The sequence below is a fragment of the Palaemon carinicauda genome, chromosome 42 (genome assembly GCF_036898095.1).
Source record: "Palaemon carinicauda isolate YSFRI2023 chromosome 42, ASM3689809v2, whole genome shotgun sequence".
Classification (NCBI taxonomy): Eukaryota; Metazoa; Arthropoda; class Malacostraca; order Decapoda; family Palaemonidae; genus Palaemon; species Palaemon carinicauda.
This window is the reverse complement of record NC_090766.1, coordinates 57,910,154-57,982,242: the sequence shown is the minus strand read 5'-3', so window position 1 is coordinate 57,982,242 and position 72,089 is coordinate 57,910,154. Positions and strand designations below refer to the sequence as shown.

Sequence of the window (72,089 nt, the reverse complement as noted above, 5' to 3'; positions counted from 1 at the left end):
CGAGGCAGCATTCGTCACGAAAGACGAGGCTGCCCACGTCACGAAAGACGAGGCTGCCCACGTCACGAAAGACGAGGCTGCCCACGTCACGAAAGACGAGGCAGCATTCGTCCTGAAAGGACGAGGCAGCATTCCGTCCTGAAAGACGAGGCTGCATTCGTCCTGAAAGACGAGGGCAGCATTCGTCCTGAAAGACGAGGCAGCATTCGTCACGAAAGACGAGGCTGCCCACGTCCCGAAAGACGAGGCAGCATTCGTCCTGAAAGACGAGGCTGCATTCGTCCTGAAAGACGAGGCTGCATTCGTCCTGAAAGACGAGGCTGCATTCGTCCTGAAAGACGAGGCTGCATTCGTCCTGAAAGACGAGGCAGCATTCGTCCTGAAAGACGAGGCAGCATTCGTCCTGAAAGACGAGGCCGCAGTCCTGAAAGACGAGGCTGCATTCGTCACGAAAGACGAGGCTGCCCACGTCCCGAAAGACGAGGCAGCATTCGTCCTGAAAGACGAGGCAGCATTCGTCCTGAAAGACGAGGCTGCATTCGTCACGAAAGACGAGGCTGCCCACGTCCCGAAAGACGAGGCAGCATTCGTCCTGAAAGACGAGGCAGCATTCGTCCTGAAAGACGAGGCTGCATTCGTCACGAAAGACGAGGCTGCCCACGTCCCGAAAGACGAGGCAGCATTCGTCCTGAAAGACGAGGCAGCATTCGTCCTGAAAGACGAGGCCGCATTCGTCCTGAAAGACGAGGCAGCATTCGTCCTGAAAGACGAGGCAGCATTCGTCCTGAAAGACGAGGCTGCATTCGTCCTGAAAGACGAGGCAGCATTCGTCCTGAAAGACGAGGCAGCATTCGTCCTGAAAGACGAGGCAGCATTCGTCCTGAAAGACGAGGCAGCATTCGTCCTGAAAGACGAGGCCGCATTCGTCCTGAAAGACGAGGCAGCATTCGTCCTGAAAGACGAGGCAGCATTCGTCCTGAAAGACGAGGCTGCATTCGTCCTGAAAGACGAGGCAGCATTCGTCCTGAAAGACGAGGCAGCATTCGTCCTGAAAGACGAGGCAGCATTCGTCCTGAAAGACGAGGCAGCATTCGTCCTGAAAGACGAGGCAGCATTCGTCCTGAAAGACGAGGCAGCATTCGTCCTGAAAGACGAGGCTGCATTCGTCCTGAAAGACGAGGCAGCATTCGTCCTGAAAGACGAGGCAGCATTCGTCCTGAAAGACGAGGCAGCATTCGTCCTGAAAGACGAGGCTGCCCACGTCCCGAAAGACGAGGCAGCATTCGTCCTGAAAGACGAGGCCGCATTCGTCCTGAAAGACGAGGCCGCATTCGTCCTGAAAGACGAGGCCGCATTCGTCCTGAAAGACGAGGCAGCATTCGTCCTGAAAGACGAGGCAGCATTCGTCCTGAAAGACGAGGCAGCATTCGTCCTGAAAGACGAGGCCGCATTCGTCCTGAAAGACGAGGCAGCATTCGTCCTGAAAGACGAGGCAGCATTCGTCCTGAAAGACGAGGCAGCATTCGTCCTGAAAGACGAGGCAGCATTCGTCCTGAAAGACGAGGCAGCATTCGTCCTGAAAGACGAGGCAGCATTCGTCCTGAAAGACGAGGCAGCATTCGTCCTGAAAGACGAGGCCGCATTCGTCCTGAAAGACGAGGCAGCATTCGTCCTGAAAGACGAGGCAGCATTCGTCCTGAAAGACGAGGCAGCATTCGTCCTGAAAGACGAGGCAGCATTCGTCCTGAAAGACGAGGCCGCATTCGTCCTGAAAGACGAGGCAGCATTCGTCCTGAAAGACGAGGCAGCATTCGTCCTGAAAGACGAGGCAGCATTCGTCCTGAAAGACGAGGCAGCATTCGTCCTGAAAGACGAGGCAGCATTCGTCCTGAAAGACGAGGCAGCATTCGTCCTGAAAGACGAGGCAGCATTCGTCCTGAAAGACGAGGCAGCATTCGTCCTGAAAGACGAGGCCGCATTCGTCCTGAAAGACGAGGCAGCATTCGTCCTGAAAGACGAGGCAGCATTCGTCCTGAAAGACGAGGCAGCATTCGTCCTGAAAGACGAGGCAGCATTCGTCCTGAAAGACGAGGCAGCATTCGTCCTGAAAGACGAGGCAGCATTCGTCCTGAAAGACGAGGCTGCATTCGTCCTGAAAGACGAGGCAGCATTCGTCCTGAAAGACGAGGCAGCATTCGTCCTGAAAGACGAGGCAGCATTCGTCACGAAAGACGAGGCTGCCCACGTCCCGAAAGACGAGGCAGCATTCGTCCTGAAAGACGAGGCCGCATTCGTCCTGAGAGACGAGGCCGCATTCGTCCTGAAAGACGAGGCCGCATTCGTCCTGAAAGACGAGGCCGCATTCGTCCTGAAAGACGAGGCAGCATTCGTCCTGAAAGACGAGGCAGCATTCGTCCTGAAAGACGAGGCCGCATTCGTCCTGAAAGACGAGGCAGCATTCGTCCTGAAAGACGAGGCAGCATTCGTCCTGAAAGACGAGGCAGCATTCGTCCTGAAAGACGAGGCAGCATTCGTCCTGAAAGACGAGGCAGCATTCGTCCTGAAAAACGAGGCTGCATTCGTCACGAAAGACGAGGCTGCCCACGTCCCGAAAGACGAGGCAGCATTCGTCCTGAAAGACGAGGCTGCATTCGTCACGAAAGACGAGGCTGCCCACGTCCCGAAAGACGAGGCAGCATTCGTCCTGAAAGACGAGGCAGCATTCGTCCTGAAAGACGAGGCTGCATTCGTCACGAAAGACGAGGCTGCCCACGTCCCGAAAGACGAGGCAGCATTCGTCCTGAAAGACGAGGCAGCATTCGTCCTGAAAGACGAGGCTGCATTCGTCACGAAAGACGAGGCTGCCCACGTCCCGAAAGACGAGGCAGCATTCGTCCTGAAAGACGAGGCAGCATTCGTCCTGAAAGACGAGGCAGCATTCGTCCTGAAAGACGAGGCAGCATTCGTCCTGAAAGACGAGGCAGCATTCGTCCTGAAAGACGAGGCCGCATTCGTCCTGAAAGACGAGGCAGCATTCGTCCTGAAAGACGAGGCAGCATTCGTCCTGAAAGACGAGGCAGCATTCGTCCTGAAAGACGAGGCAGCATTCGTCCTGAAAGACGAGGCCGCATTCGTCCTGAAAGACGAGGCTGCATTCGTCACGAAAGACGAGGCTGCCCACGTCCCGAAAGACGAGGCAGCATTCGTCCTGAAAGACGAGGCTGCATTCGTCACGAAAGACGAGGCTGCCCACGTCCCGAAAGACGAGGCAGCATTCGTCCTGAAAGACGAGGCAGCATTCGTCCTGAAAGACGAGGCTGCATTCGTCACGAAAGACGAGGCTGCCCACGTCCCGAAAGACGAGGCAGCATTCGTCCTGAAAGACGAGGCAGCATTCGTCCTGAAAGACGAGGCTGCATTCGTCACGAAAGACGAGGCTGCCCACGTCCCGAAAGACGAGGCAGCATTCGTCCTGAAAGACGAGGCAGCATTCGTCCTGAAAGACGAGGCAGCATTCGTCCTGAAAGACGAGGCAGCATTCGTCCTGAAAGACGAGGCTGCATTCGTCACGAAAGACGAGGCTGCCCACGTCCCGAAAGACGAGGCAGCATTCGTCCTGAAAGACGAGGCAGCATTCGTCCTGAAAGACGAGGCAGCATTCGTCCTGAAAGACGAGGCAGCATTCGTCCTGAAAGACGAGGCAGCATTCGTCCTGAAAGACGAGGCAGCATTCGTCCTGAAAGACGAGGCTGCATTCGTCACGAAAGACGAGGCTGCATTCGTCCCGAAAGACGAGGCAGCATTCGTCCTGAAAGACGAGGCAGCATTCGTCCTGAAAGACGAGGCTGCATTCGTCCTGAAAGACGAGGCTGCATTCGTCCTGAAAGACGAGGCTGCATTCGTCCTGAAAGACGAGGCTGCATTCGTCCTGAAAGACGAGGCTGCATTCGTCCTGAAAGACGAGGCAGCATTCGTCCTGAAAGACGAGGCCGCATTCGTCCTGAAAGACGAGGCCGCATTCGTCCTGAAAGACGAGGCAGCATTCGTCCTGAAAGACGAGGCAGCATTCGTCCTGAAAGACGAGGCTGCATTCGTCCTGAAAGACGAGGCTGCATTCGTCCTGAAAGACGAGGCAGCATTCATCCTGAAAGACGAGGCAGCATTCGTCCTGAAAGACGAGGCTGCATTCGCCCTGAAAGACGAGGCTGCATACGTCCTGTCTTGAAAGACTTAGCGCCGAGCGTTAAGGCAAAATGATATTCACTATGCCACTCGGCGCGTTCGGTTCCGACCAGAGGGTTCATAAAGCTGGGACAAAAAACCGAGTCAATGATGGTTTGTAAGCATTGATATTAGCAGAGAATATCTATGACTTAAGAATTGCCATTAAAATCAAAAGTGATGCAATGCAAAATTCTAAAAGCAGTGTAAGAATCTTAACGTTCAACGCTCTTTGCTTTACCATGGCAAGGGCGAGCATTCTTGGGAACGTTAACAGGAACGCTCGCGAGGGCGTTTGCTCGTGAGCTAACGCCTCTCGTTTCCTTTCGCCGATCGACGTTCCTTCTCCCATGGGCCGGGGAGCTTGGAAGAGGTCTAAGGCTAGGAAAACAACGTCCCTGTGCTGAAAGAATCTAATGCCTAATTTAGCACTGAAAACTTGCACTATTAAACTCTTACACAAAAAACCATAATTAGTTCCTGCCCGTTGTGAGAGAACTTATTCTTCTGCCACGGGCTTGAATGAGAAAGCAAAATCGTCTCTAGTACTTGCTATATAAACTGTAACAAAATATTTTTTATAAAATATAAAACTGACATTTCCATAATAAAATAAACTTTCAAACATACTTACCCGGCGGTCACAAAAAGAAAAAACCACCGGGCAAGAGTTGAGAATAAAAATAGATGTAGAAGACACTCACCCGGTAGTTACATATAACCACCGGTAAAATTAAATGTCATAAATACCTACCCGGCAGTTACATACAAACGCCGGGAAAGTTATACGTTAAAGATTAAAATGAACAGAAAAAGGGAAAACAAATGTAATCCACAATTAAGTCAAAGGGAATTAAAAAACAAGCGAGTTGTAATGATAAAAAGAACAGATATAGCAATAACGTATCCATATATATACATGTAAACAATAGGAACATATAAATGAAAAAGCTACTAAAACTAGAATTTCCATATAAATTAGTTGTTGTTGGAGAATAATAGCCAACACTTTAATTCCCATATCGAAAAGAACGCTACCAAGGCATGTTGGGACTGCACCGAGAGTAACGAGTAACAGCGCAAATTAACCATACGCTAGTTCTATTTAATTTATGAAATTAGATCGATGATTTAAAGAACGAATACTAAATGGACAAATATTTCTTTAAAATTTTACATTAAAAGTTAAAAAACTTATATAAGTGGAATTCCTCCCATTCTTGCATAAAACAAATAAAGAGAAATGCAAGACATACATGAAGATTACATCACACGACTGTGATGTCATAGAGTTGCCTGAAAGTATTTCCGTTATCAGGATTAAAAACTTCGCAACTAAAATATAGTGCACAAACAAAACCTCTGCATACAAACTGTGAGGATCAACCGACACTTTCGGTAACCTCATGTTGCATACATCACTCGCACATACACGAAAATTAAGTTATCACTCATGATAAACAAAGTAAATAATAATAATAAAACACGATTGCCAAAACCCTAAATCAGTGTACTTCACCAAACGAAGTCCAAAAAAGCGAAGAAGGGAAAATGATTCGAAAAACTCTCAATGGTGGACCGACGATGTTCTCGATCCCGCCGGCAGAGATGAACTGAAGTCTTAGACATGGGAATGATTCCTTGGACCACCCTGTGACGGGTGTTACCACCTACCTCCCAACCACCACAAGGCGGTTGCCTCGTTTTGAAAAATTCTGCCGATTTAGAGATATCAGCTATATATATATAACTGCCAGGTAAGTACTATTCATAAAATGTGGATTTAATAATAAACGAGCAATATGCGGTGTGAAATGTTGAATGTTTTTGTTAGAGCATGATAAAATGACTGTGGAGGTCCTGTAGAGAGTAGGGTTCCCTGCTGTATAGGACCCGAAAAGCAGCCCATAAAGTAAGTAAAGTAAGTAACATTAGTAGTAGTTATCTATACATACCATATCAGAAAGTGACGGAATCTTAGGTATTAAAACTTCTGCATCAAATACAGAAGAGGTCAGTAAGACTATAAAAATCTGTGTTGCAATTCTGCCCATGGTCAGCATCACCTGCAATAAGATACAAGGGAGTGAGTGAGTTTAGAGATCTAAAAGTTAACAAGCAATAAAATCTGAACTAAAGATTTGATGGATAGCCTCTTCTAAATAGTTCCTCTTAAAAAATAAACAATATTTACACCACATATAACAGATGCTCGACCAAATCTTATATCATGGGTTCATTTATTATTTTACATTTTTTACCATTCCAAAAAATGCAAATTGCAATATTAAGCATTAAAGAATAACCAGGGTCACTTTCTATATAAATATAGAATGTTGTTATGAATAGCAAATATAGTATAAATGTACAGTATTGTGCTGGGTACACAGTTTCTAGCACAAAGAGCAACATCAGTATTACAAGTATATTGAATACAGTACTTAAACATTTACCTCACAAGGTGAAGAAATTAGACCAAACACTTTTTATCAGGATGATGAAAGCCTAACATAAAAAAAACCAAAGAACCATGGCTAAATGAATGTGAGTAAACAAATCCTACTCCTCATGTATATTACTGTTGATATTTCTACAGATGAACATTGACAATACAGTTCATTAGTACATGTAGTCATGTTGCATATCGCTTTCTATGTTAAACTGCCGTGCATAACCAAAGGAATTAATACTTCAACCACTTCCATGAATCTCTGCAACATTATTATCGCCAATCTCATGTGTGGCTACTTGTTCTTGGATTTATGCTAAGCTGTATTTCAATAACTAAACTGCCATTTTAACAATAATAACCACTACTGCATAACATTAATTTACTCTGTGAATTTCATGCAACCCAATCTTTTGACATTTATATGATTTGCACAAAAATTGCACCACTAAATCAAACGATACTCAACACTGTAAATCTTGGTTATACTTTGTCATGTCACTAAATATCTCTCAGATTTTGATAAATGTTGGCAATCTAAGTACATACTACGCACAGAATATGCTGGATGTTTCCAGAACTGCATGCCAGAACATAGGAGCAGTGCGATAATGGTTATTTGTGAGCGAAGCGAGCCTACGGCAGAGCAAAAACCAATAAATCCTAAGCTCAATTACGTCAGGAAGTATTTGTAATATGAGCTATGAACGACTCCATAGAAAATGGGATGGAAACCCCATGTTTTCTATGCGTCGGGAAGTTCTGACAAACAAAAGTTCCAATGTTTTGACAGTGTTTTGATTACGGTAACTTTTTGTATTACAATGACTTTTTGGTTATAGTTTACAACACCACGCTCTCCATTTACTCCAAAATAATGCAATCCTGCAGTTCTCCTCTTCTTGCACAGTAATTAGGTGGTTATTTAAATTCTGGTTAAGCAATAATTAGCAAGATATGTTGAGGAAGGGGGAAGGGGTTATAAAAAGAAAATAGCTCGGTTTCCTCACCAAACGACTTGGAACTGACATGTCAACAAAGTCAACGAAACAGAATTCGTGATGCCAGCGTACATAAACAGAAGTTCGTGATGCTAGCATACATTTTGATATACTGCATATTCAAAATATACTTAATCAAAAATTGAGTGATTACTCAAAAGTGTCACTATTTGTAAATTGCACATTTTATGGACACTTTTGAGTAATTAATCCATTTTTAATTAAGCATATTTTGAACATACAGTATATCAAATGTACGCTGACATCACGGACTTCAGTTTACGTACGCTGGCATCACGAATTCTGTTTGGTTGACCATGTTGACATGTCAGTTCTAAGTCGTTTCGTGAGAAAACAGAGCTATTTTCTTTTTATAACCCCTTCCCCCTTCCTCAACATATCTTGCTAATTATTGCTTTCCCAGAATTTAAATAACCACCTAATTACTGTGCAAGAAGATGAGAACTGCAGGATTGCATTATTTTGGAGTAAATGGAGAGCGTGGTGTTGCAAACAATTACCGACTTTTTTATGACGACTGGCGGAAACAAAGTTTTAAAAAGTCACGGTAATATTACGATAGAGTCCCACCCAGCGTCATTACCACTTGCCACTAAATAGTAGCTTGTTTTTCTTCTTTCCCGAGTGAAGCGGACACACAGCGGACCAAAAACCATTAGATTTTGTTAATATGGTTTTTGCCAAGCCATGCGCTCGCTTCGTTCACAAAAAAAAAAAAAAAATCCAGCTCCTATGTACTGTCAAGCGGTAATGATGTGGGTGGGACTCTACCATAATATTACCAAAGTTAATCTAAATATCAACACAATTAGACAAGTACACTATGTTTTTAGGTATTTTGAACAAAATTAATATATGACTATACTTAGCACAAACCCCTAGCTTTTTAGCTTTGGTGCTCGACCTACCATAACTTAATAACTATGGATTTCCGCCAGGAATCATTAACACGTACGTTCATAACACCAAAAAAATACAATAATAGCCAGTCTTGTTTGCTACAAGCCGTTTGTTGCACCATTCTATAATTTTACCATGAATTCAGTCTCTCATATTTGACCTACGCTAGGCATTACTTCATTTAGTGCACTTGGAAATAAAATTTATTTTGTCAATTCCTTCCATTAACAATTTCCCTCATCATCCATATACAGTAACTTACATTGTACCTGCCTTGTAACCAATACATACAGGCCTATTAGCTTCCCTTTATATTCTAGATTAGTCCTGATGTTTGACATTTTGTAGGGTTTGCTGAAGAAGCCTGGACCGGTGCCCATTAATTCTAACATTTTCTATAATAGTCTATTGGAAGTACACCGTCAGGGTCCTTACGTTAACCACAAATGATTATTCATTAAAATTCACTCTGATTCAATCAACAAAATTCAATTATAAAATCAACGATAATTATTAAAACCTACTTTTCTGAGATAGTTTCGTCCAAAGAGAATAATTCACCACCAGGAGGAAGTGACAAATGACACCCGAGTAACAGGCTAACAGCTGATGTTCATTGTTGCCAATTTTTCTGTGAAAAATAGAAGAGTTGTCTGAGTTGCCAGCCAAAAGATTAATAAAATTTCATTTTCTTTTCATATTAATTTCGTAATTACTAGAAAATTTGACACAGACAACAAATCTAAAATTCTTATATTCAAATCATATGAATAAACATAACTTTTACGTGGAAGTAACACCTGCTGTTCATTGTTGCCAATTTTTTTGTTGAAAACAGAAGATCTGCCAGTTAAAGGATGAATAAAATTAATATATTTTTAATTTATTTCGTAATTGCTAAAGACTTTGACATCGAGATCAAAGCTAGAATTTTTGTATTCAAATTATATGAATAAACATAACTTTTACGTAGCATTTAGAAAAACACAATTTTTTTCTGTGAGCTACTGATTCGGAATTTAAATTTTAGAAGTATAGTTAGAATGCCTATATAACATGTACAAATCTTTTAAATTTCCATTATTAATTAACTTACTGGTGACTTCCTTTTCTTCAGTGTGCATGAGTTTGAGAACTTTCAAATATGTAGCACAAAGATTGCACAATGACTCTATACTTGACAATCATAACACGAAGATTTTCTTGATGACAATTGACACGAGAGTGTGGATTTGACAATTATTAATGTAGAGTACGCCATAGGATTCTTCAAATATATCCGTTAAAATCGGGTATAATTATTTCCTCTGACTTTTGGCATCCCTTTGTCTATGAACATATTAAACAAATCAAACCAGTTACTTACCTATTTATATATTCTGTTATATGCTTTACTTTCATCTTACATTTTTTAAATTATCATAGATACACCCCCATCAACCTCTATGATCTTTACCCATTGATCTCATTTAAAAACATTTATTTATAGGTCCATATATATATAATATATATATATATATATATATATATATATATATATATATATATATATATATATATATATATATATATATATATGTGTGTGTGTGTGTGTGTGTGTGTGTGTGTGTGTGTGTGTGTGTGTGTGTGTGTGTGTGTGTGTGTGTGTCAGTTTTCCCAGTTATTCTTTCAATAGTAACTTAACTTTCACAATAAAACACTAGTTTGACGCACCTTCATCCTTGAGATACTACAGCTTGAGAGTTATAGGGTTCTTTGACTGGCCAGACAGCACTACATTGGATCCTTCTCTGGTTACAGTTCATTTTCCCTTTCCCTGCACACACGCCGAATAGTCTGGCCTATTTTCTACATATTCTCCTCTGTCCTCATACACCTTACAACATTGAGATTACCAAACAATTCTTCTTCACCCAAGGGGTTAACTACTGCACTGTAATTGTTCAGTGGCCACTTCCCCCTTGGTAATGGTAGAAGAGACTCTTTAGCTATGGTAAGCAGTTCTTCCAAGAGAAGGACACTCCAAAATCAAACCATTGTTCTCTAGTCTTAGGTAGTGTAATAGCCTCTGTACCATGGTCTTCCACTGTCTTGGGTTAGAGTTCTCTTGCTTGAGGGTACACTCGGGCACTCAATTCTATCTTATTTCTCTTCCTCTTGTTTTGTTAAAATTTTCCTAGTTTATAAAGGAGATATTGTTACTGTTCTTAAAATGTTTTATGTTCCTTGTTTCCTTTGCTCACTGGGTTATTTTCCCTGTTGGAACCCTTGGGCTTATAGCATTCTGCTTTTCCAACTAGGGTTGTAGCTTAGCAATTAATAACAAAAATTACAATAAATCTATAAAGCCCTCCCCCCATAAATCCTCATGTCAACTGTCTCACTTTCTTAATCTAAATCATATTATTATGAACTTTTCTTAGCATACTAAGAAATGCATTCACCAACAATCACTGCATTCTATGACCGAAATCATTATTCATCTCGCCTCAGTCTCGTCATTACCATGTTGCAATGCAGGTTTCACCTGCAACCCTATAAACTCCTAGTGTCATTAGCGTTTTCTAACTAATAATTACTCACTTAAACCATTAAATAATCACTTTTATGAACTCTCTACGGTAGTACTTCCGGGTCTCTGATCTCCTCTACATTCTATGTTTAATTGGTCTTAGAAAATACCCAGAGAAACTATATAGGAACTTGTTTATTTTATCTTAAATTTCTCCAATTGTATAGTATTTTTTAACCTGAGATGTTTTTATTTTCATAATTTTCCACTTTGCATTAACTTCAATTAAGTAGGCCTACAATTTATTTCTCCCTTTAGTTTATTGCTCTCCCTCTACCCTTTGTTTTTATTATGTCTATTCTTATTTTTTTTTTCATTCATTCTTCTGTATACTATACATGTATCTGGTCTTAACTATGAAATACCCCCCATTTCAAATTAATTTTACTTCACTATAGGCTACTTATCATCTCCACATCCCACCATCTACTTTTAATCTCATTTTCCACAATTTTCTTAAACTATAAACACTCTATGCTGTCCTTATGAACTATCACAGATATTCTAGAAGTCACTGTCAGCTCTGGTTATTTAGTTCAACCCGAACAGCTACCGCTTCTATATTTTGTTCTCTTTGATTGTAAGCCATTGAAGGGTGACTTAATTTGAAGAGTTAATCATCTCGTTATTATCTATTCATTTCTGTAGATTACTAGGAATATCACAGACGAATGCAAACCTTTATATATATATATATATATATATATATATATATATATATATATATATATATATATATATATATATATATATATATATATATATATATATATATATATATATATGTGTGTGTGTGTGTGTGTGTGTGTGTGTGTGTGTGTGTGTGTGTGTGTGTGTGTGTATATTTCTAATGTTTCAGTAAGGCTCAAAGTTTCTGATACATAAGTTAATATTGGTAGGGACATCTGGTCAAACACCTTTCCTTTTTAAAGAAAAGAGCAGTTTATATTTCACAATTTCATTTTGTTTACAAAAAGTTCTCCATGCCATGTTTATACTGCTTTTAATTTTGGTTACTTTGTCCTATTTACATATGTAATATACATTTAAATTATCTAGAGGTTCATCCACAACTCATTTGTTGTCTATATATTCATTGAACAATACCTTAGTTTTACTCATATTCCTTTCCAGTTCCATTTTTCTGGTTTTTCTATTCAAATCTTTTGAAATTCCTTCCATGATTTATTAAATAGAACTATTTCATCTTCAAATCTTAAGTTATTAGGGTATTCTCCATTAATGTAAATTCTTACATTATGCCAATCTAAATTCTTAAAAACTTCTTCTGGGCATGCTGTGAATAATTTAGGAGAGATGGGGGTCTCCCTGTATAACTCCTTTCTCAATCAGAACTTTCTCACTATTTTCATCAATTATAGGATTGCTGTTCCTCCTGTATAAATATCGTCAAGTGTTCTAACATAAGATTCATCTATTCCTTGTCTTTGAAGGGTTTTCATTACTGATAAAGTTTTGACAAAATCAAAAGCTTTCTCATAGTTTATAAATGCCATTCATACTGGTTTGTCATACAGTTGATTTTTCCATTTGCTGGTTAATTGCATGGATGTGGTCAGTTGGTGAATAAGTGCTTCTGAAGCCTCCCTGCTCTCTTAGTTGATTAAAGTCTATCTGTCTTTCTATGGGAGTTATGGATATTGGGATAGAGCTACCATAAACACATTTACCTAATGGAATAACATTGCTAATTCTCTAATAAATGCAAAACGATCCTCTTCTTACAAACTTGAGGAAAATAACAGACAACTCAGGAGCTAAGAAATTAGCAGTCTTTGTAAAAAGACAAAGGAAAAATACCATTTGGTGCCACAGCAAATAAGATTAGGTTTTGAAGAGCTATTCACCTTCCTTTCTGTGCCACTAGCTCTAAATAAGAATAATTATTCAATCATTAGATTAAGAAATTATGAACATAAAAAAATCATAAATTCACATATGACTTTCTAATGCCTAGTCACTGTGTATTCTTTTATATATTGTAAAATTCTTTTGAGTTAAGGAATTATTTTAGCTTACAGTACTTTTATTCTATTTAATACTGTGTAATCATAAATTAAACATTAAATCATATCATACAGATAACAACTATTTACAAAATGATATACAAGCTAGAACCTGTATAATACACCTTCGACATGGATCGAAACGAAGATGTCAGCCATAGTGTTTTCAATCATAAATATTTATATCTTTTTATACTATGTATAGGCTTCTAGTACTATTTTCATATTGAATACGTGTAATCTTAGAAGCGCAGGTTGGCTTTAGAAGCAGTAGGGGATGTATGGATCAGATTTTTATAGTTAGGCAGATATGCAAAAACTATTTAACAAAGGGTAAGGAGGTAATGTTGCATCTATAGATCTGGAGAAAGCTTATTATAGAGTTGATAGGAGGGCAATGTGGAATGTTATGAGGATATATGGAATTAGTGGAATGTTGTTCCAAGCAGAGAACCTTTTATACATTGCCAGTAAAGTGTGAGTTAGGATAGGGAATGAAATGACTGAGTGGTTTCCAGTGAGAGTGGGGCTGAGACAGATGTGTGATGTCGCCATGGTTATTCAATTTTTTTTATTGATGAGGCTGTAAAAAAGGCGAATGCTCAAGTACTTGGTCGAGGATTGAAACTGATAGATGAGTGTTATCATAAGTGGGAGAAGAATCAATTGTTGTCTTTGGATGATACTGTATTGGTTGCAGACTTGGAGGAGAAGCTGCATTGATTAGTGATAGAGTTTGGAAGATTTTGTGAGGGAAGGAAGATGCGAGTTATTGTGAATAAGAGTAAGGTTATGAAATGCATGAAAAGGGAAGGCAGTCTTTTGCTAAATAGGATAGTGGATGTTTAAAAGCAATGATGATATTGTTGTAAACCCCTCAGCCACTGGCAACTTCCTCACCTGGAAGAGTGGTGCCCTGGACCTCAATTGGAAAATTAACCAAAATGCTCCAGTGTACCGTAAGGTCCACCACATTTGTCCTGCCAAGTAGATTGTATCCTCTGAGGCCTACACCAATGAAACATACCCTCTGTATTGTAGTGGAGGCAGTTACATCAACTTCAAGAATGTCTATACTATAAGGCTAACAAGGAGAATCTGTTCTTCTTAGAGGTTGTGTTCCTTACAGATATAATTGCTGGGCAACTCACGCTGAATTACCTGCAGTTTCCTCATTCAGCCTATCATTATAGAAAGGTTAAACCCATAAAATGAATCATGATTCCCAAATATGAAAATAGAGAGGTGAATCTTATTAGTTGTTGAACAGAATTGTCGCTCAACGTACAACCTCACCCAAACATACATGAACTGTATCTCTTGACAACAACTATATAATAATTTTACATGCTAGCATTCACTTGCTGTTTGGACTCTAACCTCTATTACACTATGAAAGATTGCTACAAGTGCATCCACTGGCCCAACTTGATCCATCTTCTCTTACGTTTTAAATGTCTATCACAAATCTCAGCTGAAACTGAAAGAAAATATCTTGTTTATAACCTTTAATCAACTTCAAATCACATTCTTGGCCATTGTAAAAATTACCAAATGAATAAAAATCTTCATCTAATAGCTATTCACATGCCATTTTGAAAATAAATATTCTAAAACAAAAAGGATACATGCCTTGATATTCTTGTTCTATCTACCAAACCGAAACAATAACTCACTATTCCCTAAATATAACCACAGTTCATTCGTTGTAGAGAGTCGTGCTGAGGTCGGTACATATTTTTGGCTGCATCGACGAAGTTATTTAGTTTTCCAGCTGTTAATGCACAGACACTGGTTCCAATAGCCCTCCACAGATGGTGTTGCAGGCCACTACCACACTAAGGGGGTGCATAAAACAGGGAAAAATTTCTTTTTTATTTCTTTATTTTAAACGTAAAACTGAAGCTTCAATTAGGTAAGCATGATAAACACCTGATGGGATTTAAAATAAGATAGTTTATAAGGATGAAGTAAATTAGATTTATACATAATTTGGTGATAACAGTACACTTTCCTCTAATGCTCATTCAAACTTCTCCAGAATTCCTCATATATATTTAGTTTTCATCAAACATTTTTCATATATAACCCTCATCCATATTAGGCACAAATTATCTTTCACTTAACCTCTAAACAAGGTTATAAATAGTAGATGGAGAATTGCATTACATAGAAGTTAGTATATAAGTGAACTCAAATTTCTTCATTTCAGCAACACAACAGGTCCAGTTATCCAGATGCCATAACATACCTGAGAAGAGTTCACAAGCCTAAGGGAAGGAATAAAACTTACTGAGTTTGTTCTTATCAAGTTTTACCAAGACAATTATTGATTAGGAAATTCAGATTGAAGAAAAGATAAAGAATTAGGCTTACTCAATATCAGATGAAGAACATCATGGCATACACTCAATATATACAACGACTAGGTGATAAGGGTGCAGAGTTTTGGCACATATAAAAGGGAACTCTCTAAAGAGAGAATGAATCATCCACCTTTCAACTACCACTTCATTAAATGAAGAAAATATCATAACAACATAACAGGAAAAAGCCACTACCAAATGGTAATAGGCATTTTAAACAATGAAAAGTCTTATCTATTATTCTGGAATAGACATGTAATCTTCAGCTAAATGTATAAGGACTAATATATAACGCTAGTGTATGCAACCCATAGAAAAGGATGGCTAAATATTTAGATACATAGGCACATGCACTCACACGCAGCTCCCCTCTCCCCAGGATACTACTTCTCCCTCTCCCCCTACCCAAAGGACGGGGAGAGCTGAGCTTGACCAGAAAAAAATATATATTTATATACTGTACATAGACATACACTTGCTCTTTAAAATATAGGGAGAAATGAGTATCCAAAAATATACAACAATTATATTATTTTGATATTAAGTAGACAAATTTTGTGGTGTTGGAGTAAATTTATAAATTCCAACCGTTTGGTCCCAAGCACAGTCGGCCACGAGCCCTTCCTCATGGTTTGAGAAATCTAAGCCATAAACAAATTCTGTGTGCTTTTGGTGAACTGCTATACAAGGAGCAGGCAGCTTGCAGTCCCACATTCTGAAAAGAAAGTAAAGCAGTCATAAATATGGGAAATGCTTCAATCTCTTTGTTTATACATCATATATTTCAAGAGTACAGTATTCTCTTTTCAACATACAGTATTGTACTATCTCCAAAAGTCACACTATAATATCAACAGATGTCTATCAATAGGTGGTTCTGTATTGCAGCAGAAACAACATATAAAATAGCACAACAAAAATTAGAGTAAGCATACAGACTACACTATATATAAATACTCAACCCATGGACTTTTAGTGACAAAAATTCTCACATATGATATATGATAATCATTAATTTTACTTAAAACTTCTACTCCTTTACTTAAAACTTCTACTTCACGCATTTCCAAGTAATTTTAGACAGAAAAAGTTTCATGAAGCAGTTTCAAGAACTTATACAGTACTGTAATCTATAGTTAAGATACTTCTGGACTTGTAATGTAAATCGAATACCCACTTTTTGTCACTTAATTATGATGTATATGCTTACATATTAATGTAAGATCAAAACAAGACTTAACTGCATGTACCATACGTAGGAAAATTATACATGTAGCATTTCTATGAATCACAGCTAAAAATATGAAGATTTCAAAAGGTATTCACTTTCCTTACAGGGCATTAGCTCTAAAATAAGAATAATCAGACAATCTTTACAGTAAACATTTATGAAAATCATGAAAACCACAAATTCATATTTAAACTACCTATGATTTTCTACTTATATTTTGTATTAATGAAAAGTTCATAACTTATCCCACAGGTTTATAAAAATAAATAAATTCTACAGAAAAATACAGACCATTCACTAAATCAATGGATAACCCAATACCCCTTTTTGGAGAGTAATGAACACAATGAGATACAGTATAAGTGTAGCTTAACCCCATATAAAAATATGAGACCCATCTCTCAAACAGTGTGTGTTTTTTTATAGGTACTATATCAGGGACATCAGAGGCAGGGAAACTTGACTAGTTATGAGAGATGAATCTACAGAGTCCCTGTTTAAATCTAAGCTACCATTAGGTTCTACATAAAAATCTAAACCTGAAATATTTTCCAAAGCCTTTAGTTTCACAATGGTTCAGGATACATAATAGTGACTTATAAGCATGAATAAATTTTCTATGACATTTTATCACTGATGTGATGACCACTTTTCCACATACAATGAAAAAGAATTCAACATTTCTTTCCAAACTGTGTATGCCCAAGAATCTGCAGTAAAAAGCTATAGTAAAGGGAACCTTAACATATGGCACAGCTTTGAATGCTTTCAATGCTTTCATTGTTGAGGAGTAACAATGTTGTCATATTTTCTCTAAATGATAATGTAAATGAAAACTAGTTTTTCCCTGAAGGGCCACACATAGAAATCCACAAGGGATGTCAGACAAAAAGAGAAAAATTGCAAATTCTAAGGTTAGAGCATACCTCACATAGAATTTAAGGAGACTTCTTATTTTCTCTTCAAAACCCCTTGGGAATGACCCATATGCTCTCATACTAAAAATTGTGGTTTACTACATTCATTTCAGCTCAACATTGGACATAATTTCATGCCAATGTAAGAAGATTTCTCATGAAGGAATTCAGCTTTTTCAGCAAAAACCCTCCTTAGGGGACTTTTTTTTAGAGTATTTTTCCTCTTGTTTTGAAGAAGAGGAAGTCTACAATTAACAATCCAATTGTAGAATCTTAACACCTATATAACAGCAGAGCTGTTGGCTTATCTAAAAACAAATTGATGACAAACGGCTGAAATTAGGCTAAGGGTAAAAAATTGTAGAGAGCAGTGCAGATTAGATGTAAGAGCTCTTGCCACTGGTTCCCACCCTCTTCTGAAGGACCAACTCTCTCCTGACCTTCACCAAGAGGCAAGTAATAATAGAATTGCTTGCTAAAACCATCAACAATGATTCAGATCTATGAAGTTGTGCCCACTAAACTAAGGTATTAGCTTAATCAATGTGAGGAGGATAGAGGGAACTTCTTTCCATCCAAAGTTAAGTATGGCCAGAAAATCCTGTTTATTTCCATAAATTATTATCTTTTTTTATTGATAACACTTCAGCCTTCAGAAAATTGTTTTCTATTACCTGGTAGACTGACATTGGAATGTCATCTAAGAAAGATTGATGGGTGTGAGGAAGTATATATAATACTATATTAACTATTTTCATTGATGTGCAGTCACTGTTACATTGCTGAATTTCATTTATCTGTAACAGGGCTTCTGATCAAAACTGACTAACATTATGTGTCAATGATTTGTTGCAATGTTTATTTTTCTGCACTTTCGATTAATGTCACAAATGCCCTTCTTGATCAATAACAAAACTTTCATTCATAATTATCTTGAAACCATGAGGGGAATATGTCGGAGAAACTCAGCATAATGCACAGTAGCAAAATATATCATTATTTGATATAAAATGGGAATGGATGCCAAGTGAACATCAATTGCTGAAATCTATCCTTTACAATACTTAATGTGAATTTGGTGTCTAAAATACATGATGTATGCCTACTTCTAACATATTCAGGTAAGATGTAACTAAACTATTAAGGGGAAGTTAAACATGACCACTGAGTTGCCTTTTCATTGTCTAAGAGGTAAAACCTGTAAAAAAAATAAGAATAAAATACTGGATACAAATTTGGAAATTCTAAAAATACCTGCTCAAATTTAATAACTTCCAATGAAAGGATTAAACATGTGAATTTGTGTATAAAAACTTGGTTGAGAAAAGCTAAAGAAAATAGTGACATGACAGAAAAAGCCAAGGACATCAATAGGACACCTAACAATCAATGAAACTAAGAATGCATGAGATGAGTGTACTTCATAATTTACTTTATACATGATTATATACTATTTCAGCTGTCGACAGAAAATTTACATATCCAACAATATTCTTCCATTTGGAAGGCTGAAACTGCTTGAAGTATGCAGACATTTAGTTAACTTAGAGATTACAACACTATATAATAATGGAAAAAAAGAGAACCACGGGGGAATAAACACTTGAGGTTTTGATATTTCACTAAATGTAAAGAAGCAGGCATCATTTCAAAATCTAAAGGGTGAGCAATCTCAGGCAATATAACATGCAATTTGATACAATCACAAGAAGGCGGACTTAATCTATCACTAATCTTAAAGAAAACCCCATACAACGTAGGTGAGAAAATTTGAAATACTTCATTACAATACCTTGTGGTGAAATCATAAGAGACACTAGCAAGTTTTGATTCCACAAATGGAGAATACTTTATTCTTCTCACTGGATACTCATGGCCCTGTAAATGTAAAAATCAAGACATGAAAATAAAATAAGTGATATATAACACACTAAAATAAATAGATATATACAGGTACAGGTATTTTCTTTATCACTCCCCACCAATTCTTGATTTGCCATGGTATAAGAAAGATAAAATTCAACTCTCTTTAAGGATTTGATACTACCTCCAATCCTGTTTTTTAACCACAATTAATATAGGTACCAATTTATAGCTGGAGGAATTTGTAGATACTAAGCCAGGAGGAGCAATCAACAAAATTAGTAAAGTGCTGCACCATCCAGGATGAGCAGCCAATTTGGCCGACTGCAGGTAACAAACCTTCAAATAAATCATGGTGCTTCTCTACTGTGTATAAAAATGTGAAAAAAAATCAAAATATTACATAGATAGCAAAAAACAAGTATTTGTTCACAAAAAAAAAATTCATAGTAAAATAACTTACGTGCACTATAGTTTTCAAAAACCTTAAACTAAGAGTGTTTGAATCTGTGACTTACCGGAAGTCTGAAAACAGGCTGCATAACATGTCGAAGATCCCAGACATTTATCACATTATCTGTGCCTGCAGTGGCAATGATATTTTTGTTATATTTACACCAGTCACATGTTAAAGCTTCTCCCTCACAAGCACGGAGAGTAATAGACGCCTTCCCATTCCGGACATTCCATATTCTAAGAGTTTTATCACCTGTTTAAAGAAATTAAATAAGATTTTCTCAATATTTTCCCATTAAGATTTTGGAACTCAATTCTCAATACACAGTCATTTATCATAATACTTATCTTTACATTGCAATCCTAAACTTTAAATACCAAACTTTTACTCATAGCTGAGCACTCTTTATGTCTTTTATTTGGAAAAAAAATTATGGTGTACTATAACTAAGAGATAAGGGATTAAAATGAGGAAAACCTTCTTACACTAAAGCCATAATTTAGCATACTACTATTCTGCCTTTTCACTAAAAAATTCTAAATGCAAATCTGAATTTTAATAAAAAAAAAATAATTCATATTGCTTCTTCTCTGGAAACTCAATTTTATCACCATTTACCACTAAAATATTTTTTCTTTTAATTTCCCATATTCTTTCTTTTTAATATACTTGTGCTCTTGTCAAGTAATAAGACAATCTAGCAGTTAATGACATGAAGTGAAGCGGAGCCTTGCCAGAAAATTTTTGCCTTTTCAACCTTGAAGATGAAACTATTCCCAATCTTCTCCTTCATCTCTTTCACCTCTGCAACAATGGTAGGGCTTTTGGTAATACTGGAGGATACTTATGAACACTATCGGTTTCAACGACAGGGGCAGGTAAGTTGTCCAGAAGAGGTAATAAGTACCAGTCCTTCGCTACCCAAGGCTTGGGCCCTTCTCTGCAAGGTTACCCAAGAACAAACCAGGCATCCCCTACTTGAGGAAGCAGTAGAGGAGGAATGCCAGTATAAAGATCCCTTTACACACTTTTCTGCTTCCCTTACTGAGATGGGGTTGGGGGCTTTTAAGGGAGACTGCCGGCCAATGCCGTTTTTCAAGGACAGGATTTTGACATTCATACTTCTTAATTAAATGACTTGGAACATTTCCAAACCGCATATGATCTTTGCCTCTGACTTTCCGTTTTGTGACACCAGTGCAATTTACCCTAAAAATAAGCGTTTCTCAAATTCTATCTCCTCCCTTCATGTCTAATATGAAGACCTGTGATTACTACCACATATTAACCTGATATAGACCTCCCATCAAATGAAGGTTTTTTTCTAAATGTAATTTATTTTTGCTATAAATGAATTTTTTCATTTTGATAAAAAATAAACCTATAAATTGGGGAAAAATAGAAAAGAAAAGAAACAAACATGGAATAAAGCATAATTTCATTGTTCTAAAGTGACTTTCTAGGTTATATACCAAATTTCAATGGTATAGCTTCAAAACTAAGAGAGAAGATAGACTTTAAAGATCAATAAGCATAGTTTTGAGATATGGCCATTTAAAGTATTTCTTTGTATTTTTATAAAAACAATATTAATAAACCATGATTATTATGAATTTTATATTCCTTTTTGGGTATCAATAAACAAAAACTATGATGTTTCTCATAACTTAATCATAAATAAAGATCCCTTTACCAAACAACTTGGTTCTTTAGGCTCCCGGTTACCCAATGCCTTTCCTATATGCTCTCTCTCTCTCTCTCTCTCTCTCTCTCTCTCTCTCTCTCTCTCTCTCTCTCTCTCTCTCTCTCTCTCTCTCTCTCTCTCTCTCTCTCTTTCATTAACTCAGCTTATATCGCTGATATATGCAAATATCAGAGCAAATTTTCTTCTTCTGTATGTTAGCAAGATGTTTTGATTGTCTTTTCCTCTTTGGCATGATGAAATTCTTCCCAAAACAAAGAAAAACAGATTTAAAACAAAGTGAATGTCAGAGGCAAACTTAAATCTGTACTCTCCCCCTCAAGGTTTCAGTTTGCACTGAAGTGAAGTGACTAAGCAGTAAGCACGCCTGTGTTCAAGACTCAAGCAATGTCTACAGATAACATTGCTCACAATTTGTTTGATATTAATGCATAATAATTATCAAAATTTACAATAACATAAGAAATACTGTACTGCATTTTCTTGTACGGATGAACATGATTGGCCTATTGAGTTAATTTTACCAACTATCCCATAACTATGAAAGTAAGAAGAATTTTGACGAAATATTTTATATACGCATTCTCCATTGCCATACAAAGCTCCTTGAATTTTTTTCAGGATTTTGCATTTTTCTCCTTATACCCTTGTATGTTGGTTTACCAGCCGACCACTTCCTAGTGGAAGTTGCAGGTCTTCTTGATCTGGGTCTAGAAAAAGTCAAGGTGACTTTCTTTCCCAACAATCCCGCAGACATGGCTGCACTTGAAGGTTTGTCTGCAGATGCCTTAGATGAGCCAGGGCCCTTGTATGTTGGTAGCAAGAGTGACATAGACCCCCACACCAAAGCTTTATGAAGTGTCAGGACTACCTCTGGACCAACTAGTTTTGAAATCGGAACACTTTTCAAAACCTCATTGGCCCACTGAAGATGGTGCCATGGTCACCACACCCAATTGGTTGTACTCATGAATGAGTGCAAGAACCTATGAAAAGGCAGATTCAAACTATGGATTCTCTGCTTCCATTTGGAGGCTTACAGGGCTAAGGGCCGGTGCCTTCGGGGCATGGGAATCCTCATTTCTCAAAAGGGATAAAGGGAAAGCAGTTTCCTCAGATCTACTCCCCCTAACAAATAAGAGTATTTTGTCTTGATGACAGAACCAGCATCATAATCAGGGGCCAATAAAGAACCAGGCTGGTTATCACTGACAAGAGTAAAACACAAAACAATGATTAACCAGAGAAGTACCCTCTTGTCTGTTGATTGTGGTGGAGAGTATGCTGCAGCTCTGTGCCATGAGCATAGGGCCGTATCACCTATGCCACAAACCAATGGCCACCAGCCATCCTCGAGAGATGAAGTTTTCTTAACTCAAGATACCAAAGATACCAAAACATAGAAGGGAGTAGAATTCCCCGGGAAGTTAGAAAAGGTGAAGGATGGCATCCAGATTCCTCCAACACCTGGCCGACAGCAAGAGCACATCTCAGGCCAGCTTGGTATCTGGGTAGTCAAGCCAGCCACCTGGGCCTCAGGAACCAAGGTCAATGAAAAACGCATGGGCAGCCAGCTTGGCTACTAGGGTAGTCAGGCTAGAGACCAGGTACCCGGCCTGAGGGAGCAACAGTATTAGGCCGTGACCCCAAAGCCCCAGAGGCTGGGGTGACAAGCACAGAGTGACATGCATAGGGTGGCAGACACAGGGTGACAGGCATAGGTTGACAGATACAGGGTGAAAAGTACAAGGGTAACAGACACTGGGATGAATGTCCCTAAAGCTAATCAGAGGGTACAGGCACTGAAACAATACACACAGGTTTACTGGCCCTGGAGCTTTCTTACTCCCTTCTGGATCTGGCACTTCAAATACCATTGCAGAGATCACCACTAGGGTTACTGACACTTGACTCCCCACTGAATCACTTGTGTCACTGACACTGTGGACATCAGGGTTGAAGTAGCTTTAGCTATCCACTCCCTCAAAATGACACCAAGGGCTGGCCTGCAAGACCTAAGAAAGGTAGGTCACTCATCTGCAGTCTGTAAGGATGATATTTCAGCATAAGTTGGGGGGTGGCACTTCCAATTCACCAAGCCTGAAAAAATTCCTGATGTAGATAAAAGTTTCTGCACCTAAAGTATACTCTCCAGGACCAAGCCAGAGACATACACCAAGAAGCTTCATTAAACAGTATACGCGATTGGAGTAAAAAGTACTAAACAGTCCCTCCAGCACTACCATGGGAATTGACAAGAATGACACCAGAGAAGATTTAGTCTTCTCGCTCTTCAAAGTTTATGCTGACCTTTATCGGGATCCCACAATCTATGCAGAACTCAACAAATGGGGATAATTATCATTATTATTATTATTAGTTAAGCTACAACCCTAGTTGGAAAAGCAAGATGCTATAAGGCCAAGGGCTCCAACAGGGAAAACTAGCGCAGTGAGAAAAGGTAATAAGGAAATAAATAAATAATATAAGAAGTAACAAACAATTAAAATAAAATATTTTAAAAACAATAACATTAAAACAGATATTTCATATATAAACTATAAAAAGACATGTCAGGCTCTTCAACATAAAAACATTTGCTGCAAGTTTGAACTCTTGAAGTTCCAATGATTCAACTACTAAATTAGGAAGATCCTTCCACAACTTGGAGAGTGAGGGGATCTATTAACAGTTTAGCACAAAACCAATGCAGTACCCAACCTACACTCATCTTCCTGCCTTGTTTCATTATTAACATGAAGCTTATATCAACAAATCAGACAAAGAAAGAATGGGTAAAAGCCTTGGATAGGACAAAAGAGTACCACCGTACTCACTGAGACCAAAGAAAAAAATTGGAGCTTTTTTAACAAGTGAGTGAGTGGCACTGCTTACCTATGTTTATCACCTGTCATTAAGTACCTTCTTAACGATTTTGACACCTGTTCGAGCTCTGCTAAAGACATTCCCTACTTTAAAGGTCGAATGGTTTGTATATGCGCAAGAACAAACAAGCATTGCACCATGCAGTCATTTTACAGAGAATAATCAAAGAAAGATATTGTTCATTCCTAAATGAATTTAGCCATGGACCACAAATCTCAAATGGCTGATATATTTTCCTACTTATGTGTTGGCACAATTGTCTTTTAAAAATCAAGCATATAAATAGCTCTTGAATTACAGGGGGATACAGAGTTCAATATTATAAAATTAATATTTGAAGGACTGATCACACTGACTCTTAAGCTTACAACTTCTATACACTACATTATATTTACGAAATGGTGCGTATGATATGACAACCAATATGACTGAAACAGAGATTGTAGCAAACTTAGGACATTCCTGAAAGCATTACCTTAACAGGTATCTAAAGAACAAGCAGGAAAAAATGGCATTATGATGAAGTTCAAGTACATTAAGTTGGGAGTAAGAGCTAATCATCCATCAGATTAAATGAGTTTAAATATACTAAGAAGACTTGACTGATTGAAGGCTCCCTAGATATAACAACAACCAATACAAAGAGAGAGATTTCTACATAAATGTGAAGAAGGTACATACTAAAAGATGTAAATGAAGCCCATAAAACTCAATCCAGCAACCTCAAGAAACAGACTTAGCCAGGTCCATGATACATTTTTTCAAGACATGTAGTTATTAACTATAAAATTTAAATTCTGATAGATCTGAAGGATCAAGTTTGGGGAGATATGATTACTCACTGAATGAACCATTATTTTTTTTAAGTACTATAGATTATGAGGCATCTATCTCTTTCTCTATCTTTATTGTGTCCTTCGTAGATCTATTCTCTCTCTGAATTTTTCAGCTCAGGGGTTAGGCTGTATTATTTCTTATAACTCACTACATCAATGGCTACCTTTAAATACCCCAGCACCTCATCCAATTATTTCAATTTAAAGATTATCTTAATTTTCATATCAGCTCCTTTCCTAAATATTTGCAGTCTTGGCTAAATTCTGTATGATACTGTTAATGCAAGGTTTTTTTTTACATAAAGAAGCACTATACTGTAGATAATTAATAACAAACTAACCTGACACAGATGCAATACACCCTGGGATATGAGGAGACCACATAGCCTGATACGCTAATGCTTCATGCCCTGATAATGTTATCAATGACCGTTCGCGATTTGGATCCCACTGAAAATTTAAATAAAATTTTACTTCCTCTAAAATGATGTAGTGTATTTTAGAATAAATATCATGCTTTATAAATAATGCACATGAATGTTACTTTACAAATGCTTATGCTGTTGATCTGACCATAGACTTAAGACTTAAATTGTTATTGATAGCTATTGAAGGGAAGGGTTCATTGAAAACTTAATGACATCAGCTACTATATTCATTGATGATACGACCTGAGTAAATGAAAGAGTGATACAGGAAGAAAAAAGATAGAAAGAAAACAGTACTGCATTATTTTTGTATATGCAGTGGGCACAGTGATGTACTACATTGTGAAAAATATAAAGAAGAGATTGATGAAGAATGCTAACAGTATAGGAGGGGACACTGAAGGAAAGTGGGAAAATACCATCAAAAGTGACAGATGAGTATTCAGGCAGAGGCTGCACATGGCAAAAGAAAATGAACTCATCCTACAGTACATTTATCCCATAATATTATGAGGGTGATAACAGCAGCAGTTAAGAGGGAAGAAGTGACATTCAAAACTTGGAAAAAATCCATCTCATATACTGTTGCCCTTATTTTCTGGCATTACCTCTGAAGCCAAGAAAATATGTAGGCTTGACAGGAAGGCAATTGGTGTAATACCGTTTGTTTGTAACTATTGTACAGCGCAAACATCATTTTCCTAGTTATTTTATATGCACATATACAAATTAAACTTCTCTGCTCTTGTACAAATGACAGAGTGAAAGTCGTAGGAATCTCAGAGTTCCTTAACAGAAGATCTCTGCCTACTGATATTCACTGTCAAGGTGCTAGAGTATTTGGTAATTTGAAATAAGGATTACTTATAAAAGTTCCTACTTTTACCATTCCCATAAAACACAACTATATGACAATGGGAATTTTAATTGGGAAAGTCTGTTTACTGTAAATAACTGAAAGTCACCAATGTTTCTTAACACCAAGGCTGAAGGTAAACTTAGATGGTATCAAAATGATTCCAAAATGAAAAATAAAGATACTGTATGAGGTAGATTGGCAAACACTATAGCTTCAAGCTACTGTATTGCAAAAGCTATAACCAAAATAATCAAATGTCTAAGTTACATAAAAAGTTAACTTATGTCAACTTTTAAGCAATATATATGTTTAAAGAAGTAACAGTAAACATAGGAAATATAAGAAATTTTGTGAACATTGAACAGAGTAATAGAACAATTCTGTTCGGGTCCAGAGGTGGTGATGTCTCACCATCAAAACTGACAAATCTTACAATAAAGGGATTTTGACGAAGGAAAAATTTATTTCTGAGGAGATACCTGTGACGCCCGGTGAAAAGGGTCCTTCTTATCTCTTTTCTGATATAAATACTTCCAAATATACCAGAGAAAGTTAAAGCATGGAATGCAGAGGTTACTACCCTCGCGCGAGCACCCAAAGGGTGTCGTGTATAAAGATAGGGCGTGTGAAAACCACTATTCACAGGTCGTCTTCCATTTAGATAAATCCTTCATCAAAAGGGGGAGCCGTAACAGCGGCACTAACCAAACTCACCTGATCCACCCACCGACGCCTGCCTCGAACGCCATCTACACATCCTTCTTTTGGAATCGTGTATGACGCTGTTATGAACCACCTTAATGGTTCAACAGGTTCTTTAAAAAAAATAAAAGAATTGGGACTGGAATGAACCGATGGACTGCAACAACCAAAGGGGTGGGTAAAACAGAAAATGCTCAAGTACCTTAACCTAGTTTATTTTACAAAAGAATTATACAAAAATAAATTATATACAATAATTACAAATGAGTACAGGTATTGGGAAGCACAGAGACATAAATGATCGTTACCATAAATTCAGATTAAAATTCAAAGTTTCAAATACAGTCGACTCAAAGTTAAAGTAAATAATAAACAATTAACAAAACACCGTAAACAGCAGCAATGAAAAATTAACAAGAGAATCTTCTCATTATTACACTGGTTCCTCCAACACACAAACATTCATAAACAATCCCTGATCCTCGAGGACGTCCATCGAACACTGCGGAAACTACCACGACAGTGTCGATACGACAGCCACTTTGCTGCCACCGAAGAACAACGCTTCCAAACCATCTCGACCTCGAGGACTAGGTTGAGGACAAGTCACCACCAACTAGGAGACACTCCAAAGCTGCGCCCGCTGCTCCTTCTCGGCTGCATTACGAGAAACGGTCCCTCTGGCTTCCCAAACCTGACTAAAGCATGTCACTCACAACGTGACCAAAGTAAACAAAGACCCCCACCTAAATAAAGAAAAGGGCAGTTACAAAAAAATTGAAACTAGGTTGTTTGACAGTCAAACAACCTAACACCTCCACACTCAAAAAAAAAAAAAAAAATTCAAAAATTTTTTTCTTTTCAAATCACACTCTCACCCACCCCCAAAGAAGTCACAGAACCATCAGCCCAAAACAGAACCAATCCTGGCAAGGTCGCCAATGTTATGAACCACCTTAATGGTTCAACAGGTTCTTTAAAAAAAATAAAAGAATTGGGACTGGAATGAACCGATGGACTGCAACAACCAAAGGGGTGGGTAAAACAGAAAATGCTCAAGTACCTTAACCTAGTTTATTTTACAAAAGAATTATACAAAAATAAATTATATACAATAATTACAAATGAGTACAGGTATTGGGAAGCACAGAGACATAAATGATCGTTACCATAAATTCAGATTAAAATTCAAAGTTTCAAATACAGTCGACTCAAAGTTAAAGTAAATAATAAACAATTAACAAAACACCGTAAACAGCAGCAATGAAAAATTAACAAGAGAATCTTCTCATTATTACACTGGTTCCTCCAACACACAAACATTCATAAACAATCCCTGATCCTCGAGGACGTCCATCGAACACTGCGGAAACTACCACGACAGTGTCGATACGACAGCCACTTTGCTGCCACCGAAGAACAACGCTTCCAAACCATCTCGACCTCGAGGACTAGGTTGAGGACAAGTCACCACCAACTAGGAGACACTCCAAAGCTGCGCCCGCTGCTCCTTCTCGGCTGCATTACGAGAAACGGTCCCTCTGGCTTCCCAAACCTGACTAAAGCATGTCACTCACAACGTGACCAAAGTAAACAAAGACCCCCACCTAAATAAAGAAAAGGGCAGTTACAAAAAAATTGAAACTAGGTTGTTTGACAGTCAAACAACCTAACAGACGCTTACCCTGTTTTTGTGCTCTCGTTTTTTGGCTGTTTTGTGGATTTCTTCGCCATGGCTGAAGCTCTCCTTACTCCTACGCCAATGTTAAGTACTGATGGATTATCATTATAATTATTTACATATACAGTATATATGATTATCATTGTTATATGTACCTTTATTGCTAATACACATTTAGCATATATGTTGTGTTAGGAATACATGTATGCAAGTATTCTTGTTTATTGGAGCATAGGGAATACTATGTAGCATTTATATAATCTAATGTGGCATGCATTTCATATTTTAATTATCTGGTATTATTGCAAGCAGTCTTTCCCGTAGCCTGCCACTGTTCACAGCTCCTCCAGTGTATTACGTTTATTTTGATTATTTTCACTTATTATATGGCTTAAGAACTTACGAAAGTGTTTCTGTGAAAACCTTATTTACTTTATACCTAATGATAACTAAGATGGCGCAGTGATTGATTTGCCATAAGTGAATTTCGATCATTTAGTGAACTTATCCAACCGGCATAGACAATGCAAGAAGTGTTCATCGTAACCAAGTTACAGTAGTTAGCAGTTGTGAACCAGAACTTCGTTTGGATGTATACACTGGCAGTGACTTTTTATGTGATTACAGTGACTCTATATAAAGCTGTGTTTATTCTAGCAATCTGAGATTAGGGCTAATGTGCGTCGGCCATCTGCAGAGGCCGGAACAAGAGCGTCACATTCATACTCAGCTGCGTTCGAGGGGAGACTAACGGCTCTCGCTGTGCATGCAACAGCCACGGCAGTCACAGTGTTACCAGATACAGCATAGCTTTGTTGCCTCGAGCTATTGTACTCGGTGATTGGCTACCGTTTGTGACGTCATTGTGACGTTACCACTGACGGCATTGAGTGATATTTTCTCTTGGATTTCGTGAGATTTTTCTATTTATGCCGCCGAAACACGATAAAGGAAGGAGACCAAAGACTTCTGAGGCTTCTCCCCCATCATCCCCAACCCCAACTGACATGACGTCATCTCCAACGCATTCAAGATCTACTTCTCCTTCATCAACCCCTTCAACCATGGATTTTATCAGCAAAATGTTTGAATACATGGATAAAAAAGATGAAGAAAGAAGAAAACAGGATGAAGAAAGAAGAAAACAGGATGAAGAAAGAAGAAAAGAAGACAATGTCAGACATCAGGAAGAATTCAAAGCATTAATTGAGGCTATGACTGGTCCGAGGCATACCCTACCCCAAGCAAGTGGTATAGGGCCCCCTACCCCAGCACCATCGTCTGCAAGTGTTCTCCAAGTGCCTAATTCAGCTGTGCAGACACCTAAGGTGACAGTAAATTTGCCTCCACCATTAACCCATGATGTTACTTATAGGCAATACACAGAATGGAAGCAGAGATGGAAGGATTATGCTGTTATGGTAGATTTGGATAATTTACCTCAACCTAAGCAGTTGATACAGCTAAGGGCATGTCTCAGTGTTGAGATGAGACGCTTATTAGAACACAATTTGGGTATTCCACCAGACTCAACTATGCTTTTGGATGATGTTTTATCTCATATCAAAACTTATATAAAGGGTCAGCAGAATGAAGCACTTCGTCGGTTAGCTTTTACTCAATGCAAGCAAGCAGAAGGCGAGTCATTAACAGATTTTTTTGTTCGTTTACAACAGCTTTCAGAGGAGGTTGATTTATGTAAAGGCGTTAACTGTGTGGAGGCCCAAATGAAAAATGCTATTTTGGTTGGCATAAGGAATGAAGAACTCACCAAGAAGCTCATTAGTATGCCTACAACAACAACACTTGAGGAAGTGAAGCTGACTTGCAGGGCTTTTGAGGCTGCAAAGAAGACAACGACGGAGCTTAAAGCTCCACAGACTTCAGTGCGTGCCGTGTCAAACTACAAGAAGTTAAAGAAGGCATTTGCTAAACCGGAGCAACTTAAGAAAATTCATCAGCAAGAGAAAACTCCTTCTTCAGGTAGCAGATGCAAGAATTGTGGTCAACAGCATAATAGTGACACATGTAAGGCAGTATCCCACAAGTGCAGGAACTGTGCTAAAACTGGCCATTTCCCTTATACTGCCGCATGTCCCGCATTGGCTAAGAGTGCCAAATTTGCCATAAATTTGGCCACTATGATGTTTGTTGTGCACAGAAAAAGTCAAAGGGACCAAGGGAGTCGAAAGATTTAAAGGAAACCAAGTTGAACACCGTCAAGATATCTTCTCCAGCCATTCGTTCAGTTAATTTACGTCCCCTAAGTTGTCCCTCACCACCTATCAATTTACATGTCACATATGGCAGTAAATCTGGGAAGATCAATGTTATCCCTGATACTGGTGCAGATACCACTGTTTTTGGAGTGCAACACTTACAAGCATTGGGCATTGATGTCAAGGAATTGTCTTCGCCCCCTGAGTTGCAGTTTTTTTCCAACGCCGATGGATCACCCATGGAAGGTAACGTATTGGGATCAATGGAGGCCGTCATGACTTATGGTGATATCTCATACAAGGGGTATATTGATGTTCTTAGTTCTCTCCCAACACCATTACTGTGTTATGATGCCCTCCGCCACCTAAGGATCATTCCCTGGGACTTCCCACGTCAAATGCAAGAGAGGAAACTTAGCAGGACTTCAGCAGGAACCAGTCAGGTCCCAGTCAGCCAAGTTAATACATGTGATCAAATGTCCGTTGTTCCTCCACCTCCAGCCACATCCTCACCTGAGGAAGCCAGGCAATACTTTCTTAAGGAATATAGCGATGTGCTAATGACAAAGGAGCAGTTTCATCAAGGAGCACAACTCAAGCCAATGACTGGACCACCTATGCGTATTCACCTGAAAGAGGATGTGAAACCCTTTGCTATCTACACTCCGCGTCTTATACCACTAGCCTTTCAAGAGGACGTCAAGACCAAGTTGGAGACAATGGTAGCACAAGGCATCATTGAACCTGTTGGGGATCAACCATCCCCATGGTGTCACCCCTTAGTGGTCGTGGCCAAACCTACAGGTGGTGTTCGTGTCACCACAGATTTAAGCAAGTTAAATTCACAGGTTTTAAGGCCTGCACATCCTTCACCATCACCATTTAGTGCAATCAGGAGTATTGATCCTAATTCAAGGTATTTCTCCACCATGGATGCATTGTGTGGGTACTGGCAGATCCCACTAGCAGAGGAAGACCAAGCCCTTACAACATTCATCACGCCTTACGGTCGGTATCGCTATCGTCGTTCACCCATGGGATTCAGCGCTTCAGGAGATGCCTACTGCAGGAGAGGCGATATCGCTCTTCAGGGCATCCAACATTGTGTCAAGGTTGTGGATGATATCCTTGTATATGATAAGGATTATTATTCTCACTTATGCAGGCTCAACAAAGTTTTGTCTCGCTGTAGGACTCACGGTATTACTTTAAATGCAGAAAAGTTTGTTATTGCTAGCCCTACTGTATCTTTTTGTGGGTATATGTTATCTGAAAATGGAATTGCAGCAGACAAGGAGAAAGTTCGAGCTATATCAGAGTTCCCAAAGCCAGCAAATCTGACAGATTTAAGGTCATTCATGGGCCTTACTAACCAATTAACAGAATTTTCACCTGATCTTGCAGCTGCAGCAGATCCGCTTCGGCCGCTAATGAGCCCTAAGAGATCCTTCACGTGGACAGCAGATCATGATGCCGCATTTGCCAGTGTTAAAGAGTCTCTCTCTCAGCCACCTGTGCTGGCTCATTTCGACCCTACCTGCCCCACCGTACTACAAACGGATGCTTCTCGTTTATATGGTTTAGGATACGCACTTCTACAAGACCATGGAGAAGGCCGTTTCCGCATGGTCCAGTGTGGTTCAAGATTTTTGGCCGATGCAGAAACTAGGTGGGCCACCATTGAGCTAGAATGTTTAGCTTCAGTTTGGGCTATGAATAAATGTCGCCATTACTTACTTGGATTGCCCCATTTCACATTGGTGACTGACCATAGACCCCTGATACCCATCTTGAATACATATACATTGGATGCAATAGAAAACACACGTATTCAGCGTCTGAAAGAGAAAATTTCACCCTATATCTTCACTGCAGTATGGCGGAAAGGCAAGGAACATTGCATCCCTGATGCCCTTTCACGTTCCCCTGTGAGCCACCCAACGTCCGAAGATGATATGTTAAATAGTGAAACCCATCTTTCCCTCAGGAGTGTAGTAGCCAAGACTGTGGATGCAATTTCAGATGTGAAGACATCAGATACACAAGATCTTATTTTGGAAGAGATTCGCACTGCAGCACGTGAGGACCCCTCGTACACAAGACTCCTCCAGAACGTTGCCAACGGCTTCCCCAGTCACCGCTACAATCTCCACAATGGAAAATAAGGGAGGATTTATACACCGATGATGACCTTGTCCTGTATGGTAGCCGAATAGTAATTCCCTTAGCTATGCGACGCAGCATTTTAAGACGCCTTCATGACAGCCATTGTGGAGTGGAGGCGACTAAGCGCCGGGCTAAGCAGACTGTATATTGGCCTGGTATTAATTCAGACATAGCAAATACTGTCCATGCCTGTGAGCCATGTCAGATAATGCAGCCAAGCCAACAGCAGGAACCACTATTATGCAACGAAAACCCCTATCGTCCTCAGTATCGGCTGATTTCTTCAGTGTTGCTGGGAAATCTTTCCTGGTGTATGTTGACAGACTATCTGGATGGCCTGTAGTTGTAAAATTTGGTACCAATACTACAGCGGAAGTAACAACACGACACTTCAGTCACATCTTCCGAGACTTAGGTGTTCCAGTAAGGCTGAGGACAGATGGTGGACCTCAGTTCACCAGCTCAGAATTCAAGAATTTTCTAACCCGATGGGGTGTTCAACATGTGATATCCACACCTTACTATCCCCAAAGTAATGGCCATGCCGAAGCAGCCGTGAAGAAGGTCAAACATTTTATCCTAAAAGTAGCACCTTCTGGGAACATCGACACCGAAGATTTCGACAAAGGATTATTGGAAATACGGAATACTCCTAACTATGCTGGCCTTTCTCCAGCGCAGATATTATATGGCCAAGCCCTTCGATCATGCATCCCAGCCCATGCATCATCGTTCAAGCAGGAGTGCCAAGAAAAAGCAAATGAATATGACCTTCGTGTAGCATCACGTACAGAAGCAGCCAAAATAAGGTACGACAGCCGTGCACACCCTTTGGAACCACTAAAGCTCAATGATAATGTCCGTATCCAAGACCCTATCTCCAAGCGATGGGATAAGACTGGCATTATTATGGGCATCGGTAGGTCACGAGACTACCATGTGAAGTTACCCTCAGGAAGAATATTATGGCGTAACCGCCGTTTCTTACGCCCTGTACCTCATTCTCCTTCACATTTGCCTGACGAGACACAGCAATCTCCAAAGAAGAAGGATGTTGTCCCTGCTACTAGTCAACAACAGCAAAGTGGCACTCAAGCTGAGTATCGGCATTCACCGAGACGCCATACCCGTTCATATAGCTCATTGAACGCAAAGGGGAGGGGGAGGTGATGGATTATCATTATAATTATTTACATATACAGTATATATGATTATCATTGTTATATGTACCTTTATTGCTAATACACATTTAGCATATATGTTGTGTTAGGAATACATGTATGCAAGTATTCTTGTTTATTGGAGCATAGGGAATACTATGTAGCATTTATATAATCTAATGTGGCATGCATTTCATATTTTAATTATCTGGTATTATTGCAAGCAGTCTTTCCCGTAGCCTGCCACTGTTCACAGCTCCTCCAGTGTATTACGTTTATTTTGATTATTTTCACTTATTATATGGCTTAAGAACTTACGAAAGTGTTTCTGTGAAAACCTTATTTACTTTATATCTAATGATAACTAAGAAGTACCATAGATTGTTTTAACATTACTTTTAGTACCGGGCATGTTCTTTTTAATTAATAGGAAGTGTTTTAGTGCGTTCGGCTTTATGCCTTCCCGCGGCCCTCGCGGCCATTGTTGTTGTTTACGCTCAGTACGTTTCAGTTTGCTTGATTTGTTGCCCTTAGGTACTTTTGTCATTCTAGGTTCTTTTTAATCTTATACTAGATTATGGGCCTTGTGCCACTTATTTTGAACCGATTTATATTATCTTTTGGTACTTATTAGTCATTTCCGAGTCCGTATCTTATGTTAACGAAGAATAGCGTTCGGGGTTTTATTACAGTTTAGTTACCACCACCTTGTTGGCATCTTTCGTTATGATTCACCATACTTTTTGCCTGGTTATTACCTCCCCCTTTTTGCTATTCTTTGTTACATTTCATTATTATTATTATTTTTCACGGACAGATGTGTTTTATGTATTTTTGGGTTCGTGTTATTTTAGATTGATCGTTGTAACCGCCGAGTGCGAGAAGCTGGAGTTCCCGTTTTCTTTCACACAGACTCGGGTTCTCCCTCTCTCTATCTCCCCCTTCTGGGATTTTCTTCGTCTTAGACGAGTTTTTAATATTACCAGGTTACTGTACTTCGTTCTTTCTTCCTTTATAGGTTAGTGTGGTTTTATTTTTAGATCCTGTTTGTGTTAGAGTCTCTTATTATAGGTTAGTTGGCCTTCCTTGAGCCGCCTCCCGTTCCCCCTCCCCCTAGTCCCACCCTCTCCCCGCTCCGGCCTGGGAGTCGGGTCAGGACCTCCATCGAACTCCGCCATGAGTTTTCACTACTATGAGCTGGGAACACTTACTTTCCTATTAATCTAGTGCGCCCCTTCGGCAGGGAATCCTTCCCTCGTTGGCCCTCCGCACCTTGACTCCGGCTACGGCCCCCCCTGGTTTCACACGACAATCACATTTATCTCCGCCCCCCCCCCCCCCCCCCCTTTGTTCTCTTCTCCGGTAGTCACCTACCGGTAATCTTTTCGGAGATCAGGTTAATTAATTCCTTTTACTTTTTGTCACCTACATGTATTAAGGATCTTCTCCCCCCACCCCGGGCCTCCGTCTCACTACGGAGCTCTCCCATACCACTATGCCTTACGATTCTATCAGTAATTACTTAGGAGCTTCGGCTCCCCTATATGCACGATATCTCTCCGGTCTACTGCGGAGTATACTCTCATATTTTTTATCATTGTAGTAATTACGGCGGAGCTCCGGCTCCTTATATTACACGAACCCATCCCTTCACATCACCTAGAATCTCCCTTATCCATAGCTTTACTTATTATCATTATTAAGTTAAGTTAAAGCCTCCGGGAGACTTTGTACTTATTTAACTTTTTTATTACAGAAAGTTCGCTGTGCCGCCAAGGGCTGCTCTGCAACCTTTTTGGATCCGGTAGGCCATGATGTCTGCCGGTCACATGCCCACTGCGCGATATCCTTTGTCCGGGAAGCTGGCCAGCCCTCTAACATGGTCTGGTTCCCGGAGGCGTGCACGCTCTGCTATGAGCTTTCATCTATTCTCCTCAATGATGATGTAAGATTTCTCAATTTTCTCATTCATGCTAATATTATATTGAGGCTCAGCTTGTTATATAGATGTTTTCTCTTAGTAATCTTGATATTCATAGGAGTTTACCTTATGTCGTTCTAAAGTTACTCCCCTTTTCCAGGCTGACGAGGATTCGCTCCGGACGGCCAAAACCAGCCTCCGGACTTGGGTATCTGGTTTTGGGAGGAACGCCCCAACTGGTTGCCCTTACCTCCTCGACGCAGACATGGCCTCCCGGCTGTTTCCGGGTTCGTCCTCAATAATGTGTATTTTTCCTATCCATGTAAACCTAAGGCCTTTATTAGAAGCTGGAAACTGCCGTTAAAACTTTTGACGATGTAGTAGTAGCTAGCGGGTGGCGTAACCTTCACTTTGACCTCGACCTAAGATAAGTGGAGTGGTTAAGACGAGCAATGTAACTTAAAGGTCTCAGGATGGTATAAAAGAAAAATACAAATTACTTAACAAATTTGTGATTTGTTCCTAAATGTAATACAAACCTTCGACCTTTAATAAGAGACTCATCCTTAGGAAGGAAGAAGTCCCTCAAACCAATCTGGCTGGTTTACTAATCCAGGAAATACTAATGCATTTTGGTCTTGGAGAAGAGCAAAAGTGACTACTCCAGTCAGCCTCCAAATATCTTAAGCATGAAAATAATGCAAGTGTTAGGCTAGGTCCCTACCAAGAGACTGGTAGAGAGCCGTGAAAGAGCCTATATCCGTAAGAATATGGTGTCTGAATGCATGGTCATCATGAGAAAAGGGTTGCATACATTTCCTCCATCTATCCTCTTGTTCGGGAGGATTGGGGATATATTTCAATACAAAACTTGTAGGTAATGAAAAGTTACTCGGTTGTCAGGCGCGCCTTCATCTAGTTAATCCAGCAAACAAAAGAGGGGAAAAAAGAAGAGGAGAACACCCAGAAATTCTACATCTCCAATGACGAGGGTCTCAAAGGAATGATGCCGCAACAGCACAGCCACGTGATATGTCCTTAGCACCTTCCAGGATTGGCAGACATTGAAGGAAAGAAGGGCGGCACCCTTTCAAAGGAAAGGGTGCCGCCCTTCTTTACTGGACTGAAATCTGTAAACCTCTCAACAATCAACAAGCCAATAAAAGGCCAACCCCTATTACATATAACAGCTTTGAGGAAGCAGTTTCATGTTTTTCTTGTTAAAACAAGTGCAAATAAACATACAGTCTTTAATTATATTCCTTAATCATACCTATCTCAAAGGTTCATGGATGGTTTAATGTAAACACCACAAAAACCTCATACGAAAACTTCCCTTAGAATATTAAAATATGAAGAGTAGAGGTAAACTCTTTCCATGAGAACATGAGCAGTTAATAATCTTATTGATCTGGAAACATATATCCTCCTGAAATGGGACTGATACAAAAGTTTGGGCTGATGCCAAATTTACCTTAGTAAATCTACAACTCCTATTGTAGTATAATAGCACTACAGTACTTAAATATGCTGGAAATAATGACTTGGAAAATGCATTCAAGAAGAGGAGAGCAAATATAGTATATAATACTGTATAATCACAAATAATTGTAACATGTACAAAGCGACTATGGTATTAAAAGAACTTATAATACTAATACTCAAAACAAATACAGTAACAAAATTTTCATACACATATAAATCACATACAAGTAATTCTAATGACAGCAATATATTTGGACAATAACCAAACAAAATAGCATAAAACACATTTTTATTTACGGTTTCAGATGAAATCATGTAAAATCAATTATAAAGGCATTTATGCAAAAATTTCATTTCCAAAGAAAAATAATTAGGTAATAAAACACCCCTTCACTATATGCGAGCTCAAATGGGTGACACAGAGAAATGTTAACCCTAACTCTATTGCTTCAAGTTATTAAGATTCTGGTTTGTCACACTTAACACAAGTGTTTAGGCATGAAAAAATAGAGGTTTGCAATTAGAATGTAAATATGGATACTAAAATCTCAGTGAAAGCTAACCAAGCACTTTAAAATCAGGAACCATTAAGAACGATAACAGAATGAAGAAATGAGAACCTGAAAAGTCATGTAAAGGAATAAGACATAAAGCAGACTTAAATTGATGTCTAGTCTAATTCTACACCTATATTTTTGGCAATCTAATTCTTATAACAAGGAGGCTTTATACTTACAACTTTCAAAGTTGTATCCCAGGAAGCAGAAACGAATACTTGCTGGTCACGAGTTTGACACCAGTCAACACTATATGCTTCCCGTTCATGTTCTTGGTAGACTGTCACAGGGGTCTGTAATATAACAGGAATCACAATAAAATATGAAACATCCCCTTCAAAGTCCTGAATATCTCATATACTTCAAGATATAACAATTATATGAGTAATCATCTGAAACTTGCCCTGCTACATTTGCATTGAACTGAGCCTACAATAACTACCTGAAATCTAACATAAAACTCAAATACTTCACTAAAAATTATTCCAATACCTTTCTTATCATTTAAATGTAGTTTTCAGTCTTTATCATCTTTACTCAGTTAAGTTTGTCAAAGAACTTCAAAAAGTTCACATCAAGTATTAATAGACATATAATTTCTATGTACTGAACAGTAGTCCATATTACAATTTTTGGGGTCATAGTGCCATGTAGTTCCCAAGAACTTTTCTGTTAATACAACTTAATACACCAAAGAAATATTGCCTTTCGGGCCCTTGGACCTGAGTATCAATGTGCAAAGTCATACGCAGTGCTTATAATGGTGACTTATAGGATCAGACTCTATTGAACCAGTCACAGCAGCTTCAATGCAGAATTTGTCTGCTAACCATCGACACATTAACCAATACCAATACCGAAACAGCAGACAACACTTCATGTTTGGATGGCAATATGAGTCATTCGCTTGCAAACTGGGTCACTATCTCATCACAAGTTTTTCTTTTACAGGGTAACTGTTGAGTTTAGTACCCAACTTGCATAAACAAGTCTATCAATCAAATATACATTTGGTCCAGTATGTAAATGTAAACCACACAAATAATTTCCTCAAGGTAAATGCTTCATTTTGGATAAAAATCTAAATTGATATCCTAAAATCTAAGTAATTTAGTTCCCAGAAGCCAAAACGAGCAGGAACACTGTCTTTAAAGTGACCTGGCGATCTGTTACCTGGCGTAATGGTTCATAGGGGAGCGCCCTTCACAGATCTAATGATGAGAATCACATTCCAAGGAGGAAATATTAACTCCTTCAGTTTAAAGGCGAGGCTCAAGGCTGAGCGGTAGCCTTTCACTGCCGAGACTGAGAGAAGGTTTTCCTACCGAACAGCGAACGGCGAGCTGGCAAACGGCGCGGTGGGGTATGACGATCAAGAGATGACAAGTGATTATGAGCAGGAGAATGAGAAGATGATCATCAATCCCTGGAATCAGGAATCAGAGCGCTGTTTCCGGACCGCGGGAGTGGGCGAACGTATGGATGGGCGAAGGGGACTGCGGTCCCTAGAAGATGTTGAGATTCTAGGGTGGCGAGAGCTCTCGTCGTCAGTGTTGGGGTGACGAGAGCTATCGTCGTCAGTGTTGGGGTGGCAAGCAGGAGCACTATTCTCGTCAGCGGCGATCCTCTAAAGGAGAGTCACACTGCGAAGGACTAGTAGGAGCAGCAGAGGGTGAGAGATGGGCCTCGCAGATAGCAAGGGCATTGACTACAGCACTCGCGGTAGAAAGAACTTCTACCTCAGAGGATGCAGGAGTGGGTCTCCTCTGGGCCCCCTATTGAAGGAGCTCTAACAGCACATCCTTCGAAGGTAGGCCCAGGGCCGGATTAAGGGGTGGGGCCCAGAGTCCTGGGCCCTGTCCCACCCACCAAGAGGGGGCCTCCCACCAATGAAAATAATACATTTTAATTCAATAATATTAGAATTGTAATTGGGCACTTATATTACCAACACTAACCAAATTGAAAATGTTATCATTAAATTTGACAATAACATGATCCTCATACATACGAATGTTATGAATGTTTGTGTTACTATGATTGTAAGTTGTTTTAAATTGAATGATTTGTAGCTGCTAAATAACATACCTCAGTATTCTTTATATTACGGCAATAATACATGTAATAGTTAGAATACAACCTAACTCTTAATCTTAATCTATATGTCTCACACGAGATAATAGCATCTATAAGTGTGGTACAGTATATCTAAATTGACTTAATTATAATAGCAGGTTTCGATAGTCACACTTCCGGTTCCCTAGTGTTCAGATGAAATGTTTGAAGAATTAGCCTCTGGCTACAATGTTAAAAGTTTCCAAGAGTAAGAAGACATTAGTGTACATACAGTATTTTAACTTACAACAGATAGTAATTACGCTGAACATCTTTCCTCTCCTCAATCATTAATCATAACTAAACAATTGTCAAACCAATAAAGCAGGAAGTGAGATCTAGATAAAGTTGTGATCGAATAAAGTCACACGCTCTGAAACCCTCCTCTTCCTCTCATCCAGTGTTGCTGGCGATTAAAATTTTTTTCAAAGTCTTGAAAAATCAACTATAGTCTTGAAAGCCTGAAAACATTAAAATCCAGGAAATCTTAAAAAATCGGTACCAAATAAAATAAAAGTCCAATAAAATGAGACAGAGAGAGAGAGAGAGAGAGAGAGAGAGAGAGAGAGAGAGAGAGAGAGAGAGAGAGAGAGAGAGATGCTGAAGATACGTTCAATACAGTACTTTGATGGAATCTTTAAACACACATGACCTAAATCTTGGAAACCTCTTTGGACAAAGCTACGACAATGCATCAGCAAAGTGAGAGAGGAGAACAGTCTTGCATCCTGGATTCCTTGTGCAGCACACTCACTTAACCTGGTTTGTTAAAATGTTATTTTCATTAGTAAAATAAATTTTTGAATATACTTACCCGATGATCATGTAGCTGTCAACTCCGTTGCCCGACAGAAATCTACGGTCGGGATACGCCAGCGATCGCTATACAGGTGGGGGTGTACTCACCAGCGCCATCTGTGGTCAGGTACTCCAGTACTTCTTGTCAACAAGACCTCAATTTTCTCCTCGGTCCACTGGTTCTCTATGGGGAGGAAGGGCGGGTCCTTTAAATCATGATCATCGGGTAAGTATATTCAAAAATTTATTTTACTAATGAAAATAACATTTTTCAATATTAATCTTACCCGATGATCATGTAGCTGATTCACACCCAGGGTGGTGGGTGGAGACCAGAATACATGTTAACAAAGAAGCTAAGTATCCCGTATTTCATTTTATTAGTTATTCAAAATAACAATATAAAATAAATAAGTACCTGGTAAGGAAGTCGACTTGAACCATTACTCTGCCTTTAATAAGTACGTCTTCCTTACTGAGCGTAGCGGTCCTCTTAGGATGCTGAACAACTCTTAGGTGCTGAAGTATAAAGGGCTGCAACCCATACTAAAGGACCTCATCACAACCTCTAACCTAGGCGCTTCTCAAGAAAGAATTGACCACCCGCCAAATCAACCAGGATGCGGAAGGCTTCTTAGCCGACCGTACAACCCAAAAACAACAATAAAAGCAATCAAGAGAAAGGTTAAAAAGGTTATGGGATTATGGGAATGTAGTGGCTGAGCCCTCACCTACTACTGCACTCGCTGCTACGAATGGTCCCAGGATGTAGCAGTTCTCGTAAAGAGACTGGACATCTTTGAGATAGAATGATGCGAACACTGACTTGCTTCTCCAATAGGTTGTATCCATAACACTTTGCAGAGAACGGTTCTGTTTGAAGGCCACTGAAGTAGCCACAGCTCTCACTTCATGTGTCCTTACCTTCAGCAAAGCAAGGTCTTCTTCCTTCATATGAGAATGAGCTTCTCTAATCAGAAGCCTGATGTAGTAAGAAACAGCGTTCTTAGACATTGGTAGCGAAGGCTTCTTAACAGCACACCATAAGGCTTCTGATTGTCCTCGTAAAGGTTTTGACCTTTTCAGATAGTACCTAAGAGCTCTGACTGGGCAAAGTACTCTCTCCAGCTCGTTACCCACCCAGTTGGATAGGCTAGGGATCTCGAACGATTTAGGCCAAGGACGTGAAGGAAGCTCATTTTTAGCCAAAAAACCGAGCTGCAAGGAACATGTAGCCGTTTCTGACGTGAAACCTATGTTCCTGCTGAAGGCGTGGATCTCACTTACTCTCTTAGCTGTTGCTAGGCATACGAGGAAAAGAGTTTTTAATGTGAGGTCCTTGAAAGAGGCTGATTGGAGCGGTTCAAATCTAGATGACATCAGGAACCTTAGGACTACGTCTAGATTCCAGCCTGGAGTGGACAACCGACGTTCCTTAGAGGTCTCGAAAGACCTAAGGATGTCCTGCAGATCTTTGTTGGAGGAAAGATCCAAGCCTCTGTGGCGGAAAACCGCTGCCAACATACTTCTGTAACCCTTGATCGTAGGAGCTGATAGGGATCTAGCGTTCCTTAGATGTAACAGGAAGTCAGCAATCTGGGTTACAGTGGTACTGGTTGAGGAAACTGCATTGGCCTTGCACCAGCTTCGGAAGACTTCCCATTTAGATTGATAGACTCTGAGAGTGGATGTCCTCCTGGCTCTAGCAATCGCTCTGGCTGCCTCCTTCGAAAAGCCTCTAGCTCTTGAGAGTCTTTCGATAGTCTGAAGGCAGTCAGACGAAGAGCGTGGAGGCTTGGGTGTACCTTCTTTACGTGAGGTTGACGCAGAAGGTCCACTCTTAGAGGGAGAGTCCTGGGAACGTCGACCAACCATTGCAGTACCTCTGTGAACCATTCTCTCGCGGGCCAGAGGGGAGCAACCAACGTCAGCCGTGTCCCTTTGTGAGAGGCGAATTTCTGAAGTACCCTTTTGATAATCTTGAACGGCGGGAATGCATACAGGTCGAGATGGGACCAATCCAGCAGAAAGGCATCCACGTGAACTGCTGCCGGGTCTGGAATCGGAGAACAATACAATGGGAGCCTCTTGGTCATCGAGGTAGCGAACAGATCTATGGTTGACTGACCCCACAGGGACCAAAGTCTGCTGCAAACATTCTTGTGAAGGGTCCACTCTGTGGGGATGACCTGACCCTTCCGGCTGAGGCGATCTGCCATGACATTCATATCGCCCTGAATGAACCTCGTTACCAGCGTGAGCCTTCGATCTTTTGACCAAATGAGGAGGTCCCTTGCGATCTCGAACAACTTCCTCGAATGAGTCCCCCCCTGCTTGGAGATGTAAGCCAAGGCTGTGGTGTTGTCGGAGTTCACCTCCACCACCTTGTTTATCTGGAGGGACTTGAAGTTTATCAAGGCCAGATGAACCGCCAACAACTCCTTGCAATTGATGTGAAGTGTCCTTTGCTCCTGATTCCATGTTCCCGAGCATTCCTGTCCGTCCAATGTCGCACCCCAGCCCGAGTCTGATGCGTCCGAGAAGAGACGGTGGTCGGGGGTCTGAACAGCTAACGAAAGACCTTCCTTGAGAAGAATGCTGTTCTTCCACCACGTTAGAGTAGACCTCATCTCTTCGGAAACAGGAATTGAGACCGTCTCTAGCGTCATGTCCTTGATCCAGTGAGCAGCCAGGTGATACTGAAGGGGGCGGAGGTGGAGTCTCCCTAACTCGACGAACAGGGCCAGCGATGAAAGTGTCCCTGTTAGACTCATCCACTGCCTTACTGAGCATCGGTTCCTTCTTAGCATGCTCAGGATGAACTCTAGGGCTTGGTTAAATCCTTGGGGCCGACGGAAAAGCCCGAAAAGCTCGACTCTGAATCTCCATACCCAGGTAAACAATGGTCTGGGATGGGACGAGCTGGGACTTCTCTAAATTGACCAGGAGGCCCAGTTCCTTGGTCAGATCCATAGTCCATCTGAGATTCTCCAGACAGCGACGACTTGTGGGAGCTCTTAAAAGCCAGTCGTCTAAATAGAGGGAGGCTCTGATGTCTGCCAAGTGAAGGAATTTCGCAATATTCCTCATCAGTCGCGTAAACACAAGAGGTGCCGTGCTTAGGCCAAAGCATAGGGCTTGGAACTGGTATACAACCTTTCCATAGACGAATCTCAGGAAAGGTTGGGAGTCTGGATGGATGGGGACGTGAAAGTATGCGTCTTTCAGGTCTAAAGAGACCATCCAGTCCTCCTGCCTGACCGCTGCTAGGACCGACTTCGTCGTTTCCATCGTGAACGTCTGCTTGGTGACATAAGCATTGAGCGCACTGACGTCCAGCACCGGTCTCCAACCTCCGGTCTTCTTGGCTACCAGGAAGAGACGGTTGTAAAAGCCCGGGGATTGATGGTCCCGGACTATGACCACTGCCTCCTTTTGTAGCAAGAGCGACACCTCTTGTTGCAACGCTAGCCTCTTGTCCTTCTCCTTGTAGTTGGGAGAGAGGTTGATGGGAGATGTAGCTAGAGGGGGATTGCGGCAGAACGGAATTCTGTATCCCTCCCTCAGCCACTTCACAGACTGAGCGTCTGCACCTCTGCTCTCCCAAGCTTGCCAGAAGGTCTTGAGTCTGGCTCCTACAGCTGTCTGGAGAGGAGGGCAGTCAAAACTTGCCTCTTGTGGACTTGGAACCCTTCTTGGACTTGCCACGGTGACTGTCTGCACGGGTACCTCCTCTGCTGGAGGTTCTGCCACGAAAGGGCGGGATGAACCTGGAAGCAGGTGTATCAACTGCTAGGGGGCGGTAAGGTTTAGTCACAGAAGGTAAGGTCTTAGCCTTACGTGCAGAAGAAGCCATGAGGTCATGCGTATCCTTCTGGAGAAGAGAGGCAGCCATCTCCTTAATTAACTCCTCCGGAAACAGACTCTTGGAAAGAGGAGCAAACAGCAACTCTGACCTCTGGCAAGGGGTGATACCAGCAGATAAGAAGGAGCACAGATGTTCTCTTTTCTTGAGGACCCCTGATACATAAGAAGCCGCAAGCTCGCCAGACCCATCCCGTATTGCCTTGTCCATGCTGGACATGATCAGCATGGCTGAGTCCTTGTCAGAAGGGGCAGTCTTCCTGCTTAAGGCTCCCAGACACCAATCGAGGAAGTTGAATATCTCGAAGGCACGAAAGACTCCCTTTAACATGTGATCAAGATCTGAAGAGGACCAGCAGATCTTGGAACGTCTCATAGCCAACCTGCGGGGAGAGTCAACCAGACTTGAGAAGTCGGCCTGGGCAGAGGCAGGAACCCCCAAGCCAGGTTCCTCTCCCGTGGCATACCAGACGCCCGACTTAGAAGCCAGCTTGGGAGGAGGAAACACAAAAGAGGTCCTTCCCAGTTGCTTCTTAGACTGCAACCAATCCCCCATAACCCTCAAAGCTCTCCTAGATGATCTGGCGAGAACAAGCTTGGTGAAGGCAGGCGCGGTAGACTGCATGCCCAGAGCAAACTCGGAGGGAGGAGAACGAGGGGTCGCAGACACAAAGTGTTCAGGGTACAACTCTCTGAACAAAGCAAGGACTTTGCGGAAGTCTAAGGAGGGCGGCGAAGACTTGTGTCCTTCAACATCCGAATGAGGGTCATCTAGATGGGCAGCTTCATCCTCAGAAACCTCCTCACCTGACAGTTGAGTAGTAAGAGGCAAAGGCAGAACAGCAAGCTGAACGGTTGAATCCTGCAGAACGGGTGCATGCGTACCTGCGGATCCATCATCATGCCTCTGCTGGACAGAATGTGAGCTGGCAACAACAAAAGCAGAGGGCCGGCGTGAGGGAGGGTTTGCGGTGGGCTGAGGAGCATGCGGTGAGGTATGCAGAGCATGCTGTAAGGCATGCGGCTCATGCTGCATGGCATGCGGCTCATGCCGCATGGTATGCGGCTCATGCTGCATGGGATGCGGCCCATGCTGCATGGTATGCGGCTCATGCTGCATGGCATGCGGCTCATGCTGCATGGGATGAGGCTCATGCTGCATGGTATGAGGCTCATGCTGCATGGGATGCGGCCCATGCTGCATGGTATGCGGCTCATGCTGCATGGCATGCGGCTCATGCTGCATGGGATGAGGCTCATGCTGCATGGTATGAGGCTCATGCTGCATGGGATGCGGCTCATGCTGCATGGGATGCGGCTCATACTGTATGGTATGCGGAGCATGCTGTAAGGTCTGCAGAGCATGCTGCATGGGCTGAGGAGAATGCAGCATAGTGCTGGAACCCGGCAACTCCCGATGCGGCAGCTCACGCATGTAAACAGAAGGAGCAGCACGAACATGCGTCTGGCAGTGAGGACTGCGCAACGGTGGAGGAGCTCTCACAGGAGGAGGGGTGTCAACCTTCTCTGCCTGATACTCCTGCATAAAAGCCGCAAGCTGAGACTGCATAGTCTGCAGCATGGACCACTTAGGGTCTACTGTGGTCGGAGCAGAGGCCTGCTGAGGGACCACCCTACCTCTCTTGGGAGGTGTGCAGTCATCAGATGACTGCAGCGAGTCCGAACTGACCCAGTGGCTACACCTGGGCCGTTGGACTAGCTCGGAAGGGACTTTACGTTTGAGCGGTCGTGAGACCTTAGTCCACCGTTTCCTCCTGGAAACCTCTACCACAGACGAGGAATGTATGGGCTCATTCGTCTGGGAGTGGAAGGGACGATCCTTAGCAGATACGTCCGCAACCACTGAGGGTACATCTGTGCGCCGATCAAGGCCTGACGAACCCTTTGGTCCTTCGACATTGCTTTTCCCCTGGGCTTGGGAGCTTGCAAGAGGTCCCGGACTGGGAGGACGACTGGCACGCACAGATGTATCCTCATGCGCAACACTGACACTGACACTATGCACAGCACTAGCACTAACACTTCCCACTGCACTCTTCGCTTTCAGCTCTCTGACATCTGCCAAGAGCTGATTGCGGTCACTAACCAACGACTCCACCTTATCACCGAGAGCCTGAATGGCACGCAACATATCAGCCATTGTAGGCTGAGCACTCGTAGCAGGTTTGGGGGTCACCGCTACAGGGGAAGGAAAAGGTTGAGGGGCATGGGGAGAGGAAATATCCAAAGAGCGAGAAGAACTCCTCCTATCTCTCTCCTTCTCTAACCTACGAGTATATCTGAGGAATTCATTAAAATCGAATTCCGAAAGCCCAGCACATTCCCCACATCTATCTTCCAATTGACAGGATTTTCCCCTACAATTGGAACATACGGTGTGAGGATCAACAGAGGCCTTCGGAAGACGCCTATTACAAGTCCTAACACTACATCGCCTGTATTTAGGAACTTGGGAATGGTCAGACATCTTGAATTTTAGAAGTAGTCAAAGGGGAATTCCAAAGTAAAGCAAAGATCGTTAACCAATGATCAAATTAATACCAAAAGCTTGCTAAGCTAAGGCTAAAGCTTCCTGTACAGCGAAGGCTAAAATTTCAGAGCAAATACTTCACCAAATCGTGAACAAAAGACTCCAAAAACAACAGCGTATCCATGTAGGTCTTGCCGGTGGCACGACAGAGGAAAAATTGAGGTCTTGTTGACAAGAAGTACTGGAGTACCTGACCACAGATGTATAGCGATCGCTGGCGTATCCCGACCGTAGATTTCTGTCGGGCAACGGAGTTGACAGCTACATGATCATCGGGTAAGATTAATATTGAAAAATGCTGTATAATGCTGCTTATGTGCTGTACATTTCTTTGACTTCCTTGAAAAGTGGGTTGTCTTCTTCACAATTTCAACCCATTGGTATCAACTTCTGGATGAGGCTATAAAGAATAATGATTCATCATTGACTGTTAAACGTGTCACAACAACGCGATGATCCTGCAGAGCTGATGCAACTAAGGCTCTTAAGCATGCTTATGATCAGATTAAGGAGGTACTTGAACATATTGTTGATGATATTGAAGAAAAAGGGCGTGATGCAGAAGGACTGTCAAAACAGATGAATCAGCTTGAAACAGGAATCAACACCACCATCTGGAATGATATTCTGCAAAGAACACATGCAACTAATAAAACTCAACAACACGTAAACTTGACCTAAATACTGCTGTAGCATCAATGACTAGGGTGAAAGATTAAGTTGCATCAAGGCGTGACTCAAACAATTATGAAAAAGGTAAAAAGTTGTCTCAGTTTGGTTCAACATACAATAAGCAAACAGAATCTCGGCAGAAGCTCCGCAATGTGCATCTTAACCCATTGGATCATGGACATGCAAAAGAAGTACAACTCAGCCCTTTTGAAAAATACAGTACACAAAATTTCTTGCCTGTCATGAATCAGTTTATCTCTTCTCTCGACCAACGTCTGGATGCAAACAAACAGATATCACGTCAATTTATTTCTTTTTTAGACATCTGCAAAAGCTTTCTTCAGACGACTTCACGACACAGCAGAGCAACTCATCAGAGCATATACAGATGACTTGGATATTACATTTAAGGAGGAACTGTGCCAGCCTGTAACATTTGCTAATATATTCACAGATGAGGTGCAAACAGATATCAGCACTAAGCTTTTCTTGTACAGGCTTATATTGGCCAAGACTGTGTAGGCCACTTTCCCAAATATAGAGATAGCTCTACAAATATATCTTGTTTTGATGGGGGAATGCTCTTTCTCAAAGCTAAAATGAATTGAAAACAGATTATAGACATTCATGAAACAGAAACGACTAGTAAATCTGACTATAATGAGCCTCGAGTCAGGTATATTTTGTAAACTGGACTTCAACAAAATCATCAGTGAATTTGAAATAATAAAATAAAAAAAAAGTGTCGGGAAAGTAATCCTGGCTATACATATAACTCCATAAGAAAAAATGAGCTATTATAATTATGTTATTTTCATTAGTAAAATAAATTTTTGAATATACTTACCCGATAATCATGTAGCTGTCAACTCTGTTGCCGACAGAAATCTACGGTCGGGATACGCCAGCGATCGCTATACAGGTGGGGGTGAACACCACAGCGCCATTTGTGGTCAGGTACTCTAGTACTTCTTGTCAACACCACCTCAATTTTTTCCTCGGTCCACTGGTTCTCTATGGGGAGGAAGGGGTGGGTCAATTAAATCATGATTATCGGGTAAGTATATTCAAAAATTTATTTTACTAATGAAAAATAACATTTTTCAATATTAATCTTACCCGATAATCATGTAGCTGATTCACACCCAGGGTGGTGGGTGGAGACCAGCATACATGTTAACACAGAAGCTAAGTATCCCGTATTTTATTTTATTAGTTATTCAAAATAACATAAAATAAATAAGTACCTGGTAAGGAAGACGACTTGAACCATTACTCTGCCTTTATTAAGTACGTCTTTCTTACTGAGCGTAGCGGTCCTCTTAGGATGCTGAACGACTCTTAGGTGCTGAAGTATAAAGGGCTGCAACCCATACTAAAGGACCTCATCACAACCTTTAACCTCGGCGCTTCTCAAGAAAGAATTGACCACCCGCCAAATCAACAAGGATGTGGAAGGCTTCTTAGCCGACCGTACAATCCATAAAAGTATTCAAGAGAAAGGTTAAAAAAGGTTATGGGATTATAAAATAAATAAGTACCTGGTAAGGAAGACGACTTGAACCATTACTCTGCCTTTATTAAGTACGTCTTTCTTACTGAGCGTAGCGGTCCTCTTAGGATGCTGAACGACTCTTAGGTGCTGAAGTATAAAGGGCTGCAACCCATACTAAAGGACCTCATCACAACCTCTAACCTAGGCGCTTCTCAAGAAAGAATTGACCACCCGCCAAATCAACAAGGATGTGGAAGGCTTCTTAGCCGACCGTACAATCCATAAAAAGTATTCAAGAGAAAGGTTAAAAAGGTTATGGGATTATGGGAATGTAGTGGCTGAGCCCCCGCCTACTACTGCATTCGTTGCTACGAATGGTCCCAGGGTGTAGCAGTTCTCGTAAAGAGACTGGACATCTTTGAGATAGAATGATGCGAACACTGACTTGCTTCTCCAATAGGTTGCATCCATAACACTCTGCAGAGAACGGTTCTGTTTGAGGGCCACTGAAGTAGCCACAGCTCTCACTTCATGTGTCCTTACCTTCAGCAAAGCAAGGTCTTCTTCCTTCAGATGAGAATGTGCTTCCCTAATCAGGAGCCTGAATAGGTAAGAAACTGAGTTCTTAGACCTTGGAAGAGAAGGCTTCTTGATAGCCCACCATAAGGCTTCTGATTGTCCTCGTAAAGGTTATGACCTTTTTAGATAGTACCTAAGAGCTCTAACTGGGCAAAGTACTCTCTCCAGTTCGTCCCCCACCAAGTTGGACAGGCTTGGGATCTCGAACGACTTAGGCCAAGGACGTGAAGGAAGCTCGTTTTAGCAAAAAACCGAGCTGCAAGGAACATGTAGCCGTTTCAGATGTGAAAACTATGTTCCTGCTGAAGGCGTGGATCTCACTTACTCCTTTAGCTGTTGTCAAGCACACGAGGAAAAGAGTTTTTAATGTGAGGTCCTTAAAAGAGGCTGATTGGAGAGGTTCAAATCTTGATGACATAAGGAACCTTAGGACCACGTCTAGATTCCAGCCTGGAGTGGACAACCGACGTTCCTTTGAGGTCTTAAAAGACCTAAGGAGGTCCTGTAGATCTTTGTTGGTGGAAAGATCCAAGCCTCTGTGGCGGGAAAACCGCTGCCAACATACTTCTGTAACCCTTAATCGTAGGAGCTGAAAGGGATCTTACGTTCCTTAGATGTAACAGGAAGTCAGCAATCTGGGTTACAGTGGTACTGGATGAGGAAACTGCATTGGCCTTGTACCAGCTTCGGAAGACTTCCCCTTTAGACTGATAGACTCTGAGAGTGGATGTCCTCCTTGCTCTGGCAATCGCTCTGGCTGCCTCCTTCGAAAAGCCCCTAGCTCTTGAGAGTCTTTCGAAAGTCTGAAGGCAGTCAGACGAAGAGCGTGGAGGTTTGGATGTACCTTCTTTACGTGAGGTAGATGTAGAAGGTCCACTCCTAGAGGAAGAGTCCTGGGAATGTCGACCAGCCATTGCAGTACCTCTATGAACCATTCTCTCGCGGGCCAAAGCGGAGCCAACCAACGTCAGCCGTGTCCCTTTGCGAGAGGCGAACTTCTGAAGTACCCTGTTGACAATCTTGAACGGCGGGAATGCATACAGGTCGAGATGGGACCAATCCAGCAAAAAAAGCATCCACGTGAACTGCTGCTGGGTCTGGAATCGGAGAACAATACAACGGGAGCCTCTAGGTTATCGAGGTAGCGAACAGATCTATGGTTGGCTGACCCCACAGGGCCCAAAGTCTGCTGCAAACATTCTTGTGAAGGGTCCACTCTGTGGGGATGACCTGACCCTTCCGGCTAAAGCGATCTGTCATGACATTCATATCGCCCTGAATGAACCTCGTTACCAGCGTGAGCTTTCGATCTTTTAACCAGATGAGGAGGTCCCTTGCGATCTAGAACAACTTCCACGAATGAGTCCCTCCCTGCTTGGAGATGTAAGCCAAGGCTGTGGTGTTGTCAGAGTCCACCTCCACCACCTTGTTAAGCTGGAGGGACTTGAAGTTTATCAAGGTCAGATGAACCGCCAACAGCTCCTTGCAAAAGATGTGAAGTGTCCTTAGCTCCTGATTCCATGTTCCCGAGCATTCCTGTCCGTCCAAAGTCGCACCCCAGCCCGTGTCTGATGCGTCAGAGAAGAGACGGCGGTCGGGTTTCTGAACAGCCAAAGGTAGACTTCCTTGAGAAGAAAGCTGGACTTTCACCACGTGAGAGTAGACCTCCTCTCTTCGGAAACAGGAACTGAGATCGTCTCTAGCGTCATGTCCTTTATCCAGTGAGCCGCTAGATGATACTGAAGGGGGGGAGGTGGGGTCTCCCTAACTCGATGAACAGTGCCAGCGATGAAAGTGTCCCTGTTAGACTCATCCACTACCTGACTGAGCATCGGTTCCTTCTCAGCATGCTCTGGATGCAATCTAGGGCTTAGTACAGTGAACCCTCGCTACTTCGCGGTTCGACAATCGCGGATTCACCACTTCGCGGGGTTTTCCCATAACCCATATATATATACATATCGCGGATTTTCCGGAAAATTCGAAAATACCGCGAAATCTGAAGATAACCAAATACGATATTTTGTTACCTGTAATTCCATTAATACTGTAATTATAGTAATATCTGCTCTTACTGATTGTTCATTGCATTACATATGATATATAATTCAGCACAGAAAGAAATAAAACACGAAAAGAGAATGTGATCATACGATAATTCAGTACGTAGTAAAATTAAATCGAACATGAAACGCAAATCAGATGCAGTCATACCATATTAGAATGGTGTGTACTGTAATGGATGTGCTTCTTTTCCATGAATCTTTTGTATGTATACGTACGTAGTACAGTACTGCATCCAATAATATTCTTTGTTGCAAAAATCACATTTCGAATAAGTACTGTAAGCGTACGAGAGAGAGAGAGAGAGAGAGAGAGAGAGAGAGAGAGAGAGAGAGAGAGAGAGAGAGAGAGAGAGAGAGAGAGAGAGAGAGAGAGAGGCGTAAAATAGCGTACGTACGTAAATTTTTATTATTATTGTTATTATTATTATTATTGTTGTTGTTGTTAATAAAATTATTATTGTTATTATTATTAATCATTATTATTATTATTATTACTGTACAGTATTATTATCATTATTTATTATTATTACGGTATTGTACTTAATCTACGTACGTTCAGTGTGCGCGGGACATCTTCTATGAGTAACCAACGCACCATAGTACTGTATAAGACGGGTTGTGATTGGTTCAAGCGCTGATAGATGACGAATCAAAACTCAAGTTTTGTTATCTAGCCTGTGATTGGTGTTTGGCCCGCATCTCCAACCCGCAGCATCAGAGTTCTCGCGGGACTGCATCGTTCACTTTCTCTTTCCGCGTATTGCTGAGTAGACGTTCTTAAGTTTGTGAAGTTGAATCTGTGCTGTGTGCGACTGTTTTAAGTTGAACTTTTTGTTGAACTTTCTGTTACAATGGCTCCCAAGCGTTCTGCTTCTAGTAAGGCTGGTAGTGAGCCTAAACGCCACCGAAGAATGATGACGATAGCTGAGAAGGTTACGCTTCTCGACATGTTAAAAGATGGTAGAAGTTACGCGGCCGCCGGCCGCCATTTTGGCATCAACGAATCCACCGTTCGCTACATCAGGAAGGACGAGGCGAACATTAGAAAGACTGCTGCAATCACCTTTAGCAGATCAGCGAAGCGAGTCGTTACAACGCGTAATAAAACGATCGTACGCATGGAAGGTGCTTTAGCTGTGTGGATTGCCGACTGTCGGAAGAAGAACATAGCGTTGGATACGAACACCATCCGAACAAAGGCTTTGAGCTTGTATGAGAATTTTGCGGCAAAGGAACCTCATGACGACGATGGCGACCATGCTGAAGAAGATGATGATGTAGATGATCCTCAACCAGGGACCTCCACTGATTCCCAGCGTCAGAAACAACGTTTTTCCGCCAGCAAAGGATGGTTCGCGAAGTTTCAGAAACGCTTCGCCCTGAAAAGCGTTTCCCTGCATGGGGAGTCTGCTTCCGCTGACACTGCCGCTGCTGAAACTTACGTGAACCAGACTTTCAAGAACATTATCGCTGAAGGTGGATACAAGCCGGAACAAGTGTTTAATATGGATGAAACCGGCTTGTTTTGGAAGAGAATGCCGTCGCGAACTTTCCTGTTCAAAGAGGAAGCCAAAGCCTCTGGCTTTAAGGCATTCAAGGATCGCGTTACCCTCGTGATGTGTGGCAATGCTGCTGGATTTTTGTTAAAGCCGGGGCTTATTTATAAGTCGAAAAATCCTCGCGCTTTGAAAAACAAAAATAAGAATCTCCTTCCCGTGTACTGGATGCATAATCAAAAGGCATGGATTACGAAGATGCTGACCTCCAACTGGTTCCACCAGTGTTTCATCCCGCAAGTCCATGAATATCTCTTAGAGAAGGGCTTGCCATTCAAGATCCTTCTCCTTATGGATAACGCTGGTGGACACGCAACTGACCTGTCGCGTGAGGGCGTTCAGGTTGAGTTCCTGCCACCCAACACCACGTCATTAATTCAACCAATGGACCAGGGGGTTATCAGGGCGTTCAAGGCCCTCTACACGAAGAATACCTTGGCGGACCTCGTTGCGTGTGTGGATGCTGCCCAAGATGACGAGGATGAAGACTTCAACTTGAAGGCGTACTGGCGGCAGTACACCATAGCCACGTGCCTGCAGAATATTCAAAAGGCACTTCAAGAGATGAAACCTGCAACTGTAAATGCGAGCTGGAAGAAGCTGTGGCCCGATATTGTTTACGACGACAAGGGATTTACTCCGTCGGAAATCCAACACTCTGCAATACGGAAATCTGTGCAGTTGGCTGCCATAATTGGGGGTGACGGGTTTGGCGACATGACGACTGAAGACGTCGACGAGTTGTTGGACTGCCATTCCCAGCCCCTAACTGACGCAGATCTCGAAGACCTGACGAAATCGGCAAGTGAGGAAGAGAGTGAGGGTACCCAGGAAGAGACCCAAGAAAATGTAGAAGAAACGGGCTTAACATTAGAACGGCTCGCCAAGTTCTGCAACCATATGAAGGAGGCGAAAGAAATGTTGCAAGAGTGGGACGAGGATATGGTTCGCGCGATGCAATTCTGCAACAAGGTCGATGACATCACGACTCCCTACAGGATGCTCTTGGATCGAAAAAAGAAGCAGCGGCAACAACTTCCGATCACAATGTTTTTTCAGCCTCGCAAAAAAGAGCCAGTTCCTCCTGCTAGTACGCCTTCGGAAGAAATTGAAGAAGTTGAAGAGGTGTCCCAGGAAAAGACACCTCCGTCTGAAGAGACGTAAAATACTATCATTGACTGCACAGTAGAACACATCATCAGCTTCATCATCATCATTTCTACTGTGCAGCAAATTCATCGCCATCGTCATTCAAGTTTTTCTGGAACTTCTTTCGTGGTGAGTACAGTAACAATCTTTATTTTTTACTTTAACCTGTTTTATAGTTTAGTACTGTACGTACTGTATGCATTAAGTTAAAGGGAAGGTTTTAAAAGTCTACATGTTGTAACCTATCATATTTTTTTTGTTTAAAATTTACATTTACGTACGTAAAACAATCTCTCTCTCTCTCTCTCTCTCTCTCTCTCTCTCTCTCTCTCTCTCTCTCTCTCTCTCTCTCTCTCTCTCTCTCTCTCTCTCTCTCAAATTGTTTTCCTGCTTTGCTACGTACAAGTACTGTATAATTTATATTTGTAAGGTAACATATTTTGTAAATGCTTTGTACTGTAAATACTGTATGTACTGTATCATTATTTATCACTATCATCATGCGTGTTAAATGCCTTGTTTGTTCTGAGCGTGGTTGTTTACTGAGCGTACACGCCGTCGTTTCAGGCGGCGTCATAAAGAAAAAGATTTCATTTGGAAGTCCTAAGAAAAATACGTAAACTAAAACATTGGTAATAAAAAAATCAACATACAGTACTGTACTGTATAATCAATATAATCGATGCAAAAACTAACCATACGTACATATATGTGTACACTAAATGAGTTTGTTTCTTCATTATGATCAGAGATGAACGTAAACAAAACGTTGGTTGCCATTTTTTATCGTGCTTTTTAGGTGTTTAGGAAACACATGATATAAAATCGCCTTTAATATTTGTGCCTGTTTTAGTTTAGGGTGCTGTAGTACATGCATTAAGTGTTCTGTACATTACAGGGTGTAAAGGGTGGTTTGTTAACAGTACTACGTACAAGGGAAGGTTTTAAAAGTCCGAATATACATGTTAAATAAATAGGTAAATATGCTGTCACTACTTCGCGGATTTTCACCTATCGCGCCCGCGTCTGGAACCTATCTACCGCGATAAACGAGGGTTCACTGTATATCTTTGGGGCTGACGGAAAAGCCCGAAAAGCTCGACTCTGAAGATCCATACCCAGGTAGACAATGGTCTGGGATGGGACGAGCTGGGACTCCTCAAAATTGACCAGGAGGCCCAGTTCCTTGGTCAGATCCATAGTCCATCTGAGAATCTCCAGACAGCGACGACTTGTGGGAGCTCTTAAAAGCTAGTTGTCTGACGGAGCCGGACACAAGATCATGGTACTGCTGCACAGTCTGTGAACTGTCAACCATGGGGAAGCGAGGAAGTACAGTGACAACCCGAAGCTGTCTAGACTGTCTGGGTCGTACAGACAACTCCTTATCGGGTTGCTGAGGTTGCCGCACTGCGTCACAACAAGACACTTCTGCTGGTTGTTGAACGTCTTCCCAGTGACACACTGACTCCGTAAACAAAAAATCCTCTAACAAGGACTAAGCTTGGACTGCATGTCTTGCAACACAGCTCAAGGTCTATGGGAGCAGGTGTGGTAACAGACGGGGTTAGCGACTGAAGTGGAACCATTACCCTCCCTGGAAGCATGCTATGCTTAAATAAAAGTCCATAGGAGGCTAAGCAGCTAAAGGCTCCTCTCCAAATGACAGAGTCCTCAAGGGAAAATCAGAAGGAGGGAGAATAGCACTTTCTCATCTACAGGAACCATATCCGAGAAAAGCTAAGTTCTCTCAGTGAGGGTTTCACTGGTGCAAAAGCAGCAGACTAGAAGGCAACGTATGAAACTGCTTGACAGTCTAGTGAGTTGGCAACAACCAAAGATGTGTGACTGAGAAGCATGCGGTAAGGTATGCAGAGCATGCTGTATGTAGAGCATGCTGTAAGGTAAGCAGAGCATGTTGCATGGCGTGCGGCTTATGCTGCATGGGATGAGGCTCATGCTGCATGGGATGAGGCTCATGCTGCATGGTATGAGACTCATGCTGCATGGGATGAGGCTCAAGCTGCAAGGGATGAGGCTTATGCTGCATGCGTTGAGGAGGATGCCGCATAATATGAGGCTCCTGCCACATGGGTTGAGGCGGTTGCCGCATAGCATGAGGCTTTTGCCTCATGGTTTGAGGAGGATGCCGCATAGCATGAGGCTCCTCATAAGCATGAGGCTGCCTCATGGGTAGAGGAGGATTTTTTAAAGAAATCTGAACCTGACACTAATCTAGCTGTCCGAGGATTTACCTGGTGAGACATCAGTCTCTTTACCAGCGAGTTTTACCAGATTTCCCCGGGCCACCACGTGACACAATTGGTAGTAATTCATTCAAATTACCCCTAATGAGTCAATATGGATAAATATCAACACAACATCGTGTTCAAAATAGAAATAAATTTCTACCTCATACTTGGGATCGAACGCTAGCCCCTTCTAATGAAAGGCCAGGTCGAAACCAACCATGCCACGAGAGCCCATTCAAGAGTTGAGGTTCTTGCCTCAAGAGTGGAGGTGGCTGTAGGTTGAGGAACCTCAACTTCATACGTCTGGCAGGGTGGACTGCGCAGAGGTGGAGTTGAGGTTGCTGCCTCGAGGATGGTGGAGGTTGTCGCACCGCAAGAGGTAGCTGCCTCGAGGATGGAGGAGGTAGTCGCAATGCATTAGGCTCCTACCTCAAGGGTAGAGGAGGTTGCTGCAAAGCATAAGGCTCCTGCCTCAAGAGTTGAGGTGGCGGCTGCGCAGAAAGAGGCTCCTGTCTCACGAGTTGAGGTTCTTGAGGTGCTTGCCTCAAGAGTTGAGGTTCTCGCCTCGAGGAAAGTGGAGGTATCAGCTGCGAGAGCTGAGGTGGCTGCCTCAAGGATGGCAGAGGTTGTCGTACCTCAAGAGGTTGCTGCCTCGAGGATGGTCTTACTGCAAGAAACTCTTGCCTCAAAGGTAGAGGAGGTTGTAAGGCATAAGACTCCTGTCCCCATTGTTGAGGAGGTTGCCGCGTGGTAAGAGGTTCCTGCCTCAAGGAAGGTGGAGGTTGCTGCACAACGCTGGTATCTGGCAACTCCCAACGCGGTAGCTCACGCATGGAGGTAGCTTGAGGAACCTCAACTTCGTACGTCTGGCAGACTGGACTGCGTAGAGGAGGAGGAGCGCTCGCAGGAGGAGGTGTGTTAACCTTCTCTGCCTGAAACTCCTGCATCAACACCGCAAGCTGAGACTGCATTGTCAGCAGCATAGACCACTAGAGTTAAAGAAAGACAACAACAAACGGAGCTACTGTCCGTTGAAACTGAGGGTCTAAAACAGCTGGTGCGGCAACAGACGGAGTTACTGTCTGTTGCGATACCACCTTGCCTCTCTGGGAGGTGTGCAGTTGTCGTACTGCAGCAAGTCCGAACTGACCCAGTGCTAATGGCACCACCTAGGAGTTGGACTTGCGCGGAAGGGACCGACTTGCACTTAAAAGCTGCAAGATTTGGTCCATGGTTTCTGCGAGAAACCTCTTCCGCAGACGAGGAATAAATGGGCTCTCTCGTCTTAGTGTGGGTGGGGTGATCACGTCGGCTACGTGAGTTGGTTACAACCGAAACCACGGAGGGAAACGTCTGTTCGTCGATCAAGGCCTGCTGAACCCATAAGTCCTTCGACATTACTTCTCCCCTGGGCTTGGGAGCTTGTAAGAGGTCCCAGACTAGGCGAACAACTGGCACGAACAGACGAACCCTCGAACGCAACACTGTAAAACTTTGCGCTTATCACTTTATCACTTTTGATTTTCTGTTTGCACTTATTTCACTGAACTTGAAACTTTAAGTGGTTTGTACCTGAAACACGCAATTCTATCCTTCATTAAAAGTTAGTAATTGCGAAAACAGTATTACAATGTAACAGAAAAACATAATGAAAGATAAATAATTCAGTGGCTGGAAAAGAGATTAAACACTAGATCAAATAAACTACGTTTAAAATCTCTCACCGCATAAAGTCTGAGAATAAGAATAAAACTCTAGAAACGTTTACCTTCTTCCCCTAAAGAGACTAGGGAGAAGAACAAAAACGATAACAACGTTACCCGCTTGAACGAAACGTTTATCCTCTTCTCTCTCCCTCCGTCTCTATCTCTCTCTCTCTCTCTCTCTCGACTTAGCACCTGAGAGAAGAGCCCAATTATATAAATCGTTAAAACATATTATTGTTAAAGAAAAAAAAAAAACTGAAAGGTTTCCCAAATAAAAAGTTCCTTTATTAGAATAGAACCATTTAAGCTAAGAAAGAATGAACAAAACGCTAGAATCGGTTTACTCTTACTACAACGTGACACCGTGATAGACTCTCTCTCTATCGTAACGATAGAGCGCAAGTTGAACGTTCTGAACGTCAACAACTGCAGAGACAAAACAAAACGTTAGTTCAACTTTGAAAACAGTACAAGACTATCAAAGAAATTCTTTCAAAAACATTAAAATAGCATAATATGTTAACAGGTAAAAACGAAATGACGGGCTCAAAGTTAATTAACTTCGTTACCAAGAAAAGACCGCCTACTATTAGGAAAGGTCGAATATAAACAAATATAAAAATTAATTAAATAAGTTTATAATAAAAGGAAGTTAATCAAAGAGGCCTATAAAAGGCGGAGAGATATAAAATAATTCTATAACTTTGTTAAGCAAAATTAAGAGAGTCTATACTCTCTTAGACACCAACACTTCCGTCTAAGGGAAGGGTCGGCCATTTAAAAGTGAAAGAGAGTTCATACTCTCTTCGAACCAAAATTAAATCAACAATTAAATCAAATTAATTCCAAAAACTTGCTAAGCTAATGAAATAGCTTCCTGAATAGCGAAGGCTAAACTCTAGAGCAAATACATCACCAAATCGTGAGCAATAACTCCAGAATCAACAGCGTATCCATGTAGGTCTAGCCGGAGGCACGACAGAGGAAAAATTGAGGTGGTGTTGACAAGAAGTACTAGAGTACCTGACCACAGATGGCGCTGTGGTGTTCACCCCCACCTGTATAGCGATCGCTGGCGTATCCCGACCGTAGATTTCTGTCGGCAACAGAGTTGACAGCTACATGATTATCGGGTAAGATTAATATTGAAAAATAAGTGTTAGTTACATTATTATTTTTATATAAATAATTGTAACTGTATACATGAAAAAAATATGTTAAGACCAACTTATGCTTATTTTGTGTTTATGCATATCAATAACATCTGAAGAATAGCCCCATTGTAGTATTTCTTGAATAAAAATGTCCTACTAATATTACTGTATTTTGGCAACAAGATTAATTAGACTATAGTTTATAGTGTACGCAACTGGAGTTGGAAAGGGAGCCTCCCACCAGTGTGGGCCCCAGTGATGGCCAAACCTGTAAAACATCAGATAAAGAAATGGAATTGCCAAGGGCGGGGGAAAAGTTGCTTCTCTAGGGGAAGCAGCTTCGTCCCCAGAACTCTGGGGTTGTCCTGGTGTTAGCTGGTCAACACTCCTACTCGACCGATCCTCAGAAGAGATCGAGCTAGCAGGAGCTACAGGAAGATATTGTGGGAGGAGGACTGAGGTTTCTTCACCCTCGAGGAGGTCCCCGAAAGTGAGAAATCTCTCTTGGACTTCTTGTGCCGGCGCCCAAATCTCTCCCACTGGGAGAAAGACCAATCCCAGCACTCCACACAGGTGTTAGTTTGATCACAGCTCTATCTCCTGCAGGCCGGGCACAATGAATGGGGGTCAGTCTCGGAGGAGGACATGAAGGTTCTATACTGCAGGAGCATCCCTCATTATTGACGGCAGGAAGGAGAAACATGCACACCTGAAAACAGAAAAAGCTGAAAAATTATTGCAACGGCTAAGTCTGTTTGTAAGGCAGAGACTAGAGATGTCTGTTCTCAGCAAAGCCAAAAGAAAAAGTGGGTTAGACACACTGGTGTGTGAGTGAACGGGGTAGCTGGCAACCCCCGCTACCCCTCACTAGCGAGTTGGTTGTTGCCATATTGCTTAAAAGTTTCTACAGCTACTCTCCCAGCTTCGCCAGAAGATAATCCCTATAAGTAGCGTAGGGTTAGTATTAGTGTCGGACCAAACAATTTTTGTACTATTATAATAAAATTGTCAGGCTAAAATATAATGCACAGAAAATAATTTACAGCACTTTTCACATTTATTTCCTCAAATTTACAATCTACCTAAGATATATGTTCACAAGACATTAAAAAATCTTTTAATAACATAATGAATACAAAAAGTTCAGTTGATAATAAGACAATTCACATTACCTCTGATTCGGCAGTATTCCAGAGCTGCAATCTACCATCACCCGAGGCTGTAACAACGTGTGAGGGTAACTCCTCACTCCATGTGACATCAAATAAGCCATCTTTCCATGTACATTCACAAACAGTTCCATTGCCAGGTCCAGTGATGTCGGTTATTATCAATTTCCCATTACCTAGAAATTCATCATAAAAATTACGAATTTGGAGGTAATTTGTATTTTTCCTAACGATACAAAACTGGAGCTATTTAAAGCGATATTACTTTCGGAGACGCTAAAAGACGAGCCATTAGACTTACCGAGGGATAACTACTCCAACTGCAAGTTGAAGGGAGGGGTGGGGGGTAGCTGGCTAACCCGCTCACTCATACACCTGGGCTGAACACCCACTTTGCTTGCAGGCAGGACTTTCTAGGGGGACAGGCGCTGGCAGGCCAATCTGTATAAATAGCTCCAGGTTTGTATCGTTAGGAAAAATACAAATTACATCCAAATTTGTCCTTTGTTCCGTCACTCTATACAAACCCTCACTACTGTATTCACTATTTATAGAGATGACTTGCCTCTTAGGAGGGTGGAAGTCCGTACCAACTGGCTCTTGGCACTGATCCGGGATTTTCTCCTCACGATATAGACTGTAGTTGGAGGGAATCCTATCACCTTGCTAAAAGTACAGTATTGTGTTGCGTACTATTAGCAGCCTACGTAAGCAGTGTACTCGTGATACTAGCAATGTGACTGTCAAGGTAAGTGCTCTCTGAGTCATAGGAATCTTTGAGAGTACCTTAGATGTTACCCAATCTCCCCTCGCTCGAGGTATTAGGGACACAAAAAGTATTACAGTATTTCTAAACAAAGTTACACAAGGGAAATGGTTCTTACCTGAAGAAAGGTGAGGTCAGATGTGCTAAGGAGCCAGGCGCTGTTTTCCCAAGAGGTGGGAAAGGTTGATAGAAGAAAGGAAACCAGTCATTCTTACCCATTCACCCCAGACTAAGCCTAGGTAACCTCAACCCTCTGCTACTTGTCCATCAAGGAGCCTGAAGCGTTTAGACCAACTGTCGTGCAGCCACCACAAGACCAATGGAAAATGTTTCCATGCTCCTGTGGGTCACGTTTTGCAGGTACTGGGCGGTGATGGTCGTCTGATGCTTCCACACGCCCGCTTGCAGCACCTACGTCACAGAGTAGTTCTTTTTTAACACAAGGGATGTTGTAATGTCCCTGACGTCATGAGCTCTAGGTCGTTGTCATGGAGGAGGGTCGGGGTTGATTGCCAAAACAATAATCTTGCGGATCCCTGCAGAGATGGTGTTTTTTGTGACCCTCCTCTTGACCTTCAACCTGCTGACAAAGAGTGCCGACACACGGGGGCGAGCTACTACCATTCTTTTGAGGTAACACCTTACACTTCTCACAGGACAAAGTACCAATTGGTTTGGGTCTTCGGTTACTGAACGAAGATTCCCAATCCAGAATAAATTGAATCTAGGATCCGCTACTCCCGGATTTTGAGATTTACCAATAAACTCAGAGACGAAGTTGAGAAATACCTCTCCCCATCCCTTTGAATGGGTGACATTGTAAGAAAGACCACGCAGTTCATGGAACACCATCTTCAGAGTAAGGTGGCGATCTGTAGCCTCGTGTAATAGTTCGCAGGGAGCACCTTTCAGAGATTGAAGGAAGCGAACTACATTCCAAGGAGGAGGTCTAGCTTCCGATTGGGGACAGGTAATCTCATAACTTTGTATGAGGAAAGAAAGTTCCATAGAGGAGGAAATATCCACTCCTTTCAGCTTAAAAGCCAGACTCATGGCTAAGCGGTAGCCTTTTACTACTGAAACCGAGAGGAGCATTTCTTCCCAATGGTATACTGTACAAGAAACTCCGCTTTTGTTAGAATAGTGGCATCGAGGGGAGAGATACCCCTTCCACGACACCCACCACAGAAGACAGTCCGCTTAGCCTGGTGAACATGTTGAAGATCTTCTGAGGTACTCAGCCATCCTTTTCGCAACTTGTTGCAAAAACTCTCTCTAAGTGAGGAGGTGCTGGACAGTCTCCAGACATGAAGCCAAAGCGAAACTACCGCCTTGTGGAAGATGCTCACATGTGACTGTTTCAGTAGATCGTGATGTGGTGGGAGTTCTCTAAAGAGTTCCATTAGGAGCTGCAGAAGGCCCAGAAACCATTCGACGCAATGACATAGCAGAGCTATTAACATCATTGATAGGTTTTCGCTTATTCTGGTTTTGTTGAGGACTCTTCTCATCAGACAAAAAAGGGGAAAAACGTACAGATCGATATTGCCTCTCCATTGTTGGAATGCATCTTTCCAGAGAGCCTGGGGATCCGGGACTGGGGAACAGTACAAAGGGAGCCTGAAGTTCAGGGCCGTTGCAAACTGGTCCACAGTCGCGGAATCCCACAAGGTCAGGATTTTGTTGGGTACTAGATGATTCAAAAACCACTTGGAGCCAGGTATCCAAGTCGCTCTGCTCAGATTGTCTGCCAGTATCATAGACATGGTCTAGGACCATGTCCTTCCCATCCAGAGGGGCTGTCACTGGGTTTGAAAAGCCGTTGATGGCTCTCATGCAGACTAGAACCTGCCAGAAGGCATGCTCCGACTCCTGCTCCGCCTCCATCAACTTAGGGCTAACGATTCTAGACATGTGTTCCTCCTCAAACTTGAAAAGTTCATCCACCTCCGAGCTCTCACCCATAGGAGCCCAGGGTGAGTTGAAGTCGTCGGGATAGGCGCCGTCTCTTGCAGACCTCCTGGGAGAAGAGACTCCTCTCGACCTCTCTTGCTGAGGTGCAGGAGCTCTTACCGAGGACACAAGGATGGTTTTTAAGTCCTTTGGTTCCCTGCACGGGGAAAGGTATTCCTCCAAAAGAGAGGGCCTCGTGACTAATTCCTTCCTAAGGGGACGTTGATCCTCTCCAGAGGGAGGAATGACATCTGGTTGTGAGGGAGTTCGGAGCTCTGGAGGAACTACCTCTATAAGGAAGAGGCGGAAAGAGTCCGACAAAAAGACTTCCCGAGGGGGAAATGGCCTAATTCTTCACCTTTTCCCAGCTGAAATCTCTTCTCATCATTTCCTCTTAAGGAAGAAGAAAGATATCTCCTGCAAAGAGGGTCTCAATAGAGCTGACCCTTCTGAACTCCATCTGGGGTCAGACGGAGGAGAGGAACCGGGGAGGTTCAATGTTGTCAAGGGAATCCTCGGTGTCCTGGCCGTTGACTGCCTGCAGGGGAGGGACGCTGTGACCGCCTGTCGCACTGCATTAACCAGTGCTTCAATCCAGGAGGGTTCTCTCACTTGCAGTACTGGCCGGAAGATCCTTTGGAAAGCCGGAGGCCTAAGTCTGAGAACATGAAAGAAAGTTAGCTTTCTTACCTGATAAGTTTGGCACCGATCTGACCACTGGGGCTTTTGCCGGACGCTGATCCTTCGGGGCGGTAGGCTGCTTAGTTACTTCCTTTAGTAGTCCATCCTGTATCTGATGCTCGTCATGTCGAGAATCGTCACCGCGATGCTCACGCGGGGCGAACTGATCTCCTGGCGAATGACGATCCCATGGTGACAGGTGTTTGCAAGCCTGCATGGGAAAAGGTGGAGCAGTCGGTCTAGACGACCGATGCGAAGGCGAACAACGAAAGGCCGCCGAGTGGCGAGATGCCAAATGTCGCAATGGCAAAAATCTACCTAGCGAGTGCCGAGGTGATGACCTGTGAGCTCTCGGCAAGACTCGCTGGTTCGATAACATCTTACCGAGGGAGAGAACATCCAGGGTGGCAAGGAGTTAAAAACTCTCAACCCAGACGAACCCCCGGAGGGGAACGTCTAGAGGCTCTTCCGGAGAGGGAACCTGATCTGACATAGTCAGTGGCTACATAGGTTGGTCTCTGGAAGGTCTCAGATACTCGCCTTGAAGGCGAGACTCACCTCAGACATTGAAGAAAATTTTCCAAAAATTTATTCCAAATATCTAAAATATTCAAGCCAAATGGCAAGTCAATGGAGGGAGAGAGCGGCAATGTCCACACTCTACCCAAGCCAAAAGCAAAGTAGGACCTCAGCCCAGGTTTGTGAACGGTAGCCAGCTTCCCCCCACCCCTCCCACTAACTAGCAGTTGGGGTTGTTATTCTTCACTAAAAGTCTTATGGGTCGTCTTTCAGCTACGCCGAAAGTAATATCCCTATAAATAGCGAGGGTTTGTATAGAGTGACAGAACTACATAATTTTAGATAAAATAAGCAATGTATTTACAACCTACTAACAGTTCAGTATATGTTCTCAGGTCAAAATCTTAAACAAGAAATAAAGAGTACTGTACTTGAAAGTCCAAAGTTCTGACAAGAAATATACCGTACCTGAAAGTCCAAAGTTCTGTCCTGTTACAATGGCCAAAAGGTTTGGATTAAAAGGACTGAATTTCACACTGTATCCATGATAATTTGGTGTTGGTATCAGGCGAACCTGCACTACAGACATTCCACAAGATTTTTTTTACATGCACCTGAAATAAAAAGAAATTTGAGCTGAATTACTTTGTTTTAAAAAATGTAAACCTACATATCCCTTACACACACCTATTGAGGCCTATTGGTAACATCTCTGACTGGTGATTGTCAGACTGGGATCATATCCCACTCAAACTCATTAGTTCCTTTAGTGTCTGAAACTTCACCATCCTTGTGAGCTAAGGGTAGGGGGTTCGTAGGAGCCTATTGATCTACCAGCTGAGTCATCAGCAGCCTTTGCCTGGCTCTCCCTGGTCCTAGCTTGAGTGGAGAGGGGGCTTGGGCACTGATCATATGTGTATATGGTCAGTCTCTAGGGCATTGTCCTGCTTGCTAGGACAATGTCACTTTCCCTTGCCTCTGCCATCCATGAGTAGCCTTTAAATCCTTTAATTGTTTGAAAAAAATAGAAAATTTAACATGAATAAACTATTGGCAGTTAAAAGTCAATGGAGAGCAACCACTGAATAATAATGTACCCCCATTGGTTCTTCAACATCATTCACTTTTCTGTAAGCACAATACAATGTACAGAACTGAAAGACTGACATCAGTTTAAATACTGTGAGGATTAATTTAGATACAAAATATAAAAAAATATAAAAAAAAAATATTCATGTCTTATTTCCTGTAGCTACTGACCTCTTAACTTCACTATTTACAATGTATGTTAACGAGTGCAAGAACTGATGGTGAAAATTAAGAATAAACTGATTTGTAAATCAGATGTGTTAAAAAAAAATTTCTCTACAAAATATATTTCTTTTTCTATCCTATAAATATTAAAAATCTACAATACAGTCAAACCTCTCGCCACGAAAGAATCTGCTTATGAAATTTTCACTCTGCGAAACGAGATGCGAAGAATTTTACGACTCGCATCACGAAAAATGTTTCGGAAAACAAAAGGAGGTATGGTGCAAGAGCTCGACTGTGTCTGAGTCTGATTTTAAAATTCGCGCGTGGCCAGCCCGTAAACTTGCTACCATCCTCCCGTGCTCCCATTGGTTATCTCCCTACTCAGATGCTAGTTACTACCATAAGATCCTGCTTCCCTATTGGTCAGTATCTACTGTATTGTATCCTATCATGCATCTACGCATTGGCGTTCCTATGTCTTTTCGTTTCGGTAGCGGTATCGTACGCATTGACTTAGTGTTTGTGATTTCACTTTTGTAACAATTGTACTGTATCGTGTGTGATATTACGTTACATTATTAGCCATGGGTCCCAAGAAAGTAACTGATGTCAAGGGAAAGAAGAGGATGATGCTTTCCATGGAGAAGAAGATGGAAATAATCAAGAAATACGAGGCTCGCATGCAGTTCAGTGTGATCGCGAAGGAATATGGCCGAAATCCGTCTACGATAGAAAAAATCCTGAAGCAGAAGGAAGCTAACAAAGCAGCAACACCTTCTAAGGGGGTGACTGTTTTCTCCAGCAAGAGAGCCACGTCCACGATGAGATGGAGAGACTGCTACTTGTCTGGATAAAAGACAAAGAAATGGCTGTAGACACTATCACCGAAGCGATAATCTGCCAGAAAGCCAGCACCATTTTCGGTGATCTCGTGCATGCTTAGGCCGAAGCCGACGCAGGAGAAGGAACATCGAAGCAGACTACCCCCAGAGTTCAAGGCTTCTCGTGGGTGGTTTGAAAAATTTAAGAGGCTGCAAGCTCGCACACAAAAGCCTTTGTTAAGACGTTTGACGAGTTGACTGTCAGGGAAGGCTACAGTCCCCAGCAAGTCTTCAATTGCGACGAGACTGGGCTTTTTTGGAAAAAAAAATGCCTCGTCAAACATATATCACGGCAGAAGAAAAAGGGGCTACCTGGGCATAAGCCTATGAAGGACAGGCTTACCCTTGTACTCTGTGCAAATGCCAGTGGGGATTGCAAGGTGAAACCCCTGCTGGTGTATCACTCCGATACTCCTTGAGACCCACAAAGTCACTAGGAAAAATCTTCATGTGTTGTGGAGGACTAATGCAAAAGCCTGGGTAACAAGACAATTGTTCATCGAGTGGATAAATGTTTGTTTCAGCCCGATTGTGAAAAAGTATTTGGAAGAGAAGCGCCTCCCTATGAAATGCATGCTGGTACTTGGCAATGCTCACTGTAGCAGAACATTCGTTCATCAAGATTCTCTATCTTCCACCGAAAACCACCCCTCTCCTCCAGCCCATGGAACAGCAAGTGATTTCAAATTTTAAGAAGCTGAGATGTTTTGAAATCATTGAGAACTCAAACCTCACCCTTCGTCAATTTTGGAAGGAGCATTTTGATATTTTCATATGCCTCAAAATCATCGATCAAGCTTGGTAGGAGGTTTCGAGGAGCACCTTGAATTTTGCGTGGAAGAAGCTGTGGCCTGATGCCATCTCCGCAAGAGATTTTGAGGGCTTCCACGCAGACCAAGCTGAAGCCGATTCCGAAAATGTTAACGATCCTGATCCTGTTGCTCAATCTGAAGTTGCCGAGATCACTACACTCGGGAAATCCATGGGTCTGGAAGTTGATGAGGCCGACATTGATGAGCTTATCGAGGAGCACAAAGAGGAACTTACGACAGATGACCTGAAGGAGTTGGAGGTTATGCAAGTGAGCGTCGTTCAGGAAGAGTACAACAGGGGTGAGGAGGATGGCCCACTGACAATGGCAGAAATTAAGGAGAGTCTAGATGGCTACTTTAAAATGGTGGCTTTCGTAGAAAAGGGACACCAAGAAAAAATTCTCACAGGTCGTGCGCTTGAGTATTGTAATGAAGTTTGCCCGAGTCACTTCAGTAAATTTTTAAGAAGCAGGCAGAAAAAAGCTTCTTTGGATGATTATTTTAAAAAGAGGCCTTTGGAAGAAGCAGACCAAGCACCAGATAAAAAAATGAAAGAAAAGTGGCAGTGATTACGGGGGACCACAGTGAGAAATCATGGTTTTTGGTTGGGTAAATCACAAACCAAATAAAATAAAGGGAAGCTTTCTAACTAACGTAAAGGACCTAAAACTTTGGGTGGGAGAAGACATTATGAATAAATTACTGTAAGGGAAACTGTTTAACCTAACCTAAGCAGGCAGGTCCTCCTTACTTCCTTAAGGGGGTGGGGGTGTTGTAACAATGTAGCTAAATCTTCCCTTACTTAACCTCACCTGCAATGCCACAAAACTCCCAAAAGAAGAAAAAAATTTTTAATCTTCAAACAACCTTTACACTTAAGACTATGCTTATTAGCCTGACCTTATCCAAAATAAGAAGTATTCACATCTACCATAATATGTGCTGATACACATTACAGAACTAAAAATTAACAACACATGGCCATAATTCACTAAATCTATTGTAAAATTTACCAAGACAAAAACAGGCAAATCAAACGTCCACATTAAACAAGTCATCATTGTCAACTGAAGCTGTTTTAATAACTATACTGAAATTCCAGAATTGTATTTGATTGGAAAGTCTAAATCAAACTATCAATAAACTATATGAAAAAAAATAGGAATATGGTATGATTTTCTAACATTGTGAGCATCTTCACACTGTTCAGATCTCTTTGGAACTTATGAAAAAAAATCCCTATGACTAACACTGTACACTGGCAATTACTTTGGTAATAATTAATTTTCTATAGGTTTTACCAGATTTTTTTGGAATATTCAGATTAGAGGATTCAATAAAAAAAAAATGCATTTTCATTCCCAGGTTGAAACTGTAAATTTACCCAAAATTCATCCCTTTACAATGAATAACGGTTTTATTTCACATTAACCTCATATTAACACACATAGTCTAAGTTGCTGGGGTTCGGTGGTAAAAGTAAGTATATAAGGTTAGGTTAGGCTACTATACATGAAGTTTTGATGATTCATGATGCAGGTGAGAGTAAATATTTACTTACTAACCCCCTTTACCAACAAATTAACCTTAACGTAAATGAAATATAAATCATTGCCTAACAACCACAGTGACATCACCATTATGATAACTGCTGCCAATGTGACAAGTCAAGCTAACCCTATTTAATCTGGTCTTGGAGATAATTCCTTAAGTCACACCTTGTCTAATTATATTAATCTAATTCCCTTATGGGATTTACTCATTGGGAAATTATAACATAGCATTGCTAAGGATCTAAAATTAAACTATCTGAGTTTTCTGAATTATTCAAGCAACTATCTCTGGAAGCATAAAACCTCCAGATATATTTCCAAAATACTTAATTTTACCTAGATTACTGAACACTGAAATATGCTTAATTATCCTGTACCTTTGCTTCTTACAGAAGACTTTTTCTTGACCAAAGGCACTGGTCGTAATCTTTAGCCTCAAACACTTATCTTGTGTATTTCTGATATTTGTAAACAAACCTGATCCACTGATTGTAAAATAACATCTAAAGCTCGACTTAAAAAGTGTAAATACGTTCCTTAATAAAATTTCACAATTATTCACAATTAAAAAACTTGAGGCGATAATACCGAGACTAGCGTTAAAGGGTGAAAAATAATCGTTAAGGAAAATTAAATGGATTGAACCGAAACGAAAATGAGAGATAGTAAAACATGAAATTGAAATAAAGACATGTTTAGCAATAATAGTTCAAAGTTATCGAGATAAACACTATAATTATTTTCGCATTAGCAACTGCAGGTAAATATTCGTAAGATATATAATTTTTGCATAAACATGTTCTGGTGTTTACTGTAAAGTTGTTTTTTTTTTTTCTTATTTTCACAATCACCCATTTAGCTTACAAATGAAATTCGATAAATTACGCATTGCATTCCATCTAAAATGTTAAATCCTTAATATCACCATACTTAGCAAATACAAATCAACAAAGTATGACAAACCACTATGCATGGCATTTATAGACCATGAGATAGCTTCTGATTCTGTCAAAACGGCAGCAGTAATGAAAGTCCCTCAAAGAAAGGGAATAGATGAATCTTCTATTAGAACATTTGAAGATGATATAAACGGGAAGTACAGAAAATAAATTGTATTACTGGCCTTATCTAGACTTTTTTTTTTACAAAGAATGTATTAAAGATGAAAGAATTTTGCTTAAATATTTATTCAATACTTTCATTGACTTATATCCAACTAAAATTAACTCTCACCCCCTCCCCCCCCCCAAAAAAAAACCGTATACAAGTCATGGTACGAGGCCATTGTAAAACTAAATTATATTTGATGGGCATCTCTAAGAACTTCCTCAAATTTTCATAGCCCCTAAGAGAGAGAGAGAGAGAGAGAGAGAGAGAGAGAGAGAGAGAGAGAGAGAGAGAGAGAGAGAGAGAGAGAGAGAGAGAGAGAGAGAGAGAGAGAGAGAGAGAGAGAGAAATCAGTGTACAAATCATGCAATAACGTTGTTACCATGGATTTTAGATTAAGGCATTTTTATCTTTAACCTTATCTTTCATGATAACTACGCTCTATCTCATAATCAATAACACATTTGAGTTAGTTAAACATGTTTTTAAATGGTTTCACCATCTTCGCTGTCACGTTTCAAAGACAGAATGAAAAATCATATGGATTTATGTCATTTTAACAAATATCTGTTATAAGATACGGAATGAGGTAATTAAGGGTACCACAGGAGTCAGAGAACTATCAGATAAGATCCAAGAAAGTAGACTGAGGTGGTATGGTCATGTCATGAGAAGAGATGAACAGCATATTCGGAGGAGAGTGGGAGAAATGGAGGTACAGGGAACAAGAAAGAGAGTGAGACTAAAGCGAAGGTGGATGGACTGCATCAAGAATGACCTTCGATCAAAGGGATTAACCGGTGATGA

The 72,089-nt window shown here is 41.5% G+C and overlaps 2 protein-coding genes across 2 annotated transcripts in view; both read right to left on the bottom strand.

The window, feature by feature from the left end:
- LOC137633353 (uncharacterized) overlaps window positions 1-9,235 on the bottom strand; it is a 224,657-nt gene extending 215,422 nt beyond the window's left edge. The window contains exons 1-2 of the mRNA XM_068365605.1: window positions 9,117-9,235; window positions 6,177-6,287 (exon numbers count right to left, since the gene is read on the bottom strand). Of these exons, the coding sequence (XP_068221706.1) occupies window positions 6,177-6,284 (108 nt within the window). The 5' untranslated portion in view covers window positions 6,285-6,287; window positions 9,117-9,235. The remainder of the gene's footprint in view (window positions 1-6,176; window positions 6,288-9,116) is intronic.
- A 5,832-nt stretch (window positions 9,236-15,067) lies between these two features.
- LOC137633262 (peroxisomal targeting signal 2 receptor-like) lies at window positions 15,068-70,667 on the bottom strand. The gene is made up of 8 exons (XM_068365468.1): window positions 70,553-70,667; window positions 66,141-66,286; window positions 61,757-61,929; window positions 38,807-38,920; window positions 25,791-25,899; window positions 20,087-20,277; window positions 19,498-19,583; window positions 15,068-16,272 (listed from the first exon to the last, which is right to left on the bottom strand). The coding sequence occupies exons 2-8, from the start codon at window positions 66,259-66,261 to the stop codon at window positions 16,098-16,100; spliced, it is 969 nt and encodes a 322-aa protein (XP_068221569.1). The 5' UTR covers window positions 66,262-66,286; window positions 70,553-70,667; the 3' UTR covers window positions 15,068-16,097.
- Window positions 70,668-72,089: the final 1,422 nt, after the last annotated feature.

Coding starts and splice junctions, on each gene's coding strand:
- LOC137633262 (XM_068365468.1), bottom strand. CDS start 66,261: ATGTCTGTAGTGCAGGTTCGCCTGATACCAACACCAAATTATCATGGA. Junction 20,278..25,790: donor GTGTATTGCATCTGTGTCAG/GTTAGTTTGTTA, acceptor TTCTTTAAACAG/GTGATAAAACTCTTAGAATA. Junction 19,584..20,086: donor AGCCTGTTTTCAGACTTCCG/GTAAGTCACAGA, acceptor TTACATTTACAG/GGCCATGAGTATCCAGTGAG.